We start from the raw sequence: 72,089 nt of genomic DNA on the forward strand, positions 1-72,089 counted from the left end.
GCTCCATTGATTTCAATGCTAAACCTTTGCCGTCATACACAGACGTGTTGGGCATGAGAATGTTATCGTGAATATGATGAAATTATATATTGGATTAGGGCTGCGCAATATATATCGAAATTATCGAAATATCTCAAATGTACATATCACAATATGCATATCGCAAGGGCACGCAATAACCTTTGTAGCATTATTATGTATCACTGTATATTTAATTCATGTGAAGACTACTGTTTTTTGTTCTAATTTTTAATAACAAAGATAAATTAAAATAACAAAAATAATCGTCCACCCCTAGTTCAGATGTCTTTGTTTACCTAGATGTTCTCGATGTTAAGTTTTAGATTGATATAACTACATGTTACCAAGTCAAAGAGTTTTTCGTATTTAAATATTGGCTTTACATTTGTTGTATGTTTACATTGATGTTAAAATTATATTGTCAGATTTGTGACATACATTTTTTTAATTAAAAGTTGAAGCGATTCTTTCTTTTCCCAGAAAGATTGTGAAACACATAAATGGTATCATTCTCAGTTTTTAAATATATTTTTTTAGATGTAATTTAAATATTGCACACTTAAAGCAATATCGTATCGCATTTGGAATATTGCATTATTTAAAGGTGCTCTAAGCGATCCTGGGTGGAGTAACTTCTTGTTGACGTTCGAAGGGTTGTCAAACAAAACAGAGGCTAGCTAGACCCTCCCTCCTCCTCCTCCTCCTCCTCCCCCTAACCTCCGTGTTTCCTGAAACAGTCATTTAAAATTGAAGTAGCTTGCGTGCTAACGCTGCTGTGGTAACGATGGCTCAACCAACTACTTCACGCTCATTGGCCCTCATTTATCAAAAGTGCATACACCAAATTTCCAGCGTACACCTGGCGTACACCCAAAACCACGGTGACTTTGAGATTTATCAATATGGACGTTGGTGTACAGCACGCCCAAATCCTACGCCAGCTCAGGAGGTGGTGTACGCACGTTTTGAGTTAGTGCGAAAATGCGCAGAAAAACAATTCCCAACACCACAAAACGCACTGACAAAGATATGCTATATTATGACCCACTGTAATAAAAAAAACAACGACAACAACAAAATAGTAATTATAAACTTCAGTGTTTATTTTTGTGCAACATGGACTTCAACGTTTAATTTGTGTGACTTTTCCAAAGCATTTGATTTGTAGGCATATGTATTCCTCCAGTTGCGAGCCTGTGCGCTTTACCTGACGTTTCAGGGTTAGCCCCGGCAGCTGCGCACGGACTGGGACTGAAAATAATTCAGACTGACAAAATGATAAAAATGACATTCTTCTGTTTTTAAATAATAATAATAATGATAATAAAATAAATAATAATAATAATGTCATCTTCTAAATAACAGTAAGCGTCATTAATAATAAAAATCATAATAATAATAAGAAGAATCTTACAAATTGTCATGCAATTATTAAAGTGAATGAATGGTACTCCACATCACATCATCATCACTATTGTACACCCCAATACATGTGACGTGATACGAAATTAAATGCTAATTGTTTCAAAACACGTGCTGTAAAATAATGCATTGTGATAGGTAGTGACTCTGGCTCCTCTTCAGTGCCGAGACGCGCCTCTTTGTGGCGATCTTTATATCTGACCACTTTTTTTTCACCTACAATAAACAAGAAAACTCATACTTAACTTCTATTATCACTATTGGTCTATATTAAGCAATAAAACATTATTACCTCTGCTGGAGTGCGCTTCTCAACCCCCACACTATTAACAGTACTCGTAATTTGGGTCCATATTTTGTTTTTGTGGGCGCCTTTAATCCCACTCTTTAAACTCCCAAATAAAACAATTTAGTTTTTTTCCACTTCCCTGGTGATGGTCTCGATCTCCACGTTTTCATTTTCAGCCGCGGCATTTATCAAGGGCATGTTTTGCGTAAACCTGGATTTCAGAGGTGCGCACAGCTTTATAAATCAGGCGGTGAGAGGAGTGTAAGCATAATCTTACGCCAACATATACGCCTGTTTCTACGCAAGATTGATAATTGAGGGCCACTGTGAGGGCTTCTGTAACAAATTTGTGGGGACCAATCAGAAACCGGCTTATCCACCTGGCGCGCTATTTGCGGGTTTAACCTGATGATAGAGATCGTTGGTCTGATTGGTTGAAGGAGTATCCAATTTCGTACAGAGTCATTTGAACTATGCCCGTTGATCACGCCTCTTGTGCATTAGAAAATACAGAGCAGACTCCCCAGACCAATGTTCAATATTAAAAGATTGAGCTTGGTCTGGTGATAGCCAGCCAACATATAACCCAACCCATCCCTAAACCTACCCATTTGTGTATTGTGTATTATGATATAAAACACAGGACCCAAAAGCGGTTCTCGTCTCCATCTGCCGAAGATCATGCGCACATTCAAAAATTGCCGCCTGAAAAAACATTACATCAGCTTTGATAGTGAAATTGCATTGGCTCTCGTCTCGTGACCAATTGTGCCATTACGTCAGATTTCATTGTAAAATGTCATTGGCTCTCGTGTGTGTCTCGTGACCGATAGTAGATACTCCAAAATGGATGGGTCAATTAGGAAAGAAATCCAACGTGTACTGTTGTTGTGTCTCTAGAAATTGGGTTTGGAAAAACTGCAATAAAGCATATAGCTGATGCTAATTCTGATCTGGGATTTTATTTTCAGATTGATTTAATTCAAAGATGCCCTTTCCAACAACTCTTGAAATAACAGGTGGACCAGGAGGTGCTCCATTCTCATTTACTGGTCAGAATAACGGTGCCAGTTTAGAGAAGATCGAGGTCTGGGTGGGAAAAAGTCAGGTGAAGGCTGTCAGGGTTTTGCTTTCAGATGGGAGAGTTGAAACCTTTGGAGAACCAGTCGGACCGTATCAAGAGTACAGGTTTCAGCCTGGCGAGTGTTTCACTTCACTGTCCCTGTGGGGGAACGGAGCAGGAACACGTCTTGGGGCCATCAAATTCAAGACCAGTCTGGGGGGAGAGTTTTTTGTGAAGATGACAAAATGGAGTTTAAGAACAGAATATCCCATAAATGTCGACTCCGGATATTGTTTGGGAGTTGAAGGAAGATCTGGTGCAGACATTGACTGCATGGGATTCATGTTTCTCAATGCTGTTCAATCAACAGTTCTCACCGATGTCAACTATCCCACTATCAACCAACTGATACCAAAGGTGGCAGTAGAACAAATCAAATCTGTCACTTACAGGAACAACTCCTCCATTACTCAAAAACAAAAAGTTGAAACCTCAAAGAAAATAACCATCACATCTTCATGGTCTATGAGTGAAAGTTTAACATCAACATTTAGTGTGGAAGTGAAGGCTGGGATTCCAGGGGTTGCAGAACTTTCTGCAGGAAACAGTGTCAGCGTTGGATCTGAAAGCTCTTACAGTCATTCATATTCAGAAGAGAGAACCGAAACTCTGTCTACCGAAGTAGAAGTGCCCCCAAGGAAGAAGGTGGATGTTGACATCACCATTGGCAGAGCCACCTTTGACCTGCCTTACACTGGCACAGTGAAGATCACCTGCAAGAACGGCAGTGTGTTACAGTATGAAACCAAAGGCACATACACAGGCGTATCTTGCACTGATATCAAAGTGATGACTGAAGAATCTGCTCTGTGATGTTGAGCCAGATTGCACCTGTGACATGCAAGTTCTTCGATTACTTTTAATTTATGCCAATCGTATATCTGTTGCTTTACATTTAGGCCTAATTGTAATTTTTTTTCCCAAATAGTCTTATGATACAAATACACAAATATTCATATAGCTTCATACTTTGTGTAATCACTTTAAATAATCTCTAGAAACAGATTCTGTAATGACTGTAAAATTACATTTAATGACATTTATTAAATAAACCCTGTGTTAAAAGCAAGGTTTCCTCTAATTATTTTCTTGCCGTGCAAAGCTTTTCTCTATTGGGTGGACATTTTGGCCACATGAGCAAAACATTCCTTATACCAGACCTGTACAAACACACAAAAAGTTCTTACATCATGTAGTTAACTTGTAACTTTAATGTGCTATTTCTGTTATGTAACCATGGGCGTCGGAAGCAAAAAAAATATGGGTGGGTCCTTTCTCAGAAAACTATTACTGGAATAGATGCCATTTACATTAAGTACAAATATATCGCCTTGTTTTCTAAACGTCTGCTTGGGCAAGACGAGATTACAGAAATCACTTTATCTTTAGGAGTGGCAATAGTGTCCAGGGGTAAGACGCATTGGCATCAAGTTTTGACGCAAATCGACCCGAGGTTCGAATCCACCTTATGGTTCAAACTCACTCTTCTCCCTTTTCCCATCACATATCAGATCGGAAAGTTATTATTTTCAATAAAAATGAAGAAAATATGGAAATTGGAAATAGGAAATAGTGGAAATAGTGTCTAACATGTGTTTAATAAATGTTTATTGGTTAGGGGTAGGTAAACAGACATTGAATTAGAGACGATAAAAGTGAGTGGGTCCAATATCATTGATCGTAAAAAGTGGGTGGGTCTTGCCCCACGCCCTTGGCTCCAACGCCCATGCATGTAACTTTTTGATATTAAACCACATTTTTGATTCAGGTTATCCAATTGTTTACAGCCCTGTTGACTCTGTAATTATTTACCAAGAAATTATTTTATTATTAAATCTCATGCAGAACAGTTAAATTCTTCATATTAATTTAATATAGTAATATGAAGAATTTTTTTTTATAAAAGCAGTTACACTGAGATGGTTTGGGACAACCATATAGTACTATTTTCTGTTTTTTTGATAAATAAAATAATGCATTATTGTTCAATACATTTTAAAATGTTAATATAAAAATATATTTAAAAAATTCAGAAAAAAACGTTTTTAAGTAAAGATTCTTAAAGCATTGAATGAGATCCCATAATAATTTAATAAAGTTTTACAGTAGTTAAAAATAAATATAAAATATATATGGTTTCATTATAAATATGGTGATTTATAGGTGGACACCTGTTTATTACCCCAAATACCATGAAACTCACTTTCACATTACTTTTTAATAAAAAGTTAATTTATAGACAGGCTTGATGTTTTGGGACTTGAATTTCAAATGTTTATCAAAGTTTTTCATGCATTTTTATAATGCACTGTTCTGTGAAGTTTGAATAAAGTGATAAGCCGTAGAATCATTTGCCCACATTCTTGTCCAGGTCTGAGTCGAGATGCAATGTGCACTTTACCAGCAATCAGAAACTTTACAAGATACGATGAAAGAAAATTGCCTAAAATTGTCTTTGCTTCATGGTCCATATGTAAATGTGGCTAAACGTTGGCCTTCACAAATTTGCTGATCTGAGGTGAGTTTTGTAGTTTTCTCCACGTGTGATGGTGGATTTTGGGTGAAGAAAAACTGTATCTGCATCAGCTTTTACGAGAAGACTTTATTTAGAGTGTTCTCCTCATGGTCCATCAGAATTGATATGTCTGCCCTCGGAGACATCAGGTTGACCTTTATGAAATATTGTTTCAATTTAAAATTGTTTAAAAATTCTTTTTGAATAAATTTTAAAATGTAATTTATTCCTGAGATCAAAGCTGGATTTTCAACATCATTACTCCAGTCTTCAGTGTCCCATGATCCTAGAAATCATTATAATATGATGATTTGCAGCTCATGAAACATTTATGATTATTAATGATCATTATTACAGTTTTTCTCAGTCGCATTTGCAAAACAGTAAGTGCATTTCTCAAAACAATTCGTACAAATAGCAAAACACCATGGATTACCTGCAAAAGCCAGTCTCTTGCTCAAAATCCTTAGTTCATCTCACAAAAGTAAATATCTGTGTCAATGAACATGTCAGTGCCATCAGAATGACAAGTCCTTGTATCATTGTGTGCGGATAAGACAGTCAAATTGCTTAGTCATGTTGTCAATAGTGTACTCTGGAGGGATGTTCTGATGTAAACTATGGCTAAAGTTTTAATGACAATTATTGTAAATTGTAGGTTACACCTCAGTGTATGTGTGAGTTTGATTGTAAGAGACTGGACAAGATTCACATTTACTGTTTGTACTGTAATTTGTTGACAGGCCATTGCGATACAGCGAGAAAAAGACAGCACTGCATAGCACAAAGGAAAAAAAACTGAAAAACAAAAGTAGAAATATGAACGTCTAACGGAAATGTATAGAAATATGCTTGACATATTACGACAACTTGTTCAACCATTTTGCATGTAAAGACTTATGCTATGAACTAATGGCTAAATGTTGTGGGGGGTGAGACTATTCAACAGAGACCCATTATAATACATTTTGATCAACATGACATAAGCAACTGATAATGTAGGAAACAGCAGAAAATTGTACATAATCATTTGCATGGATGTACACAAGCATTTGCAACTTGTTCAAAGAAATGAGAAACTGCTTTTTTGATGTGCACAAGTGACACAATGATGTGAAGATTGAACAGGTAGTTTTGAGAATTTCAATTCTGATCTGAGAAATGTACCAAAGCGACTGAGAAAAAATGTAATGTTAAAAACAGCTAAGCTGCTTAATATGTTGTTTAAACTGATGCATTTATTTATTTTTTCTTTGATGAATAGATCATTCAGAATAACAGCATTTTTCTGAAATACAACATAATAACAAATTACACAAAAATATTAATGATAAAATTATAAATTAAATTATAATTATAATACTTTTTTTTTTTTTTTTTAAAGGTTAACAATGCTGCGATGGGGTTTCTAAAAGAGACACTGGGAGTGAATGTGAATTTGACATGACTTCCATACTTCTTCTTTTTATTATTTTGAAAAGGCAATTGTGGACTTTTTTTCTCTTCCTTTTAGAGTAGCCTAAAGCTAAAATTATATATATGCTATGGTGAACGGTCTCTCCAGAAGTTTACCCTGCTTAGAGCCAGAACCATTTGATCAGCATTTGTTTTGTAGCCTATTTTTTATGTTAAAGTTTCATGCAATCAAACTTAAACAGTGTAATTACGTTTTACATCCTCATATAAAAACCTCAACATTGCTTGATATGATCTGACCAAAAGAGAAATGGGCACATGTGGTAATTGCTGTGAATTTAGTGTAATTAGAATTGTCAAGAGGTTTTGTCATCCATTAGAGATAGAAGGATTTAGGCTACAACACATACAATAAGCAATGAATGAATGCACATCTGTCTAGTAGTTTAAGAGGAGACTGATATATGAAGTTTATGCTGATTAAATGATGTTAGCATGGCCATACTCATTAATGCTATAGTGCGGATAATGACAAGAAAACCCCCAAAATAACAATTCATTTACCTCAGATTATATGTAAGCGTTTGGGTTTTCTGTGTGTGGCTAAAGGATAATTTCTAGTCTGGGAAAACCCAGACAACTTCCGGTAAATTTAGATTTGCTCTGCAAGTAGTCTGGCAAAGAGCACATTCAAGCCCATTTCTAAACCCTAGAAATCGCGGCACCAATCAGAAACATTGGGGCGGGCTTTAGACGATGACGACAGCGCAGCGACATTGAAGTAGATTTGTGGAGCATCACTCGTTCGAATCAGCTATCGCGTCTGTTTAAAGCGATTTAAACTTTTCCTTTTCGTTAAAACCCGAGCAAAGAACAACACTCGAAGCCTTCATATCTAAAAAAGATGTTATCGCTGTTTTACCGACTTGATTCGGCAAAAGTCTGATACCAGCTTGGCCCTTTGGTGGCTAAACGAATGGGTCTTAGCGAGAGCCCTCTGGTAGTGTTAATGCTTTACAAAATATAGTTTTAAGTCCTTTTCAGGCGTGAATGTAGTTGTTTAAAGCTCAAAGCTGTGGTTTATTTATAAAGAGAGTGCCTTTTTTAAAATTTTATCTGCCGTTATTTGTGAGCTCCAGTGGTTCAGCGGCGCTCAATCGATCATTGGGCCCGCCGAGAGACGCCTTTCCTCGGCCAGTCCTTCTGCCGTCTGCCGCTGGCTCTGATGTCTCTGTAGTGGTTAAACCGTCTCGTCTTGTGTAGATTTAACGGCTGATCTTTGCTCTCATTAATCTATAATTTGTTCCTAGACAGATTGTTTTGTCTGAGGGCAAAGTGAAGTTTCATAACTTTATATTTTTAAGATATTAAACTTTACCGTTGTAGTCTCCTGACTTTGACTGAATTGCTTTATTTATTTATTTTATAGCTTCTTATACCTTTTACTTTTACTTTTATGATTGCTATTGATGATCACACATAAACTGACATTTAACAAAAAGAGACTGGGTTGTGTTTTGTGTCATATTTAATTTATTACAGTGATAATCATAGCCTATATTATGTGTGTGTGTTTTTTTAAATGTAAACGAAAAGAGGCTGGGTTTTTTATATTTTGTTTTGTTATAAACATGCATTGAAGATAATATGCATTGCCTGCACTACATATACAAATATATACTGAGTGATACTGTCAGCATTGTAGGCGCTAGTGTCCTCCCGTCCTCGGGAGTTCGTTCTCCGGAGTCAAACTTGGCAAGTCACGGACGCAAGTCAGAAGTTCGCGTACGAAATATGTCATAAAACACCACTGCCTCATTTCATTAAAAAAAAATAAACATAAAAGCCACACGAATGTGGTTCAGGCAACGCGTAGCTAGGCCTACATTGATTATCTTATATATTTATAATAAAACGAAGTATAAAACACGTTGCCTCTTTTCGTTTACATTTAAAAAAAATAATATATTAAACATTAACATGTGGTTTAGGTAAGGTGACCAGATTTCTGAAATGGAAACCGGGGACATTTCCTATTTGAGAACACAAGTACAGACAAGAACGCATATTGAGAAACGGCCAGTCAGATGTTTCTCCGTCGCTCTGCATACGTCATCTCCCTCATCGCTCTGATTGGTTTGAGGTCTATCCAATTGCGCCTAGAGGCATTTGAGCGACGCCCGTTGGTGACGCCCCTTTGGAAATGATTTGTCTATGAAGCTTTGCCAGACCATAACTCAGTTACTACTGAGAATGGTCTGGTTTTAACCAGGCTAGATCATTTCATTTTAAATGTGAGTTTTTCACTCGATGGAAAGGGTTTCTCTTTCAGACGAAACATACCCTCTATTTTAGATGTATAATTTACCTGTCATGATCGCAGCGGAAGCACAAGACGCCGTTTCACTGAGGTAGGCTAAGTATGAAAAATGCATTTTGTTTATGTTCCGGAGAATCCCTGAATATGCTTCAATCGGTGTTTACATCGGTTCAATATCGCAACACATTATGAGGAGCTCATTTTTAGACTGAAATTATTTATATAGCCTACATAAAAAGGTCTGCTTACACGAGGTGGTATGGAAATAAATTGACCATGGTAGCCTATTAAAAAGAGAGAAAATATCGTCTTCCTCATATTTGCTAATAGATTAGGTAAAGATTATAAAATACTGTGGGGAAAAAAAAAGTCTTGTTTGTGAAACGTCCCAGAGGAACTTTTAATACAAGTGCGCCACCGTCTGGTAAGAGTGTGAAATATACATTATACTTGCATCTTTGCTGTAATTCTCTATCCTCCTGGGACCCAGGAATAGCCTCATCCACTGTAGTGGACATTATATTTTAGCGAATTTCTCTGACACCATCACTGTTTTTATTGAGTTGAGCACATTCAGGGCTTTTCAGAGATACCAAATGTTTGGAGGTTTCACCGCATGACAACAACAACTCCTCGGTCTTTAAAAATGATTGATATTAAATAAGTGTTCAAATTTAGAAATCATTTGGAAATATGATAATATTTTGTAATTATCATCTAAATCTGATTAATTTTCAAATCACAAAATATTAGAAACCTCATAACTTATCGTGTGTTGATCAGGCATTTTGGGATACACAACAAGTGAACAGGGAAAGAAATTATATCAATATACCTATATTAGATATTATTAAAATGTTGCCCATTATTAGGCTACTCCCACTTTTTTCATTACATGTTGCCCCAAGAACACATTAATATGATATTACAAATGAGATGCATTGTATTGAATGAGACTATACATTTATGGCCATCTTACCCACATATTGCATAAAGTAAAATGGTATATCAGTTTGTGTTATATTTTTTAATAACATAGTTGAGAATCATCAAAATTTGGTTTAAAAAATCCTGAAATCTAAAAATTGGTTAATAATAATAAATTATTATTGTTTTATAATTGTTTTGCCTATACATGCCGTTTCAAGCCCTGGTGTCACAGTGGACATAGCATAACATATGAATAATTTTTTTTTTTTTCAAAAATGCCCCCCCCCCCCCCCCCCCCTTTGTTTCTCTAAAACAATGAGAAAAATGGAACAAATACTAAATTTAACTTTTTATTTTATTTTACATAAACACATTTTACTCTAAAGTCTTTAAAAAGTCTTCATTTTAATTTGTACTGCTAATCACATAAATATTGTTCACAGCCAAGAATGTCAAGACAATCTACCAGAATCTACCAGGTCTATATCATACTTTAAATATTATTCACAGTCATAAAGGCTCACTTTAAATCCCTAACACTCTTTTTCAGTCCAGTTGGTAATAATGTCCATTGTTTCCTCCAAGCATCTCCTCAACCTTCTCCAGCAACCTAACCACGTGAGATTCCCGATGTCTGTTGTCAAGCACGTGGGATCTATTCCCACACTTCCGAACCAGCCGCTCCAGGTCACTGTTTCTCTTCACGTGCTGCTGGCCGCTCTCTCCTAATGTTTCCCCCCAGGTGAGCAGAACAATAGTGTGGCTCCATGACGCTTCTCCTAGCGCTGACATGGTGCGCTCCACTGCACGCCTGTACTGACCAGTGAAGGATACATAAGCGGGAATCGCCAGGATGAATGCATGTGGCCCAGGTTGACACAGAGAGACACTTTGAGAGAGATGTTTTTGAAATGTTTCTTTACTGCCAATCCCAGATCTCCATTTCAGACCCTGAGGCTCTACAATAGTGACTTGCCTGCCGGATATCTCTCCTCTCTAAGGGTTGCATCCATTTGCATCAGGCCCAACGATGGTGCATCTCGCTGGATGACGGGGCGACCAGGAGTCTCCTAAAAGCACAAGCCTTAGTTCAGACACGGGCCAGGGTGAATGTCCGGTAGGTGGGAAACTGGTGCTTGAAGATTCAAAGAAGTCTTCCTCACTTTCGCCCTCAGAATTGTCACTCTCACCGTCTTCCTCTTTTTGCCTGGCCTCCAGTGTTCGTTTAACCCTCTGGTTCTTTACCGATCTGTTGTTTGCACCGTTTATAGTAGCCAACTGCAATCGCTCTTCACTTCTTGTGCCTTTTGCTTCGCAAATGCCACCATCTACTCCAACTTCTTGACACATTTGATGGATGTCTTTGGCTTCTGTTTGTTTCCCATTAATTTCAGCGCTGTTTGTCCATTGGTGATATCCCGAGAAAGGCTCTTTGTGTAGCAGTTTCAGCTCTGTGTTATATAAATACTTCTCCCATTTCTCAAGTTCCTCTCGCTTCTTTGCCAGCTTGTCTTGTTCATTATTTAGCTCCAGCGTTCTGCTGTCCAATTGATTTTGATGTTCCTCAAGCTGTTTTTCTCTCCCATCTAGTGTTGTTTTTAGGAGCTCCAGCATTTGTGTTTTGGCCTCAACATCGCTCTCTTTTTTCTTTAGATCTAATTCTTGGTTCTGCAGACTTTTGTCTTTATTATCTCTCAAAGCGAGCTCCAATTCCAGCTGACGCAGGTCGGTTTCTCTGGTATCAAAAGAGCGTTCTCTGTCTTTCAAAACATCCTGTTGTTTCTTCAGACCATGTAGCAAGTCTTCATGCTGTTCTTCCCGTTTTTGCTTGACTTGCTGTTTTTTCTCCAAATAGATTTCTTCACTTTTCAGCTTCTGCTCTCTTTGAGAAAGCACTTCTTCGCCTTTAATCAGCTCTTGCTCCCTTTTTCCCAATGCTTCTCTAATGCTCCCAAGCTCCAGGTCATGTTCATGCTGGGTATTGTCCCGTTTTTCCATGTCTCGTTGTTGCTCCATCAGGATTTGACCTTTGAGTTCAAGGTCCTGCTCTCTCTGGACAAGTTCTTGCTCCTTTTCTTGTAATCCTGTTACTTTTTTCAGAAGATCATTTTCCTTATTGCGCAACTCGGCTTGCCGTTTCTCAACGTTGTGTTTGTTATTTTCAAGTTCCTCTGAGCGCTTTGAAAGCTCTTTGGTTTTTACTTCCGACATCTGCTCTTGTTTATTAAGTTCATTTTCTTTCTTTCCCAGATTTTCTCTGAGCATCTCCAAAGATGTTTCATCTTCCTGTTTCAAGTCTGTGTTGTTCTTTAACAAATTTCTCCTCCATTTCAAACCGCTCTTGTTCTCTCCTTTCTCAAGAATCCAACTACTAACATGGCCAAGACCAAAGAGCTGTCCAAAGACACTAGAGACAAAATTGTACACCTGTGTTGTTCTTTAACAAATTTCTCCTCCATTTCAAACCGCTCTTGTTCTCTCCTTTCTCAAGAATCCAACTACTAACATGGCCAAGACCAAAGAGCTGTCCAAAGACACTAGAGACAAAATTGTACACCTCCACAAGGCAAGGGAAAGGGCTACGGGGAAATTGCCAAGCAGCTTGGTGAAAAAAGGTCCACTGTTGGAGCAATCATTAGAAAATGGAAGAAGCTAAACATGACTGTCAATCTCCCTCGGACTGGGGCTCCATGCAAGATCTCACCTCGTGGGGTCTCAATGATCCTAAGAAAGGTGAGAAATCAGCCCAGAACTACACGGGTCAATGACCTAAAAAGAGCTGGGACCACCGTTTCCAAGGTTACCGTTGGTAATACACTAAGACGTCATGGTTTGAAATCATGCATGGCACGGAAGTTACCCCTGCTTAAACCAGCACATGTCAAGGCCCGTCTTAAGTTTGCCAGTGACCATTTGGATGATCCAGAGGAGTCATCGGAGAAAGTCATGTGGTCAGATGAGACCAAAATAGAACTTTTTGGTCATAATTTCACTAAACGTGTTTGGAGAAAGAAGAATGATGAGTACCATCCCAAGAACACCATCCCTACCGTGAAGCATGGGGGTGGTGGCATCATCCTTTGGGGGTGTTTTTCTGCACATGGGACAGGGCGACTGCACTGTATTAAGGAGAGGATGACCGGGGCCATGTATTGCGAGATTTTGGGGAACAACCTCCTTCCCTCAGTTAGAGCATTGAAGATGGGTCGAGGCTGGGTCTTCCAACATGACAATGACCCGAAGCACACAGCCAGGATAACCAAGGAGTGGCTCTGTAAGAAGCATATCAAGGTTCTGGCGTGGCCTAGCCAGTCTCCAGACCTAAAACCAATAGAGAATCTTTGGAGGGAGCTCAAACTCCGTGTTTCTCTTTTCTGGATTTTTTTTTTTTTTAGATTATGTCTCACAGTGGACATGCACCTACAATGACAATTTCAGACCCCTCCATGATTTCTAAGAGGGAGAACTTGCAAAATAGCAGGGTGTTCAAATACTTATTTTCCTCACTGTATGCGTATCTGATTATGTCCCTTACTCATGCTGCTCACTTTTCATAATCAACATATGAAATTAAAAGATTATAATATTAAGACATAGCCGAAACTTTCTTTAACCCTCTGTCCGACGAAGTTGTCGCCACCTTTTGATGGATTTTTTCGTTATTCCAGCGGACACAACTCACAATACTCCGTAATTTTTAGCAGATAAGTGCAAGATATAATTATAATAAACAGTAAACTGTTATTTGTGTACCCTCACAATAACAGCAAAGGCCGTGACTCAGGGAACAGATTATTTTGCACTCCAAACGCTGTCTTCATTTCAAAAATATATTTTGAAAAGATATTTTCATTTCAAAAGCATTTCTAAATTCAGTTTATATTTTCAACAAACAAAATTCCGAGCCAGTGGTAAAAAAGTGGTAAAAAAACTTTGAGTTACCACCATGCAAATTCAAACATTTTGCTCGTCTCTGTATGTGGCAATGCGTCACAATAACCTGGCGTATGTAAAAGTCGATCATTCTTTACAGATGATGGTATGTTTGGACAGAAGATGAGTTCTGTATTAAACTCATAAAAAACAACAGAATATAAAATGCCACAGTTTATCATAACACCTCATATGCGCGGCACGTCTTGGAAGATTTGGGCGTGGAGGAGAGTTGAAATCAGGTCAACTTTATGGTAATGAGCGAGGTGCTTTCCTTGCCGTCAGTGCTTGGATAACACACACACGTCTCTTTCCATTAATAATAATGGCGTGCGGTGGCTGGGATGTAGCATCATTTTTGGAATGACTTCTCACGAGAGGAAAACATTTTTTTTAGTTGCATAACATCAGTTAATGGAAACACTGTCATTTCGCAATATTTTTTTATCGACTTTTACAAAATATCGCAAAAGTTTTGGGCAAATCTGTAATGGAAACGCGGCTAGCACTCTCACTCTCACACTCACTCACTCACACACACACACTAACAAACATAGCCTACTTTCACACACAATGCTAAAAACAGAGAAAAACGATTATACTTTAAAGATTTCTCATCCAACGTTAACATTATAGCCTTCATCTTTCAGTTGAAATGGCTGATAGTTCAGAATGTACTGTTCAATTCATTAAAATAAGCATATGTCCCTCATTACCAGTATAATTATTTTTTTTACATGTACAGGAAGTTGTCACCCCTCATTCTGCTCTTGCACCCCCTTTGCCACCCCAAATATAAAATCCTGGACACGCCCCTGTTAACTGTAATACAATTTTAGTAGATTCAATAGACTAAAATTCAGTACTTGTGGTCTGGTGTCTGAGAGGCAGCTTTTTGTGTGCACTTTCATGTCGTCTTTCACTTTTTCAGACTTATCCACGTCTGCTCTTCTGAATGTTAACTTCTCAGTATGACTATGGTTGTGCTCACTGCGTATGGGAACTGCCGCCTTATATTTTGCCATCAATTGATTAGTGTTCAAAAAATACTTGGAAATCATTGAACTTTATGATCCTAAAGTTTGAATCACGTTTTAAAGAAGAAAACAAATCATCCATTGTCTTTCAAAGTGGCTATGACTTTCTACTTCGAGGGCCTTGATAGAAATGTAGTGGAGTAATTGTGGGGGGAGCTGATTACACGGACTCAGGGTGTGTTTTAGGTACTGCCTGTCCCCTTTGGAGCTCTATTTAAGCAGCAGCCTGACCAAACACATCTCACTTTTCCATTTTTGACCAGACGAGCAGCTCTTGAGAAGAATTTCAGACTGCAGTCATCCGTGTGAGTACACTTTTAGGCACTTGACTTAAGATGTAGATAGCTAAGAGTTTTTCAATACTTTGCATGAGATTATCCAAAATGATTTTCTATCACTGTGTCTTGCGTGCATAGGCCAAAATTTACCCGTTGTCTTTCATTGGTTGTCTAGCAACAGCATTCCGACAGTTTGTTTGTCTTTTGGTTGTTTTAAATGAAAAATGTAAGTATTTTAAAGTTAGGTTTAAAATGATATGGGTATGTTTAAGGAAATGTTTGGGGCTAGATTTTAGAAAAGAATTATAAATCTGGATCATGGGCATTTCCTTTGCGAACGCAAGGGAGACCGTGCCTGTTCAAAAAATCGTATGAGAAAATAATCCATATTACAAAAATAAAGCAATGCAAATATTACAAAATGTGATATTTTATATTAAAAAGTGTACAAATCACTAGTTTTTCTGATATAACAGTATGTTACCAGTGGTACGCTGCATCTCTCTTGACTCTCCTGAACCCATTGAATTTTAACAGACCCCAATGCATGGCATTAGGTCAACACGTTTTCACTCTCAACTCGTCAAATATTGACGCTTGGTCAGGACCCCTCAGCATCGTTTTCTGATGCGCAGGGTGCTCCATTGATTTCAGTGAGAAACCTTTGGCATCATAAGCTAGGAACACACCAAACCGACGCCGAACAACTTGTGGCAACGAAAGCAGACTGCTGAGTTGGCTCACATCGGCAGCGTCTGGGTCCAAAGTTGGCCTGACACACCAAGCAGACACTTGACATCCGATGGCCAAGTAGCGCGTCCGTTCTGCGCCTGCGTAAGAGTAAATAGCTTTTCTTACCAGCTGGTGGCAGTAGTCTGTTTTCGTTATTCAAAGCAGGAAACCGGAAGAGCTACCCTGTATAAACAAAACGCACTTCATAATCTCGCTCACCCCTTTTTTTTCTCGTGCACTGGTTTGCTAGCAGAACAGCCAATCAGAACGATCTGATGGCCCGACTGACTGACAAGCGCCAACGCCGATTCAACATGTTTGAACATATAACCTAGACTGGGTAAACCCAGCCCGATCGGCTGGCGATTAGATTTCGCCCTGCAGCTCAGGCTGGAAACCTGAACATATTTCTATCCTGCTTCTGTTATAAATTTGCGGGGACCAATCAGAAACCATCTTATCCAACTGGCACGCTATTGGCTGGTTTAACACAATGACGGAAAGAGAAGCGATGGATCGTTGGTCTGATTGGCTGAAGGACTATCCAATTTCGTACAGAATCATTTGAACTATGCCTGTTGATCATGCCTCTTGTGCAGTAGAAAATACAGAACGGACTCCCCAGACTAATGTTCAATCTTAAAAGATTGAGTTTGGTCTGGTGATAGCCAGCCAACATATAACCCAACCCATCCTTAAACCTACCCATTTGTGTATTATGAAATAAAACACAGGATATAACAGGCAGATGCGACTGCAGGCACAGTTTATTGATTACAGATTTATTATTAATCATAAAAATATTCCAAGTGTTCAGAGGCCAAACGATTGATTTGTATGAAGAAAATCCCCAAAAGCGGTCAGCGTCTCCATCTGCCGAAGATCATGCAAAAATAAAAAATAAAAACTTTTACAAATTGCCGACTGAAGAAACATTACGTCAGCTTTGATAGTGAAATTGCATTGGCTCTCGTATGTCTCATGACCAATTGTGCCATTACGTCAGATTTCATTGTAAAATGTCATTGGCTCTCGTGTGTCTCGTGACCAGGGGCGTCGCACCCGTGGGGGAAACACCCACACTTTTCCCGTTGAGAGGGTTCAACACCCACACTTTTCTCGGTGAGAGGGTTTCGTACAAACACCTTAGGGATGCCACAATTCTCATTATAATATTGAACCGTTCCGTACGGCATTGAAGGTTCAATACGCACTTGTGAATTGTGTTTTTTGTTTGTTTGTTTTGCAGTGTGCCTGTGAGTCTACGCGCTAATATGAGCAAATATCCAATCACTATACACAGTGCTAGCCACGCTTGCAATGCTGGTGTCAGAGAGTTATGCTCACGGAACACTATAGTTATTCACAATCACGAAAGTTAATTATTTGCATGTGTTTTAAAGCCTTGCCGGTTTAACATTGATTTGCGTGCTTATGCACCGTTTTAACGCGCTGAGCGCGCACACTAAAAGCCTGTCAAACACGTGATTACTGGAGTAGTCTTTACAGTGCTAATACTGTCAAATACACACATGGTTAACATAAACACACTAGGTTATGTGTAAAGTTAAAGTAAATTCATGTGTGTCTGAAAATTAGATGCGTGCAAGTCTTAAATTGACAGCAGCGCAGCCTGGTGAACATGCTGTCCTTAAAGGGACAGTTCACCTCCAAAATTCTAATAATTTGTTCTAATAATAATTCTAATGTTGTTCCAGACCTGTATTAATTTCTTCTGTTGAACACAGACAGTTGAATACCAGACAGTTAATTGACTTCCATATTATTTCCTACTATGGGGACCAGCAACTGTTTGGTTTCCAATTCTTCAAAATATGTTTTATGTCCAACATAAGAAATAACTTTATTCAGGTTTAAAACAAGTTGAGCGCAAGTAATTGATGACAAAATTCTAATTTTTGAGTGAACTATCCCTTTAATGTTAATAAAACAACAAAAGACATAGAAAAGCACTCTCTGCTCTTGACTGAAAAACTTTAATACAGTAGCTTTAATAAGAATCAATGTATATTTTATAGTGAAGTCTGTTGTTTTATTTTTACATTTATTCATTCAATTTCTTACTTAAATGCTGCTGTACAGCTCTGAACTGCCAATGTAAATCTTTATATATATTTATTTTATATTATACAATACACTAGGAATGTGTACAAGGTTTTTTAAAGTAAAGTTTAAGTAAAGTTTTTCAAGTCTTAAGTAAAAAAAAAAAATAGTATTTTTTTTTTCTTCTTAACCTCTATCTTTTCCTGTCGCCTAAGAATAGAATAGCAAAAAACTGATGTGACTAGACATCAGAACCCAACCGAACACCGTGGTTAAAAAAACTGAGGTATGTATAAATACATATATAATATGTATGTTTATATATGTTGTATGTTATACCTTTTGTACCCTTCTGTCATTGTATTCATCGTTTTTATTGTTAACAAACAAACCACATCCATCCCCGACACTTTTGAAAAGCTTGCTACGCCTCTGCTCGTGACCGATAGTAGATACTCCAAAACTTGAAATGGATGGCTCATTTAAGAAAGAAATCCAACGTGTATTGTTGTTGTGTCTCCAGAAACTGGGTTGGGAAAAACTGCAATAAAGCTGTAACACTCCACCACACAGCTATGTGGAGTTTACACTGTTTAATGAGAACACTCGTTCCTTTTAGATAAATCAAAATAATGGAGGAGTGTAAAACACAAGACAACATATTATACCCAGAATAACAATTGCACAATCGTGAATGTGTGTGAGTGGGTGCATAAGTCTCTAAGTCCAGCGTGTACTATTTACAGAGTCAGATCCGTATCACCGGCAATGTTGACAATTCCATGAGCAGTATCTGTGTGTTGTCCAGCCAAAAATCAGCCAGCAAAAAACCCAGGTAATCCGATACGATGCTGGTAATATATATTTAAAAACACCCCCTCAGTTCCTGTTTGGGTGACGTGTCATCACGTGACACTCCGTCTTGCCCAGAACGAATCTCGCGAGACGGGAGATAAAGCTCAATAACACAGCCATGTTAGGGAGAAATACAGAACACAGGAGAAAGCATTTAAAACAAAATTCTTATTAGTTGATCTACTATAAATATGCTTCCCCTTATGTGGCCATGCTACATAGACCCCCCCCCCCCCCCCCCCCCTCACCCACCACATTTACAATGTCTGTTTTAAGTGTGTCAACCCATGAACAGTGTAATTTATTGGCCCCATTTTTTTCATTATTTCAGCCGGTCCCTCCCACTTGGGCGCTAGCTTAGCAGAGAATTTATTTTTATGATATGATATGATGATATGACATTGTCATGTTTATATTTTTGACAGATATCGCAACCCTTGACGTACTGCCAGATGTCTTTGCGGACAGTCGGCCACCAAGCCACCTCCAAGAGCCTCAGCAGAGTTTTTAGTCGACCCAGATGTCCTCCTAGTGGGTTGTCATGAAAGTAATGTAGAAAGCCGGTAATTAATGCCTGAGGAACAACCAATTGGAATTTGTCGCCATTGTTCTTTACAGGTACCCGACGATACAACACCCCCTGTTGGACCTCGAAGGTAATCTGTTGGTCTTGTACCTTCCTGACTTTGGGGTCTGACTTCAGGTGAGCCAATGTACTGTCAGTACTTTGTTCTAACAATATTTCTGCTAGGTATGTCTGAGGAGCACCTCGTCGTCGTTGGTCATACAGTGTGCATCTTCCCTCTCCTCACCTTCACAGACTCTAGACAAGGCATCTGGCCCCAGGTTGAGACATCCCTTCCTATGATGTACTTGGAAATTTAACTGCTGCAACCTACGAGTCCATCGGGTCAGTCGAGAGGAGGTCTTGGGGCTATTGAAGGCCCATGTTAAAGCAGCATGATCGCTGTAAATGTCAAACTGACTCCCTTCAATGCCTCCATTTTTCCACTGCCCAAACCACGGCCAGACACTCTTTTTCAGAGGTGGAGTAATTTAGTTCTGCTCCTCGTAATGTCCTGGAAGCATAAGCTATTACTCTTTCCCCTTCAGGTGTTTGCTGGGTGATAATGGCTCCTAAATCTACATCACTGGCGTCCGTATACACCTGGAAAGATTGGTTAAGGTCTGGCTGCATCAATACCGGTGGGTCTTGTAGCACTTGTTTGAGGGTATCCATGCTTGCTTGACACTCAGAAGTCCAGTCCCATTTTACTCCCTTCTTTTTCAGGTGATGTCAGCAAAATGGGGAATGAATTTGTGGTATCAGCCTGCTAATCCCAGGAAGCGTTGGAGAGCTTTGAGGTCTTTGGGAGGAGGATACTGGGCCAACGACTTTTCAGAGTCAACCTCCACTCCTTTCACTGAGACTATGTGGCAGAGGAACTTCAACTGTCTTTTAAAGAAGTGACACTTCTTCATGTTAAGGGTAAGAGATGCCTTTTCCAGTCTTTGCATTATGGATTTCAGGTGTTTTGTGTGTTCCTCTAATGATCGGGAATGGATGATAATATCATCTATGTACACAAAACAGAATTTTCCTCTCAATTCTGCCAGAACCTTCTCCATAAGCCTCTGGAATGTGGCTGCGGCATTCCGGAGCCCATATGGCATGGATCGGAATTGGAATAGCCCCTGGTTGGTGATGAAGGCTGTTTTTTATTTGCTGCCTTCCTCCATATCCACCTGCCAATATCCTGACTGCAAATTCAGTGTGCTGAACCAGGTGGCGCCATCCAGTGATTCCAGGATGTCGTGAATAAGCGGCATGTGGTCATTGGTAAATTACGGCAATGGTCTTACTGTTGAGCCTCCTATAGTCCACACAGAACCTGTAGGATCCATCATTTAGATTTCACTAAACACTTTCGTGAGTTTTCACTTAGTTTCGTGAACTTTTCTTTATTAAACGAGCTTGTTTATGCTTTTGTATGCTCATTTTGTAAATATAAGCAATTAATTTGTATGTGCAAACTGGACCAATTCGACCTAATTTCGTTCATTTGTAAGGACATGAGACCGATCAGTGTGGTGGATGGGGCAGGCTTCAGGGAGTTCTGTCAAGCAATGGAACTGAGGTACTGACTGAATAGATATTGCATGAATAAAGGATAAATGCACTGCTTCCACTGGTTTGATTATTTACCGTTTCATGTCAAGGAAAAGTTCCATGTTTACCACAGCACAGCTCGCTCGGAGCGTTCAATATGCTGTAAAACTTCAATTAATATTTGTTTCAATCACTGAATGAAGCCTGCTATTTTTGGGACAAGAGTCGCTACCTTAAATTTCTTGCACAAAACTCTTGATCAGCTCTCAAAATGTGTTTGTTTATTTAAACCGTTATGTGCAGAGAGCATGAGGGTGAGGGCGAGAGAGAGGTCTGCGGTCTTGGTCATTAGTTGATTTAATTGTTTGTGTGTAGGTAATACGTTGTCAAATATGTTTAAACTTAAATAGACTATCTATACAAGTAGTTATGTCTCTTTGTATTAATTTGTCCTGTTATTGACGTAATGCGCATCATTGACAAAATGCGCAACCAGATGTTCGAATATTCAAGGTTTTTTTAGAGGGAATATTCGAATGTCGTTTTTGAGCAATTTTGACAGCCCTACAGCTTACCAAAATTATCGACCCGAGTCCCGTGATTTTTTTATTTTATTTTTTATCCTCCCTATTAGGCCTACCCATCGTTGCAGCCATTAAAATAGTTCAGTTTTGTTTTTAATGTCAAAGTTATATTTCGTTTAGTTTCTTTAAGTTAATTTAGAAAAATGTTTAAAGCATTTTTTTGTTTGTTAAATTAAAGTTTTAGGTTTTTTAAAGTAATGACCAAGTGGCCAGCGGCTGACAGTGAGTTAACCGCATGTTTGATCAATTTAGCCTCTCAAATCAACACTGGACTTGTCTTACTTATAATAAAATCGTCTCGGTTACGTATGTAACCCTCGTTCCCTGAGACGTACGTCGGAACTGACCGACGAATTGGGATCTGTTCTCAGAGACCAATCTACTTCGAGTGTATTAGAAACGAGCCAATGAAAATTGGCATGCGGATCACGCATTCCACGCACCACCCCGCGCCGCGGGTATAAATACGGAAGTGGAAGTGCCGCATACCGTTTTCAACTGAGGAGCCGAGATAGGTGGCTCGGCCTTCAGCTGAAGCACAGCACCTGGCGACGGGACGTACGTCTCCGTTCCCTCCTTCAGGGAACGAGGGTTACATACGTAACCGAGACGTTCCCTTTCAGTCGGTCACGTTCGACGTACGTCGGAACTGACCGACGAATTGGGATCTCTACCAAAACGCCAGGGATGCTGGCCCTTCCAGCGCCCTGCCTGAGCTCGCTGGACCACTCCTAAGTTGGAGTGGGAGTCAGGGCTCCCGGCAGGGAAGGACAGTCACTTGCTGTTCCTGCAAGACCCACTCAGCGTGACTATTGGATAACGCTGGGAAAGCGTGCCCGTCTCGGGAGATGGTACGCTGCGGAGCCACATCCTTCATGGAAGGAGAGGTGGAAAAACGCATCAGGACTAACCTAGCAGGGTAGTGCAACTATGGAAGTCTCTGGGGTGGACCCAACCTGATCCCAGGGGGGGGGAAGAACACATCCCAGAGATGACAGAGCGGGCTCTGTCGAGGGAAAGACACGGGGCTAGCCGAGTAGGCAGCGGGTACCGTGGAAGAATACACATATGGGGTAGCCGTTAGGGGACCGCAACATATGGAACCCAGCCTACACACACGTTCCACAAGCATACGGGTGCAGGCCTGGCGCCAGACGGCCGCAACGTCTGGCACCGCAGGGGTGACGGAGGAACTCGACAGGGTTAGCCGTTTCCGGGGAACACAACTGGAGAAAAATGGACGCACGTATCCGGCCCAGCGGGCGGGAGTGGCGTTGCAAGCCGACACTAGAACGGGTACTTAGCGCTACTGGCCCCGGGGGGCGAGGATGCGGGAAGATACCGGCTCTACACGGAGGCTATAAAATCTAGCGAACGTGTTAGGTGTCGCCCAGCCCGCAGCTCTACAAATGTCTGTCAGCGAGGCACCTTGAGCCAGCGCCCAGGATGAAGCAACACTCCTTGTTGAGTGTGCTCGCACCCCGAACGTTGATAGTTGATGATGCCCTATCTTTTAGTTCTCATATCACTCAACTGAAGAATAAATTGAAAATCAAGCTTGGGTTTTATTTCAGGAACAAGTTTTGCTTCTCTTTTAATGTAAAAAAGAAATTAGTCTCTGCTACTTTTCTCCCTGTCCTTGATTATGGTGATGTTGTATATCAGTTTGTCTTTGTCTGTGCTTGTCTGTCCTGACAAGCACATGTTGGCCCTTCAGCAACGCCCGGAAGCGGTGCAGGGCGAACCGTACTGCCAGTAACTTGAGGCAATTGACATGCAGGAGGCGCTGGGGTCCTGTCCAGGAGCCCGCGGCTGCTTGTCCATTGCACATGGCACCCCAACCCGTGGCAGAGGCATCTGTCGATACGACAACTCGTTCTAAGGGCACACCGGCCCGTAGAAAACTGAGGTTCGACCACGGGGTGAGTGTCTGTAGGCAGGCCTGAGTCACTTGTACCAGGAGCGTGCCAGACTGCCATGCCCACCACGGGACTCGATCGCGAAGCCAGTGCTGAAGCGGTCTCATATGAAGCACATGAAGCATATGAAGTCACTGCGGCTGCAGATGCCATATGCCCCAGGAGCCTCTGAAATAGTTTCAGTGGAACCGAACTCTTGCTCTCGATTAGACGGAGGCAAGTCAGCAGAGACTGCGCGAGCTCGCTCGAAAGCTGCGCGCACATGGCAAAGAGAAAAGAGATCCTCTGCGCTGGGCAGAGTTTGCTCTTCTCCCAGTTGACCTGAAGGCCCAGACGGGCTAGGTGATGGAGCACCCGATCTCTGTGTCCGCACACCTGCTCCCGAGAGTGGCCCAGTATGAGCCAGTCGTCGAGGTAATTCAGGATGCGAACCCCGTGCTGCCGAAGGGGCGCAAGGGCTGCCGAAGGGGCGCAAGGGCTGCCTCGGCAATCTTCGTAAAGACGCGAGGGGACAGAGATAGCCCGAATGGGAGGACCGCGTACTGATATGCCCGCCCCTCGAAAGCAAACCGTAGGAACGGTCTGTGTCGAGGAAGGATGGAGACATGGAAGTAGGCGTCCTTCAGGTCGATCGCTGCAAACCAATCGCCGGACGAACGCATTCGAAAAGGCGTTTCGCAGTCAACATCTTGAACGGAAGCCTGTGCAGGGTTTTGTTCAAGATGCAAAGGTCCAGGATTGGCCGTAACCCACCAGTTTTCTTGGGTACAATGAAGTAGGGGCTGTAGAACCCCGACTTAATTTCGGCTGGAGGGACAGGCTCGATCGCACCCTTCGACAGCAGGGTGGCAATCTTCGCACGCATGACGGGAGCGTTGGCCCCGATCTTGGTATAGCGGAGCGAACTGAATCGCGTAGCCGAGCCTGATGGTCCGCGCGACAGTCCCGGAAGCTGAGGCCAGGGTCCCAAGGAGTGTACCAACGGGGTCATACGGAGCACAGACGTACCCAGGGTGGGGCAGCGAGGCAGCGTTACCGGCCCGGACAAGGGAGGCTGTTGGGCGTCTCGGTGTGGGGGCATGGTTAAAGACTGCGTCCCGACAGAGGAGACCAGGGAAGGACGCACGTTCCACTGGGGTCTGCTCTGAGGGGAGGCTGGCTACAGAGAGGGATGCGAGTGGCGGGACCCGGGGGTGGCGCGCACCGTCATCACCGATCTCTGGGTGCTCAGGGATGGGATTGTCAGTTCTTTCCTTAACCACATTAGGGTGCTGCTGATCCGGGGGCCAGCAGCTGAACAAAAGATTCTCCCCCGGCCCTCCACCGGGGGAAGGAGCGGCCCTGCTGCCGTCTCCTGGAAAGAACTGCCCATCCCTGAGCTGTCTGCGTTAGGAGCGCCGCTTAGCCTGGCGTTTCTTCGTGGGCTGCGGGGCTGGAGCGGACTGGGACGCCTTCCTGCGGCTACCTCTGCGCGGCCCGGGTGGAGGCCGCAGAGGTTGAGGGAACCGCAGGAGGGCATCCTCGGCAACTGCGGACCGCCGGGGCAGTATATGTTTTATAGCCTCAGTCTGCTTCTGAGCGGCCGAGAACTGTTGGGCAAAGTGTTCGCTCGGCGTCCCGCATATCGGCCAGGGTGAGCCATAGGTGTCGCTCCTGGACCACATTTGTGGACATCACCTGACCCAGGGACCGTGCGCTCACCTTCTGTAATGACCTTCCCCTTTAATTTGCTTCGCTTTGCGCTACCACTAGAGGGAGCACTAACGTGTATAAGTAAACAGGAAACTAAGCAATGGCAGTGCACGTTTGTTCTCGAGCTAACATCAACTCGGGGAAAAATGGTTCAAACTTTTGTGTCCCTTTGGCAAGCAGAGCGAGGTATGTTAAGTTTGTTTCATGTATTTCTTTGGTAAGATTTGATTAATTTGAACAATGTTAAATGTGTAGTGAATGTTGGTTAAGTTTGTTTATGAATTTTTACTTTAAATGTTTGTTTCTTTTGTTATTTTGTTTTCTTGTAGTTTTACGGTGCCATGTGCTGTGATGCTATTGTTATGGTGCAAAGAGAGAGAATTTGCAACAAAGAATTGAGACCATGAACACTTCAGCTATGAAGTTTATTGCATCTGAGTAAAAATAAAACAAGAGCACCCGTCAGAAACTCTCTGCCTCATTCTTCGACGCCAAGGGCCGCTACAGTAAAACTCGCTGCTTCACATGGCGTTTGCATCGCGTGGCTGCTGTTTCTTCGCATGAGTGGGGTCCGACGCTGCAAACAAAGCCTTCATCGATTCACTGTCGTGTGCGTCGCAACAGCAAGAGACTGTTTCCACGTAAGGACTACAACATTACACAGTCAACTTGGAATGCTTTTATTCACGAAAGACTGAAGGTAATTGCAAACGAACATTGTTGTTACGGACTCATGAAAAAAAAAAAAAATTGTGATTTTTAGTGAAACTTTTTGAGATTTTGTGGCTTGCAAAAAACAAAAAAAACAAAAAAACTGATTTTGTAGTAAGTTTATAAATGAAGGGTGATTATTGATGAAGTGGAAGTTATGGATTTTGAGTATTCGTCTTACAAGTATTGACTGCCATAGTTAATGCTGGGTTTATATTTTGTGGGATGCCTAACAAAATAAGTGTAAAGGGTTGAATGTCAATTTATAATTGTGTTGCATATACGATTTGACTGTTCCTGTTTGCTAAATTATTTGAGTGTCAATATAGATGTCTGATATGAGTAAATTATTGCTCTAAGTTTGTAGACAGACAAAATGGAAGACACCGTTGAACAAGCGGTAGCACAGGCAAGTCAAAAACCAGTTCCTGATAAAGATTTAAACATTTCTGCAGGAATGCAACCGGTTAGATCAAGATCAAGTTCTCGAAAAAGAAATCGTACAGAGAAAGGCCTAGAAATGCATAAACAGGAGGCAAAGAAGCATGAGAAAGCTTTTAACAAGGCTTATGACTTCTGGAAGCAGACAGCTAAGGAAACTAGGTCTAAACTGAAAGCTTTATGCACAGGTGAAGAGCTTGAACAAATTTTAAAGGACATTCAAAGTAGACACGATATAGTTACCCAGCATTATGCTCCCTTACTGCGTAATCAGACTACAACGCCTGAGATTGTCAAAAGAGTAGATGTATGTGCCACTTTGACTGCAGAAATCAGTGATTTGGTGAGCAAACGAATAGAAACTGTTGATGAAATCCATAAAAGGGAAGTCGTGAAAGAAAGAGTAAGGCAGATATTAAATAAAGACGAGTATGAATCTATCTTTGGTTACACCAATACAGATACTATAACCTCAGAATTATCACAGACTTCAGATTGCCTATTAACGACATCAGAATCCTCCTCCAAAGCTTCCAGTAAGCGAGCTGATGCAGAAGCAGACCTCGCAGCAAAAGTAGAGCAAGTAAAGGCTATGCAAGAAATTCACGATCAGCAGGCCCGATTACTTAAGATGGAGAAAGACTGGGAGCTGAACGAAGCAAGAATGCAAGCAGAGGTGAAACAGAAGGGAAAAGAGATGCACCTAAGACTTGAGGCAGAAAGGACAAAGTTGAAGATGCTACAAGCAAAAAAGGAAGTTAAGGTAGCCGCAGCTCGAGTCAATGCCTACAACAATTGTGAGAGCGATCTTGAAGATGAGGAGGAGAGAGGAGATGCAACTCAGGCTGAATGGGGAGAGGCCGATAATAAATCCCAGCTGAATTCTGAGGTAAAGTCATTCCATTCTCAACAAGTGCTTCATAAGGTAAAGACAACTCAAGAGACTGAGAACTTAGCTCAAGTGTTAGCAAACTCCCTAAGCATAAGTCGATTACCTGTTCCAGAGCCAACGACTTTCACTGGGGATCCCTTGAAGTTCATTGATTGGAAAATGTCTTTTACAGCACTTATTGACCATAAGTTAATTCCATCAAGTGAGAAGATGTTCTACTTGAAAACCTATGTTGCTGGAGAAGCTCGTAAAGCTGTGGAAGGTTTCTTTTACAGAAATTCTGCAGATGCATATCAGGGTGCCTGGAAGGTCCTTGAGGAGAGGTATGGAAATCCATTCATTGTTCAGAGAGCTTTTCGAGAAAAACTCATGCGGTGGCCTAAGGTGGGAGTAAATGATCCTCTTTCTTTACGAGAGTTCACTGACTTTCTACAAGGCTGTGTTGAAGCTATTCCATATGTTAAAGGTTTGGCTATTTTGAATGACTGTGAGGAAAATTACAAACTACTCAAGAAATTACCAGAGTGGATTGTACGCAAATGGAACAAAATTGTGGTCGAAGAGCTGGACGCGACTGGTGAGTTTCCAGGCTTTAAGCGATTTGCAGAGTTCTTGCAGAAAGAGTCCAAGATGGCTTGCTGTCCTTTCACCTCTCCACTTCTAATGAGTTTCAAGGTTCCAGATGAGAGATTTCCCAAAAGAGCCAAAGCCTTCAACACAAAGGTTCAAGTTAAAGATTCACCAAGGCTAGAATTCAAGATAACATGTTCTGTTTGTAAGAGCGAAGCTCACAGCATTGTTAAATGTCCGACCTTTGCAGAAAAGCCCATGGATGACAAAAGGTCTTTTATTCGTGAGAACCATCTTTGTTTTGGATGTCTCAGAAAGGGCCATATTTCTAAGGACTGCAAAAGACGACATATTTGTGGCACATGTGGCTTGCGCCATCCTACCTGTTTGCATGAAGACAAAGGGTCTCTGAAGGTATCAAGAATGGATTTCACTCCTACAACAGTCCACACAAGTCAAGAAGTTCAAAGGGTTATGTCTCATGCAGTAACACAACGCGAGTCTGCTACCTCGAGCATTGTTCCGGTCTTTATTTCAACAGTTGAGGAGCCACATAATGAGATACTTACTTATGCTTTACTGGATACACAGAGTGACACAACTTTTATTTTTAAAGATTTTCTTGATGAGCTCCAAGTAAGCAGTCAAGCAGTGAAGCTGAGACTTAGTACTATGACGACCACAGATACAGTCACGGCAAGTAAGAAGGTTAGTGGGCTGCAAGTTCGAGGATTCCAAGGGGGAAAATGCATCAAAGTTCAGCAAGCCTATACATGTGACTTCATTCCTGTGGATAAAGCTTATATTCCAACCAGAAAAACTGCATTGCAATGGCCTCACCTCAAGCACATAGCCAATGAGTTGTCACCACTTCAGAGCTGTGATATAGGATTGTTGATTGGCTATGATTGTCCTTCAGCGTTGGCTCCCTTAGAGGTCATCATCGGCAATGAAAACGAGCCTTTTGCACAGAAAACAGAGCTGGGTTGGAGCATCATAGGCCTTTGTAATCCCCATCTGGACAGACAAGGAAGTCAAAGTTTCGTGCATCGAGTCTCTGCGAAAGAAATGTCAGTTCCATCAGCTAATGATGTCTTAAAGGTATTGGAGTCAGACTTCAATGAAAGGAGTTATGAGGACAAATATGTGTCCCAGGAAGATGTCCGTTTTATACGCATTCTTAGTGATAACATCAAACATAAAGAAAATGGACATTTTCAACTGCCCCTTCCCTTTAAGAGCAGCAGCCCTCCTTCACTACCTAATAATAAGAAGCTTGCTCTGGTACGTTTACAGCACTTAAAGAAGAAGCTGAAGTCAAACCAACAGTATTATGATAAGTATAAGGCATTCATGGAGGAAATGTTCAGCAAGGGAGATGCCGAGTTGGCTCCTAGAATATGTGATGGAGAAACAGCGTGGTATATACCACATCACGGTGTTTACCACCCTCATAAGCCAGACAAGTTGAGGGTGGTATTTGACTGCTCTGCAAAGTTTTGTGGTATTTCTCTTAATGACACTCTCCTCACTGGTCCAGACTTAATCAATTCTATGGTGGGAGTACTTTGCCGGTTCCGGAGGGAAGCTGTTGCTGTTACATGCGATATCGAAAAGATGTTCCATCAATTCCATGTTCCTCCTGAGGAAAGAAATTACTTGAGATTCTTCTGGTGGGAGAATGGAGATTTGGAAGAAGAACCTCAAGAATATAGAATGACTGTACATCTTTTCGGCGCTGCTTCATCTCCGGGATGTGCCAACTTTGGTCTTAAATATCTAGCGGAGCAGTATAAATCTGAGTATCCCACAGCTTCGTCATTCGTGAAGAAGAACTTCTATGTTGATGACGGCTTGATTTCAGTCCCACTGATCCAGGAAGCGAAAGAGTTAATTGCCAAGGCTCAAACCTTGTGCAAGCATGGAGGGTTACGCCTTCATAAGTTTAATTCAAATGAGAAAGAAGTTCTACATTGTGTGGATTCTTCAGAGTGGGCAATGACTAACGAACCGCTTAACCTGAATCCTGAAGTAACAGGATATGTTCTTGGAATTCAGTGGTCTACGAAAGATGACACATTTAGTTTTGATATCAAACTGAGAGACCAGCCTTCAACACGTCGGGGTATTCTGTCCATTGTTGCTTCTCTGTTCGACCCTATTGGGTTTGTCGCGCCTTTTCTTCTGAAAGGAAAATGTATTTTACAGGAGCTGTGCCGTAGAAATGTTGGATGGGATGATCCTCTTCCTGATGACTTATTCCTACGGTGGGAGGAGTGGAAAGGTAGTTTTCAGGACTTGAAAGATTTCAGCATACAACGATGCTATCATCCACCATCTTTTAGTAACATCATCTGGACAGAACTGCACCATTTCTCGGATGCTAGCAACATAGGGTATGGTGCATGTTCTTATCTTCGATTCAAGAATGATAAAGACGAAGTATACTGTAGTCTTGTAATGGCGAAAGCTCGAGTTGCACCAACAAAGATCAAAAGTATTCCGAGATTGGAATTGTCCGCTGCCGTAGTTTCTGCCAGAATGAGTGTTATGTTAAAGGCTGAACTGGAAATGAAGATCGATCAAGAGTTCTTTTGGACTGACTCACAGGTTGTACTAGCATATGTTAACAATGAAGCCAGAAGATTTCATGTGTTTGTTGCAAATCGTGTCCAGCTAATCAGGGAAACCACAAGTCCAACCCGGTGGTATTATGTTAATACAGCTGAAAATCCTGCGGATCACGTCTCTAGAGGTCTTCTTGTCTCAGATATATCCTCAACAAACTGGCTGTCAGCACCCACATTCCTGTGGAAACAAGATGTTTGTCCAACTCCTAACCCTTCAAATACTCTACTTGTAGGAGACCCTGAGGTCAGACTAGTTCAAGCCTTTGCGACCAAAGGAGGTGTTAGTGCGGACTTTCTTGAACGATTCAGTCAATTTTCTTCCTGGAGAACCCTCATTAATGTCATTGCTAGAATAAAAAGGCTAGCCACAAGACATAAAGGTCTTAAGGGCGTTGTGACTGTGGAAGAATATGAAAGGGCATCTGAGGTTGTCATTAAGCTCATTCAACAACAGGCTTTTCCCCAAGAGTTCAGAGCAATTCAGGGAGGACACATTCTTCAGAGATCAAATTCGCTTTTCAATCTCAATCCGGTGTTGAAGGGAGGTCTTCTTCGGGTTGGAGGAAGGTTAAACCAGTCTTCTCTCAGTGAAGAGGTCAAGTATCCAGTCATTTTGCCAAAAGATAGCCATGTCACTAAACTCATTTTGACACACTACCATGCCAAAATTTGTCATCAAGGAAGCTATCAAACACTCATGGAGCTCAGAGCAAATGGATTTTGGGTTATCGGCGGCAGTAAATCCATAGCTAAGTTGATCTACAAATGTGTGCAATGTAGAAAGCTCAGACGGCCAGTAGAGGAGCAGCAAATGGCTGAGCTTCCAAAAGAACGCACTGAAGCTTCTGCTCCTTTCTGTTACACTGGTATGGACTGCTTTGGTCCATTTATCATAAAGAAGAGTCGAAAGGAGTGTAAAAGGTATGGTTTTCTGTTCACTTGCCTTTCTTCACGAGCTGTCCATATCGAAATGCTGGAGGATCTGTCGACAGACATGTTCATTAATGCTCTAAGGTGTTTCATCAGCCTCCGTGGAGCTGTACGTCAACTTTACTGTGATTGTGGTACAAATTTTGTGGGAGCGAGAAATGAGCTTCGTGAAGCTCTTAAAGAATGTGAGGTTAAGAGACTGGAATCATTTCTTTCTGAAAATCAGTGTGAGTTCATCTTCAACGCTGCGTCAGCTAGTCACTCGGGTGGTGTCTGGGAACGCCAAATTAGGACTGTGCGAAATGTACTGAATGCTACACTTTCTCAATGCCCAGGCAGACTTGATGACTCCTCCCTTCGAACATTGTTTTATGAAGCGATGGCTGTTGTTAATAGTCGACCATTAACTGTAGATGGAATAAACGACCCTAAGTCACTGGAACCCTTAACACCAAACCATCTTATCTTAATGAAATCCAAGGCCGCTCTTCCTCCTCCTGGAAAATTTGTGAAGGAAGACATGTATGCCACAAAAAGGTGGCGTAGAGTCCAGTACTTAATCGAACAGTTCTGGAGTCGATGGAAAAGAGAGTATCTCCTGAATATTTCCACACGACAGAAGTGGCATGTACCCCGACGTAATCTCAAGGTGAATGACATAGTCATCATCAAAGATGACATGTTGCCAAGGAATCACTGGCAGTTAGGTCGAGTTGTTGAGGTCATTCAAGGCAGCGATGGCTTAGTACGGCGAGTTAAAGTTCAAACAGGAGAACGAAAACTAAAGTCTAAGTTAGGGCATCACTCTAAATCTTCAGTCATTGAGCGACCAATTCAAAAACTAGTAGTTCTACTTGAGAGTGAATGATTCATTAGTGCAGGCGATTCTCTTGCATTAAACAAAGGTTAGCACAAGGATTTATATATTTATTTTTATTTGTGTTATGTAATTTTTTTTTTGTTGAAAAGGGTTTTGGAATTTAAAATCATGTTTGGGTTTGTGTTTATTGTAACATGATTTGGTGGGAGTGTAATGACCTTCCCCTTTAATTTGCTTCGCTTTGCGCTACCACTAGAGGGAGCACTAACGTGTATAAGTAAACAGGAAACTAAGCAATGGCAGTGCACGTTTGTTCTCGAGCTAACATCAACTCGGGGAAAAATGGTTCAAACTTTTGTGTCCCTTTGGCAAGCAGAGCGAGGTATGTTAAGTTTGTTTCATGTATTTCTTTGGTAAGATTTGATTAATTTGAACAATGTTAAATGTGTAGTGAATGTTGGTTAAGTTTGTTTATGAATTTTTACTTTAAATGTTTGTTTCTTTTGTTATTTTGTTTTCTTGTAGTTTTACGGTGCCATGTGCTGTGATGCTATTGTTATGGTGCAAAGAGAGAGAATTTGCAACAAAGAATTGAGACCATGAACACTTCAGCTATGAAGTTTATTGCATCTGAGTAAAAATAAAACAAGAGCACCCGTCAGAAACTCTCTGCCTCATTCTTCGACGCCAAGGGCCGCTACACCTTCGTCGCCCGGAGAGCGAGGTCGGTGGCGGCACACAACTCATTGCTGAGTCCTGGGTCAGCTCCTCCCTCGTGCATGTCGCACAGCAACTTGGCCTGGTAGGCCTGAAGAGTTGCCATGGCATGCAGCGAAGCGGCGGCCTGCCCCGCAGCTCTATAGGTCTTCGCCACCAGGGACGACGAAAACCTACAGGCCTTGGAGGGAGGCTTAGGATCACCGCGCCAGGTCGAAGCACTCTGTGGACACAGTTGCATCGCAACAGAGCGTTCGACCGGGGGGTACCCTTTAGCCACAGCTCCATCAAGGGTGGAGAAGGCGGAAGAGCTCGCCAAACGGTCGCGGGAAGACAACGGGTTCCTCCAGGACCGCGCGATCTCTTCATGTACCTCGGGGAAGAAAGGTATTGGAGGAGTGGCCGAACGGGTGTCCGGACGCTCCCCCAAAAACCAATCATCCAACCGCGAACGCTCAGGTCGGGGCGGAGGGTTCCACTCCAACCCAAGCGCTGCGGCGGCCCGAGATAACATGGCTGTCAATTCCGGGTCCAACTCGGGCAATGCTACAACGCCCGAAGGCGGCAGCACAGCCGAATCATCATCCTCGGATGACTCCAGCCCACCTTGTGATGCGGCGATGGACATTTCTTCATCCTCCGTCGCGCCAAATGCCACATTCGGGACAGCATGAGCCAGCCCCGATGTAGACGCCTGAACACGGGGCGGGTCAGGTGCTTGAGAGGGGGGTGTGGGCCGAGGCATGAGCGTCGGCGCATCATTCCACACCATCACCCTCAGATCACCCTGGCCACCAGCCAAAATGCAGCCTCGCTTAGAGACCGCAGATTGGGGTGTGGCAGAGGGGACTCTCGCTCCGGCATCAGCGCAAAGCTCACGGAGTTTCGACCGTAACACAGAGATGGTCATGTTCCCGCAGTGGAAACATGAGTCATCCACAAGCGCTGCCTGAGCATGCTGAAAGCCCAAACACGTCACGCAGCGCTCGTGCCCATCAGAGGACGAGAGAAATCCACCGCACCCAGAAGTGCACGGACGAGACATCCTGAAAAGGACGCGTCACGTGCAAGCTCTTTTATGAGAGGAAGCCTCGCAGTCGATGCCGAAGCGCCCAGGGAAGCACACACCAGCTGTCAGACGGACCACTGCGCAGATCAGCAGGCAGGAAGTATGTGATCACTGGAACGCGCCGTAACACCAACACCGACTGGAAAGCTGCTCGTCTCGAAGAAGCTGACAGAGTCTCAGAAGGCTTGTGAGGAGTGAAGAGGAGGTACTCTTGGCTCCGAAAGCAGAAACATAATGTGATATTGCCACGTACTTCCTTATATACTCACGCGGTGAGGCGGAGTTACGTATGCAAATTCCGCATGCCCCATGGCATTGGCACGCCATTGGGCGTTTTCTATATGCCCGATGATAGGCTTCTAAGCGAAACCCCCATTCGTTAGTCACTAACGTACGTCGTAGTGACTGAACGAAAGGGAACAGTGAGGACTCGGAGTCAGAGAGAAAATGGGCGACGGCATATTCAGTCAGACACAGAGCAGTGCAGAACAAGACAATCAGGGCTTTGGAGATTGAGATGGATATAAATAAAATGTATTATATTTAAGAAAGAATTTCGAATTTAGCTTTTCAGCCATTTTGACAGCCCTATATGGCTGTAATCTAGAGAGAGAAGGGGTACTGGTGAAACGTAATTTTTTCAACTTATTTTCCCATCTTTCATTTCTTCTCAGGAAACAATCAGCCACAGCACTCTCCAACTTTTCCAGTAAGTGACGGAAATAATCCTCTAACTCTGCTTTGTCCACTGCCTCCCTGAAACTAGTTTCCCTATTAAGTGCACTGTCAGCCGAGTGCTTATAATCCTGTTCAACTGATGTAACTTTTGAAATAAGAGCCAATAAATCCATTTTGAGCCCCTCAATCTCTGTTTGCATTCTTTGTACCACGTTTACATTCACTACACAGCTATCATCCTCATCATCAGAAATATACAATGAGCTAAGCATAGATGTTATTTCCCCAGTTGGATTGCATCTAGTGACAAACGGGCCTGCAGTAAAATCTGCACTGCGTCTCTCCAGATTTATTAGCTTCATGTACGTGATCAATGTCAATAACAGCTGGTGTAACATTTTCAGCATTTACATTTGTCTCTTCCTCCATATTTACAGACTTCTACAATAATAAAAAAAAAAATCAAAGAAGAAACAGAACGTCGCCGTATGGGCCACCAATATGTAACACTCCACTACACAGCTATGTGGAGTTTACACTATTTAATGAGAACACTCGTTCCTTTTAGATAAATCAAAATAATGGAGGAGTGTAAACACGAGACATCAGATCGTATAGCCAAAATCACCAGTGTATTTACAAGACAACATATTATACCCAGAAAAACAATTGCACAATCGGGAATGTGTGTGTGTGTGTGGGTGTGTGTGAGCGGGTGCATAAGTCTCTAAGTCCAGCGTGTACTATTTACAGAGTCAGATCCTTATCACCGGCAATGTTGACAATTCCATGAGCAGTATCTGTGTGTTGTCCAGCTGTTTAAAGTGACCAATCCACAGTCCAAGGAAACGGCTATACTCCACAGAAGATCGGCAATCAATGCTCCAAAAATCAGCCAGCAAAAAACCCAGGTAATCCGATACGATATCGTGAATGAATGAGCGCGCTCCCGATCGCCGGTTTGCCGGTAATATATATTTAAAAACACCCCCTCAGTTCCTGTTTGGGTGACGTGTTATCACGTGACACTCCGTCTCGCCCGGAACGAATCTCGCAAGACAGGAGATAAAGCTCAATAACACAGCCATGTTAGGGAGAAATACAGAACACAGGAGAAAGCATTTAAAACAAAATGACCAACTAATCACTCTTATTAGTTGATCTACTATAAATATGCTTCCCCTTATGTGGCCACGCTACAAAGCATATAGCTGAAGCTAATTCTGATCTGGGATTTTATTTTCAGATTGATTTAACACAAAGATGTCCTACCCAACAACTCTAGAGCGAATTGGTGGATGCGGAGGTTCTCCATTCTCATTTCTTGGTGCGAATGACGGTGTCAGTTTAGAGAAGATCAGGGTCTGGGTGGGAGGATGGCAGGTGAAGGCTGTCAAGGTTTGGCTTTCAGATGGCAGAAGTGAAACCTTTGGAGAAAGTTCCAGACAGTATCAAGAGTACAGGTTCCAGCCTGGCGAGTGTTTCACTTCACTGTCCCTGTGGGGGAACGGAGCAGGAACACGTCTTGGAGCCATCAAATTCAAGACCAGTCTGGGGAGCGAATTATTTGCATATATGACAAGCTGGGGTTTAAAAACAGAATATCCCATAGCAGTCCCTCCAGAAAAACGCGATTATGCGATCGCGTGATTTAACGCATAATCAGCCAAAGTCCGCATATTTATGCGGGGGCCGCATTTTTTCAAATACGCCGCACTTTCGCTGCATAAATTGCCTATTTCCGTGTGCAAAATATGCGGGGCTAGCATGATTTCATAATCCCCGCATTTTCGTTGCAAAAAAAGTCATATATATATTAGCAGAAAGCTGAAAAATGTTTGTTTACTTCACACAAGAGCCGCCATTTCCGCCTATTGCCATGGGAACGTTTTGAAGTGACGTAATTACCTGACGTGAACATCATCGAAAAGCTGCAAACCCCCGTGGAGAAACCATAGATATTGGTGAAACCATGATGAAGCGCTAACTCCCATTTGCCAACAAAAATAACAGCAAAAGACCGCGCAAAAGTTTCCCGGTGTTGACCGATTTCAAAACACAGCATCATGAAGTTTTGAAGCGTTATGAATCAATGAGTCGATTCAGTGGTTCGGATCGCCAAAGTCACGTATTTCAGCAGTTTGACACGCGATCCGAATCATGAATCGACTCACTGATTCATAGCATCATGATGCTGTGTTTTGAAATCGGTCATCACTATATAAGTCGTTATTTAGAGATGAACGGAGGTCTTACGGGTGTCCAACGACATGAGGGGACGTCATTAATGACAGAATTTACATTTTTGGATGAACTAACCCTTTAAGAGATTGCACTTTGTGCATTGAAAGCACTCAAATGTCTGTTTTGTATAGCTACCTCTGTAAAACAGGAAGTTATTTATTCATTTTTCAGAAGTTGTAGCATATTCCTTTTGTAAAGCTACAGAACTTGTTTGACTCAATGTTTTGTAAATTTGAGCCATGTGTTTATTAAGGTCTTCAATAAAACAAGATGGGAACTTAAATATTCCCAGCACTTTCTGTGATGTAGTGCTTTTTTTCTCTTTTTCATCAAACCGCAGTTTTTGCAAGTTCCTGCAATTTCATCGCATAAAATTGCATAAATATCCCGCATTTTCCTGCATTTTTCATCGCATTTTTTAAAGGTGCCCTAGAATGAAAAATTGAATGAACCTTGCCATAGTTATAACAAGAGTTCAGTACATGTAAATCACATACATTGAGTCTCAAACACCATTGCCTCCTCCTTCATATGTAAATCTCGTTTGTGAAAAACACCACGGAAAAATAGGCAAATCTCAACATAACACCAGCAGTGATGCAAGTGATGGGATCATTAATATGTACGCCCCCCAACATTTGCATATGCCAGCACGTTCTCGGTCAGGCGGAACTGCGCAGCCGCATCATCTCTGCAGGTAAACAAGCATCTCGCGAGGTTAGCGAACATGGCAGATCATGGAAACAAATGTTATGTTCCAGGCTGTGCAGGGGATGTGAAGACGTTTCATACTCTTCCCACAAATAAAAAACATGTCAACAGGCATGGTTGATGTTTATTTATAATCGGATACCGCAACAATTTAATTCAAAGTTGTTAGTTTGCTCTGCCCATTTCACCACGGACAGTTTTTCAAACCTGGGACAATATCAAGCAGGCTTTGCTCAGCGTCCGACACTGAAGAAAGCAATATTAACCAACTGCAGAACCGCAGAACCCATATACGTCACTCAGAGCAGTCTGAGGACAACAGCGCCGCGCCTCAGTCTCATGCCGGAAGTGGGCGGAGTAGCAGCCTCAGATTGGAAGTGGGCGGAGTTAACGAAAACTAAACAATCGGCATGGCGGAAGAAGAGAACACGGTAAACAGTTGGTTTTGTGTTGTGATTTTAATCTATCAAGTTTATTTGTGTTTATTTGTTTGATCCATCGTTGTTGTATTAACACTTTATACAGCACGTGGCTTTAATCTTTTTTTAAACGAGCTTTACGATGTCTCTCGCGTCTGTTGATATGGTCTTGCTTTAAGTTACATATTCATTGTTTGTGAGTTTACTTTGTTGTTGGCGCTGTATTTTTTATTTAAATACCTTTTCTGATAATGACCAATGTGTTTTATGTGGATTTTTTTTCTTATTTATAGAGGCATATTGCGATTTGGAGATACTCAGCTTTACTTAATTTTCATCAATGCAAGACATTCTGCAACAGTTTTTACTGCCCAGGGGTTTTAAACTGACCAGATGGCACTAGTTGAATGCACACCTTCAAATTCACTTCAAAAAGCAACTGTCCATGAAGGTATGAATGTTTTGAGTTATTTGTTTATATACAGTGCCAATAAATACTATTTATTAGTTATCCTTTTGGAATTAGTTGGTTGCATGATTTGGTCAAAAATGTAATCTCATCTTCAAAGTTTCAAGTAGATATATTTATATATAAGCACAATGTGCTTAACCTAACAAAATACAAACTATATTTAATGTGTCTGAATATGTCCTTTTAAAATCAAATTAAATACACAACCAAACATGTTAAATGTATTGCCAATTATAGATATTGTTCATTTTGGATGATGTTCTGAAAGTTTCTTTTATATTCTGAATTTGCAGTGGTTGAAGTGGTAATTTTTGCTTGAGAAAAATTAAACTTGGCTCTCTTGTACAATTTTTATGGTTACATTATATATAATATATTTCGGTTTGATTTTGTTGCAGTAAATTGATAAGCAGACTCACCCCAGCACAGGACAATGGAAGCTGATCAAAAACAAGGTTAGTTTTAAAAGGCTCTCATAAAGACATAAGCTACTTATACAGATAGTGTGTTGTTATATCTGTCACATCTTTTCCAGGAATAACTTAATAATGTTCTATTGTTTTAGACTGTTCCACAACAGTTGGTCAGCTCTATTGACTGTGGGATATTCATGTTAATGGTAAGACATTTTTGTTAAAATAAGAGCTTCTCTTCATTAGGATAAAAAACATGAGGGCTTTTCACACTTGAAATAGTAAACCCCAGGTATACAGAATCCTGGGTTATCTTGCTTCACGTTTCACACTGATCATCATTAACCTGAGATGAACAATTAATCCTAGGTATTCATACACTGCCGTTCCACACTGTACTTTACTAAACCATGGGATAACATCCTTATCTGCAGTGTCAGTGTCACTGATTGGACGAACACCGCACACAATATGTTTACATAAATGCTCAAGATTTGCATGAGGAGTATTACAAGTTTATCCTGAATGGACATTTCAGATTATAAAATAATTAAAATGGTCTCTTCTTCACTGCAATTGTTGCGTTTTCTGTCAGCATTTTACGTTTTTCCTCTCCAACGCTGAATTTATTATTTATATAGAATGCACAGTGTTTCAGTGACTGTCAAATGCACGTCAATATAAAAGTGTGAAATGTTACTTCACCCGGGATTAAAAGTGTCTTTAGAACGACGATAAGCTCAGTGTGAAAAGCTTGCCTTTGATTTCTGTATACATTTTGAACTGAAAATGGTTAATTAATTTGATTTGTGTCAGGGTATGATTTGTCACAAATATAGACATGAGGGAAATTGAATTTCAAAACTTTTTTACAAACTATTATACATGCTACATCCTTCAACACACGAGATTGTTAAAAACTTCCAACATTTCATCCCATTTTTTGTACCCTTCTCTCATGAAGGAGCCACGGATCACAGAAGACCTCTGCACTGCAGGTGAACTACCAAACGTTTTCAGAGGTTTCGTGGAGGAGCCGTGCTTTCTGAAACTGAAAGAGGAAGACCAGGAAAAAGCCCTTCAACTTTCACAGGCTGAAATGGTTGACCAACAACTTACCAAAGAGTCTTTAGTGTTTTTTAAGTGTTTGGACAAAAGGAGTCTCAGAATTAATTGTATATTTATGGAGATTTAATTTGATTTAATTTGTCATGTACCTGCTGTGCAATAACTTTGAACCTAGTTCAATATATTCTCTTTGGTCTGATTGTGTATTTTTTTAAAGCAAACCCCAGCTAGTATATGATGCCTTTGGGGAAGTAAATAATTTTTGTGTGTTGTTTTGGGATTTGATTAATCTGAATCTGCTTGAATTATGCATTCCAGTGTTGAATTGTGTAATGTGTATTATGTACTATGAAAAAAGGTTCATTCTGAAATGTTTGAGTAAAAAATATTTTGTCATATAAATAAATGTTCAAATGCTCAATCTTTGTTTTCATTTTTAGTGTTTTAAGCTTTATGTTCAATTGATCTAATATAATCTTTAAAGACATAATATAAATAGAAACTTTTTACTTTAAAAATCCTTAACAAAACGTTGCAATGGGGTTTATATATATATATATATATATATATAAACTTACATTTTGTATATATATATATATTAATTTACATTACATATATAACTTGCATTATATATATAAATTCAATGTGTAATGTGTGTATTTTTATGATTTAACTATGTACTATTAATGAAAAGTGAGTATATCTATCTATCTATATCTCTACAATTAGAACGTATTAATAAAACACTTGACATTATTAACATGGTTTTAAACTTGGGTTTGAAACGCTCCAATGTATGATTGCTCCATGAGCAATGTATACGAAGATAAATCAGCTCCGCCCACTTCCGGCATGAGACCGTAGTGTGGTGCTGTTGCTCTCAGACTGTTGTGAGTGACGTCACTGTGGCGTGGTGCTGTTGCTCTCCTGGTGTGTTCACACCGGACGCGATTCGCGCGAGTGATTTACATGTTAAGTCAATGCAGAGACGCGAAATGGCATTCTGCGGCGCGATTCGCGCGAATCTCGCCGCCTCATCTCGCAGAATGCCATTGAGGCGACGCGAAGGACGCGAATTGTGCGTTTTGAACGCGCGATTCGCGCGAAACGCTCAAGTTGAAAAATCTGAACTTTGGCGGATATTTCGCGCCGCGTTAACCAATCAGGAGCTTGTTCTAGTAGTGACAACAATGAGGAGAAAATCTGTATATTAATATCTGGTTCAGACAATATGATTATCACTGTGATAACATTAAATGACATGAAACACAACCCAGTCTCTTTTTGTTAAATGCAAGTTTATGTATGATCAATAATACAAAAGTATAAGTAATGTATAACAAGCTATACATGAAATAAAGCAAACAATGCAATCAAACATTCAAAGTCAGTGCTAGTAGGCTAACGTTACAACTGCAACGTACAGTTATAGCCTAAAAATATAAAGTAATGAAACTTATCTTTGCCCTCAGCCTAAACGATTTGCCAGGGAACAAATTATAGATCCATGAGACCAAAGATCGGCTGTTACAAGACGAATTATAGCTCGAGACACACCACAGAGACATCAGAGCCAGCGGTAGACGGCAGAAGGACTGGCCGAGGAAAGGTTGCCCTCGCCGGCTTTCACGTGCGCTGAGCGCGCTGTCCGCTGGAGCTCACAGCTCCGACAACGGCAGATAAAATGTTCAAATAGGCACTGTTTATGTAAATAAACCACAGATTTGAGCTTTAAACAACTACATTATCGACTGAAAAAGTCTTAAAACTACGTTTTGTCACACATTAACAGTAGATATGAACAAAAAAAAAGACATGTAAACACAGCCCATGTCAGCCATTTCTCAACGAGACGAGCTGCTGGCGGAAGCCCCGCCCATGACGCGAATTCGCATCTGTTGTGCAGTGAATGTCACGCGCGATGAGGGGGCGGAAAATGGCGGCGTGAAGTTGACATCTCGAGTGAATCGGTCCTTGAACTTCTTTCTATTTGCTTGTAAACTTCAGTGCATTTCGTTTAATATTGCATTTACTTTTTACTTTAAGCACTTTCTGACCAGTTAGGGGATCTTTTGTTAAATATTTTTTTACTTTTTTTATTATTTTTTTTTGTCTCTCTGAAGTTTACGTGGACAGCTTAACTGGTAACACGGCTCGATCTCAGTCGTTATTTTAATCTTTCTTGTCAGTGCCGTGACTGTAGGCTACTTTCAGAAGAACTTTTTGGAGTATGACAAAAGATAAAAAACGTAAAACTAAATCGATGGATTCCTCGTTAAGCCTCGGTGCTTGTGTTACGGTGGACTTAGAATCAGACCCAGGCGCACTCGTTCCACTACCTGAAACTCCGTTGAAGGAACCAATGCACAAAAGAGGCAGAAATGATGATGCTAATGGCGAGGATGACCTGCAGTCTCCTTTAGCCACGGTAATTATAACATCTCTCAAGTCCGTCATTAATGGAAGAGCCGACATCCTTGATAAAGGCATCGAGGAGGTGAAAATGTCAGTTGAATTTCTGACAGAAGAAATAAAGGATGTGAAGGTAAAAGTGGAGCGAGTTGATAAACGGGTCACAACTGCGGAAAAAAAAATCGGTGAGCTGGAAAACAAAGTACAGGATCTTTCGAGATACCAGAGAAGATGGAATCTGCGCCTTTACGGTTTGCCCGAACAACCAGGAGAAAACATCAGACAGAAAGTATTGGAGATTTGTGAGGCTGTCGTCCCAACCTCTGCTGGCAAAGCTCAGGAGTTCATCGATGTGGTACACCGTTTGGGTAAAGTGAGGAGCGAGAATGGTCAGTCCTCCGGTCAAAAACCTCGAGGGATCATTCTACAATTCACAATGCGTCACTTTCGTGATGCGCTCTGGAAAGCTGCAAAGAACTCTCCTTATCTGGCAAAACACCATTTACGGTTCGCAGAAGATCTGTCCCCCGAGGATCGAGAACAGCGCAACAAACTTTGGCCACTGGTCGAGAAAGCTCGGCAACAAGGACGTCGCGCTTACTTCGTTGGTCCAAAGGCGTACATTGATGGTAAAGAACTTGCTCTACAAAATACTGAGGTCACCGAGGGAATTTGATCTTGATCTGATTTGCTGTTTTGGTCTGCTTTTTTCACCGCGTTTTTTGACCTAAGAATATGACTTTTTTTTTAACCTACAAAATACTAACTTTAAAGTCGGACATTTAGAATGTAGGCTATTTAAAAGTCTATTTTTTTATATATACTTTTTGATAATTATTTATTGTGTTTTCTTTGTTGTTTCCTTGTTTTATATTATTAATATTTTCCAATCTCTTTATTTATTTATTTTATTATATTTAATTTTTTTCTTGGATGATCCCAATCTTGTTTTGTTTACAAGAGGATTTTTTCATTATTACTATTTTTAGGAGCCCATGGGCTGATTCACTTTTTGATACAGTTCTGGTGTCATTGTTCAATGTTTCCAAATTTTTCTCTTTGCTCAGTTAACGTAAGAGGGTTACGTAATGATGTTAAACGTAAAGCTATTTTTTTATATGCGAATTCGCTTAATACTGATTTTTGTTTTATACAAGAGTCACATGCAAATGTTAGTGATGTTAAATTTTGGAAATCACAGTGGGGTGATGAGTTATTTTCTTCATTTGGTTCAAATTTATCAGCAGGTGTTTTAACTTTGAAGCACAAATTTAGGGGTAAGATAATAGAAACAATATCTGATCCTGAAGGCCACTTTCTTTTTTTATTGGTTACCTTAAATGATTTTTTCTTTGTCCTGGGCAATGTTTATGGATTTAATTCCACAAAAAATAACCTCAAATTATTCAATTCAATTGAAACACATTTAGAGTATTTTAAATCCAAATATCCTAATGTGTTTATTCTCTTGGGTGGAGACTTTAATCAAACTTTAAATAATAATTTTTATAGATCACCACCTAGATTATCAGATAGTTCTTCAGGCCTTTGTGGTTTTATCTCTCGTTTTGGTTTAATTGACATTTGGAGAGAAAAACATCCTCATGCGTTACAGTTTACTTGGTCTAATAATTCAGGTTCACTTAGATCTAGAATTGATTTTTGGTTAATATCGGACTCTTTATCCAATTTTGTCAATAGAGTTGAAATATTGCCTTCTCCTTTGTCTGACCATAAATCTATCATTTTATCTTTTGATAGCCCTTCTTCTTACTCGAGAACGTATAATTCATACTGGAAACTTAACTCTGCTTTATTGCAGATGCAGAAATTTGTCGATCTGTCATATCTAAGATTACTTTTTTTCTTAACAAAGCTCATTCCGAAGATAATTTTGGTTCTAATTGGGAATTGCTAAAATATAATGTTAGATTACTTTTAGTCAGAGCTGGAACTCAAAAAGCTAAGCAATATAAAGCAGAGGAACTTGATATTGTTAAAAGACTTGTCTACCTCTCCTGCTCTCCTTTTGAGAATTTATCTGTTGACCAGAAATCAGAATTAGTTGAACTTCAGAATTCATTAGATAACTTGTATATTCGAAAAGCTAAGGGTGCTTTTGTTCGCTCAAGAAGGAGGTGGTTAGAGGAGGGAGAACGTAATTCCAGCTATTTTTTTAGATTAGAGAAACAGCGAAGTCATCTAAATTCTATAAGTAGTCTTAAGATAAATGATGTGGTTTTAAACAATTATAAAGACATTTCTAATTATTGTGAAGAGTTTTATAAAGATCTTTATCGCTCTAGATACTCTCAACAGAATTTGGATTTATTCTTTAACTCCCTTGATATGGACCTTATACCTAAAATTAATGACATTGGAAGTAATTTATGTGACGCTCCTATTCAAATTCAAGATATTTCTGAGGCCATTGACAAATTGAAACTTAATAAATCTCCAGGAAATTATGGTTTGACCGCAGAATTCTATAAAAAATTCTCAAATCATCTTTCACCATTTCTTTTCAATGTTTATTTGGAAAGCCTCAAAAAGGGTAGTCTTCCACCGTCTATGACTCAGGGTGTTATAAATTTAATCCCTAAACCTCAAAAAGACCACTCTCAATTGGAAAATTGGCGACCTATAAGTCTTCTGAATAATGACTATAAAATTTTAGCCATGATTTTTGCTAAAAAGATTAAATGTGTCTTAGATGATCTAATAGATGAATGTCAATCGGGCTTTATGACAGACAGACTTATTTCAAACAATATTAGACTTGTTCTTGATATTTTAGACTACTCAGATTTGATTTTGGATGACAGTTTTCTGCTTTTTCTTGATTTTTATAAAGCTTTTGATTCCATTGAATTTCCTTTTATTCTTAAATCCTTGAATATTTTTGGTTTTGGCCCTAATTTTATTAGTGCAATTCAAACTTTGTATAATAATGCCAATGCTTCAATTAAATTACAACATGGTACTACTCATAGGTTCAACATAGAGAGAGGCATTCGTCAAGGCTGCCCTATCTCGCCTTATCTTTTTCTGCTTCCTATGCAACTCTTAGCCATCCACTTTCAAAATAGTAATTTGAAAGGTATCTCTGTGGCAAATCGGTCAATATTAATAAGCCAACTAGCTGATGACACAACTCTTTTAAAAAAAAATAAAGATCAAGTTCAGTTAGTCTTAGACAAAATTAGGTTTTTTTCCTCCGCTTCTGGTTTATGTCTTAATATCCATAAGTGTGAACTTTTATCTATAAAAGATTGTACTGATGTTAAAATTTGTGACATCCCAGTCAAATCTGAAGTTAAATATCTAGGTATCATTATATGTAAAGATCAGAAAAAGAGATCAAAGCTCAACTTTGAACCTATACGACATAAATTAAATTCTTGGTTACAGCGTGATCTGTCAATAACAGGTAGAGTGTTACTGTCTAAGGCAGATGGTTTATCTCGGGTTATCTATCCTGCAATGGTTCTGGATGTCCCTGTAGAAATTTGTAAAATGCTGGACAAAATTATAGTCGACTTTGTTTGGAATTTTAAAACTCACTTGATTAAAAAAAGTGTTATGTTAGCTGACCGGGCTATGGGGGGGTTTGAGTTAGTAGATTTTTCTACTCTTAATAATTCATTTAAAGTTAAATGGATAAAAACATTTTTAAACAACCCTACATCTTGTTGGAATTTTATTCCAAATCATATATTTAATTCTGTTGGAGGCTTAAATTTTTTATTGCGCTGCAATTTTGACATCTCTAAAATACCTTTATCTTTATCTTGCTTCCATAAACAGGCTTTAATAAGTTGGTCACTTATATATAATTATAATTTTTCTCCTCATAGCTACTTTATTTGGAATAATAAAAATATTAGATATAAAAATAAATCTCTTTTTCTTCACAACTGGTTTGATAAAAATATATTATTAGTCAGTCAGCTTTTAGATGATCGTGGTGTCCTTTTTACATACACTGTAAAAACGAATTAGTTCAGTTTACTTAATTAAATTGTGCAAACTTGTTGCCTTAATTCAATTAAGTAAGCATTACTTAATTGCATTAAGTTGTTCTTACTTAAACCGTTTAAGTTTTGTCAACTTAATTCTATCTGGGATCTGAGGAAGTGTACTCCCAGAGTGCATTGTGGCATGAATAAATTAATTGCTTCGTTTTACTATTTTTGCCTTTATTTTACTATTTGTCTTTTGTCAGTATAACCCCAATAATGACAGCAAGTAAAATAGTAAAGGTCGTATTAATAATAAAAAATAAAAAAATAAATAAAAAAATCCTTGTTACCATTGTTGTGTTTTGCATGCTGAATGTTGAAGTGTGTGTGTGACACACTCGAGCATGGTCAAATGATATTGTGACAAACATAGAGGTATTATATCAACTCAATTAAAAGGTTAGGCCATAAATATCAGCAAAAAAAATGTTAAAAGGTCATTATTTGACATGAAAAATAGTTATGTTCTATATCATTAATGGACAAATATTACATATATACACAGTAAAATCCCCAGAGTTAAATTAACACTGCTCAGAGAACATTTGGTCCCACTCTACAGAGTGTTAAAGTAACACTGAATCAGTGTTAAAGTTAATGAGATAATTAAGAGATTAATTAAGTGATAATTGACCATTAGTGGTGAACACCTGATGATAATGAGTAGAATCACTGAAGGAAAGAGAAAAAGAAAAACACAAGAACTACGACTGACTATTAAAAATACATTAAATCTCTGAAGATCTCAGCAGAGGAGGATTAAACAACTCCACAAACAGCATTACCAGCTTCACACATTACTAACCAGACTGACTTTATTTCTATCAGATGACTACAGAAGCTCTTATTGAGGTTTAGATGTTGATGTTTTATTGAAAATTAAAGTTGTTTGAAGTTACCATTATTGTGATTAGTGTTTGCTTTAATTGGGCTCTTGACCCTTGACTTGCCAACATAAGTTTTTCCTCTGGCTGCTGTAACTGTTCGTTACGGTGAAAATGGCAAGAAAATCTTGACGCTTGTTGTTTATGATACAGTTGTTATCATCATATAGTGCCTTATTTGCTGATCCCCTGAAAGTCATTGATTATAGGAGCATTGTGATTCTAGGGCAGAAGATCCAGCAATGTTATCATCAGAGAAACTAAACAATTATCAAAAAAAATGTACGTAAGATTTGTACTGCGGTTTAATAACACATCACACAATAAGCACTTCTAACTCCTGCGAGTTTTACTCACACACAGAGATCAAGAATCTGCCTATGAATCTCAACAATGGTGACATGCTTCATGCCACAATGCATTCTGGGTGCATCACGCAAAACTCATCTATGGCTCCCAGAATGCATTGTGGCATGAAGCATGTCACCATTGTTGAGATTCATAGGCAGACTCTTGATGTCTGTGTGTGAGTTCATCTCGCAGGAGTTAGAAACGATTAGTGTACAATCGGTTGCAAAACTTATTCAGCTTTTCTGATTAAAACAGTGTTGGATCTTTTCTAAAATCACAATAAAAAAAGTGAATAGTATATTGCTCATACTCAGTCATAAAATCAATGAATTAAATCATTATACAATGATCATATTCTCATCATCGAGCAGCCGACAGCATCTGATTGTGTTTACTCTTGCTTTTCTTGCTATAGCAAACTCAGTTACAGTAGCCAGAGAAACACTAATGTTAAAAAGTCATCAAACTGCCCAACTAAAGAAAACACTGATCACCATGATGGTCACATTAAAAACTAACAATTTTCACAACAAAATCAAACAAAACATTTGTTAATTCTCAATAAGAGACGTCTGACAGAAATAAAGTCAGTCTGGTTAGTAATGTGTGAAGCTGGTAATGCTGTTTGTGGAGTTGTTTAATCCTCCTCTGCTGAGATCTTCAGAGATTTAATGTCTTTTTTATAGTCAGTCGCAGTTCTTGTGTTTTTCTTTTTCTCTTTCCTTCAGTGATTCTACTCATTATCATCAGGTTTTCATCACTAATGGCCAATCATCACTTAATTAATCTCTCAATTATCTCATTAACTTTAACACTGATTCAGTGTTACTTTAACACTCTGTAGAGTGGGACCAAATGTTCTCTGAGCAGTGTTAATTTAACTCTGGGGATTTTACTGTGTATATATATATATATATATATATATATATATATATATATATATATATATATATATATATATATATATATATATATATATATATATATATATATATATATATATATATATATTACTTCCCTTGTTTTGAAATCAATTTCTTGTTGCATTGCTGCATTAATAGGAAGTTAATTACTATAATATGAATGAAGTTCCAAGTGTCCAACCAAAGGGAACACTAATCACAATTATGGTGTGAAGAAGTGGAGGAAATGAGTGATAAGTCTAGAAAAAATTGCCCCGCCTCAAAAACACTTTGCCCGTCCGCCCGTCCACCCGCTTGTTTTTTTGCTTTGGCAAAATGGTACTCAAACCAGTCAAGTAATGTTTACTTGAGTTTTCTAAGTAACGAAGGCATAGCATGCAAATAGTTCAGATTACTTACTTGTTTTAAGTAAGGTCAACAAATTATTGGACATTAAGTAAAGTTTACTAAAAAAGTCTTAGTAAGAACAACTGTTGGATTTTACAGTGTATGAACAATTTATGCAAGAATTCTCTTTCCCAGTCCCCCCAAGAGAATATGCCATTGTGTTTGGTGCAATTCCCGACTGCATCATACCTTTAGTAAAGTCTGGCCCTAAAGGTTCTTTAGATTCTCCTCTTTTTGACAACACAAAATTATTTGTTGACCAAAGTCTTTTTAATACCATGTCAAACAAAGACATTCGTTCAGTTATTAATAGATCTCAGATTTCTTTACCTGCTTGTGTGAGTTTTTGGAATAACTTATTTAGTGATATAGAATGGGAAGAGTTTTGGCTTCTTCGACAAAAATTTTTCTTATCGAATAAAGCTGTTGAAGTTTCTATTAAAATTATCCATAACTGTTATCCGATAAATCATAAACTTGCTAAATTTAACAGTAGTATTTCACCCAATTGCTCTTTTTGCCTTCAGTATGAAGAGACTATTAATCACTTGTTTTGGGACTGTACTTACTGTAAAGTCTTCTGGATTGATTTTTCAAATTTTGTTAAAAAATATTTATATCCAAACTTCTGTATAACCCCCAAAATTGTGTTTTTTGGTTATTCTTTGAAGTTAGACCCTACTCATTGTAAATTTATTATTAATTTATTGCTTTACTGTGCTAAATTTTACATTCATAAGTGTAAATTTTCAAAAAAAACTCCCTACTTTTTTATTTTCAGAAAAGATTTTGATATGTATTTAAACTTGTTAAGAAATTCTGATAATTCTATTGCATGTAAGACTCTTTCATGGTGTAAATCATTTAAGCTAGCTTAATTTGCTTTATTGTTTGTAACCCTCATTGTTCTTTGTTCTTTGTAATTGTAATTGTTGATCTCTTGCATATTAAAAAAAAAAAAAAAAAAAAAAATGTCACGCGCGATTCGCGCGAATTTCACGAGCGATTCGCGCGAGTAAACTCAAAATGTACACGCGTCCACCTTCGCGCGATTAGCGCGAATTATTCGCGCGAATCGCGTCCGGTGTGAACGCCACATCAGACTGTTGTGAGTGACGTATATGGTTCTGCGGTTCTGCAGTTGGTCGTGTCTCGAAGAAAGAGGCAATTCCAACCATATACCTGCAAGCAGTAAGTGATTTTATCCACTCATTGACTGTCTAAACCATTTCTTATTGCATCGAAAGTTTCTTAGAGAGACAACATTAACGATAATATCCCCGTTGTAGATCTGACGCAAAATGCTAGTAACAATAGTATAATCCAGGTATTTTACATAACTAAATGGCTAAATAAATCGACTTTTAAATCAGTACTCTACTGTCAAACTCAAACGTTACTGTACAAACAACATATTTAAGCGCTACCCAGATCAGTTTGTGATTCAAAGTGAAGAAGCTATCATTGTAAAATCATACAGGGACACATTACAATAATTAAAATATTTTTACAATGCTAAAGTTGTGACTGCTGATGTGTATATTTAATGCTATATGCTAGTTATCGTTTAGGCTGAAGTTCTGGTATGGACGTAATGATTTTGCAGGTTCCTAATTAAAATAAAGACTTAACTCACCATTCAGAAGCGTTCATTTCCAATCTCAAAACATGTTGTTGTTCCTCAAAATCTGCATTTTCGTCAGAAACAGGGTCAAACATATAAGGTTGAATGCCTAATTCCTAATCTCCATCGTCATGACGGTCAGTATAGATGTGCCTGCTATCATTGAGCCGCAGTGAAACAGCCAATCAGAGCAGAACTCCACATTAATATTCATGACCCTTCCAAATAAGGCAAAAACAGACCATTTCATCCTGGGGGAGATTTCTAGAGTTGTAAATGGACCTGTAAAACCGTATCTGGACAATTATTGACCTTAAATAAGCCATATACCCTCTATGTAGATACCAGAGAACAATTTAAAATGTTGTTTCAAATCATTCTAGGGCACCTTTAAGAAAACATGCCGCATAATCAAGGATTTTTTTGCCCGCAACAATCACAAAAAAAAGCCGCATTTTTCTGGAAGGACTGCCATAGATGTCGGCTCCAGATTTTGTTTGGGAATTGTAGGAAATTCATGTTTCTCAATGCTGTTCAATCAGCAGTTCTCACCGATGTCAACTATCCCACTATCAACCAACTGATACCAAAGGTGACAGTAGAACAAAACAAATCCGTCACTTTCAGGAACAACTCCTCCATTACTCAAAAACAAAAAGTTGAAACCTCAGATAAAATAACCATCACATCTTCATGGTCTGTGAGTGCAAGTTTAACATCAACATTTAGTATGGAAGTGAAGGCTGGGATTCCAGAGGTTGCAGAAGTCTCTACAGGATACAGTGTCAGCGTTGGATCTGAAAGCTCTTACAGTCAGTCACAGACAGAAGAGAAAACCGAAACGGTGTCTACCGATTAGGGATGGGTCACGATTTTCGAATATTCAATTAGTTGATTTAATTATAGAATATTGAATAGTTTGTGCGATTATCGTCCCAAAAAAAATCCCCATGTTTTCGGTGCTGATGTGGTGGTGACGCGTTCATGTAACCAGAGGGAGGTGTTTTATACTGGGCACGTTTGCTGCGGTCCGAGAGTGATTCTTCCCTCCGCCTCCGCAGCGTTGGTCTGGTTTCACACTCAACTTGAACCCTGGTGCGTTTGCGTTCATCTTACGTCATCACAAACGTGCACGGGCATGATAGAAAACAGAACGCAGGTCCAATATATATATATATATATGTTTTTTTTTTTATTTATTAATTTGGTGTTATTATGTGCAGCTGAGTAAACAACACTTGGGTTTACCGTATGTGTGTCACTGGAAGGCGGCTTTGCTGCTTGCAAACAGACTCTTTTGAGGAGACGTGAATTGCTATTCATTTGCTGCCCTGATTGCACTCTATGCGCAAATACACTGCAGGCTCGCTCTCGCGATCATATCTCAGGTAAATCATCAACACTATCATCTCTTACGTGTATGTTATTGAACTAATGACATTGTAATCGGCTAAAACGCATGTGCTGGTTACTTTTTTTCCTGAACAAGTGTGCACCCGAGTGTTGTTTGCACATTCACGTGAGTCGTGGCACAGTTCCGAGTGCAACCGAACTCCGTTTGTGTGTTCTCGGGTTCGGTACCTCAGTGCACACCAAGCTCTGTATGTAAGCTTTCACATTAGCAATTTTTCATGCGAACTGTGCTCCATTTCAAACTAAACTGCCAGAGTAAAAACACCCTGAGACAACAGAAGAACACATCATCTCACGCACACACTGTAGACTTGTGGCATTTATCGGTTGCGGTAACTTGGGGCGATGTCAAATAACAGCAGGGCCGTGCAGAGAGTTCTTCAGAGGCAGGGGCTCAAATGTAAAAAAGGGGCAATATGTAAATATATATATATATATATTAGGGGTGTAACGGTACACAAAACTGACGGTTCGGTACGTAGCCTACCTCGGTTTTGAAGTCACGGTTTGCTACGGATTCGGTAAAGCAGTTTTACAAAATTGCTTTTTATTAATTTTTATTCAACAGTGGTTTAATGAAAAAAAAATTGTATCTGTCCTTAAATTAATTCAGTTATAACTTAAAGTTTCTTAAAGATAATGCTGTAAACTATATGGGAGCCCTTAGGCTACATATTGCTATTAAAGATTAACAACAGAGCCCAAACTATTAGCCTAAATTCATTTGCTATTTATTTTTAGATATATAAAAATCAACACTCATAAGCTTCACATAAGGCAGTTTTTGCATTAATATCTAAATCTAATTATTATTATTTTTTTCTCCAACTCGTTGTTGAAATATAATAATTTAGTGGCTGTAATTTTCATGACAGGTTTATTTAAACATACATTAAATAAACAAGACATCACTAACAGGCTAAGTGGAATATAATGAATATATATAGGCTAATATAATGAATATATAGGCTAATATAGTGCATGTATTCAGTGAAAGAGTTAATCTCTCTAGTGAACTCACAGCTGTGGACACTGAATGACTTCTGAGGTAAATGTGATTCTACATGACATTGTTTGTTTACAAGCTGTTTTATTGTCTTTCCGCGGTTGAAACACCGATGGAGCGATTACACAACATATGATACGTTTCAATAAGTTGTAATGTATCCTCAACATACCTTTAGATATTAATTTCTTTAGGAAGAGATGATCGCGTTCACTCGCGCTGCCGCTTGAAGTTGAACTGATACGCGTCTCTCTGTCACGTCACATAATAGAGCCTTAAAATGGCATTTATCGTTTGAATTTCGGTATAAAATGGACTGAATACTTAATATGTTCGTGTGGGAACTCGGATTGAAGTGTGTTCCGCGCTTTAAACAAGCCGACTGTTAACTGTTATAGATTACATTCATAACCGTTCTGTACACGCGCGCACCGTATCGAAAGCCCGTTAGTTCGTCTGTCCATGTAATTTTCAACCGATTTATGAATAAGAACAGAAAATTACCGCTCCACTTCACATGCCCAATGGAATTTGAACTTGCTTTGCCAGATCACGATTGGTTGGTGTATTATACATGACAAACGGGCATTGGTGAATTGTGTAATACTTTCAAATATATAATATATAGATTTGTAATTAAATCAACACATTAGCTCTGATTATGAATGAAAAAAAATATTGGTTTACTTTTTTTCCCGCGAGGCCACACACTCTCTGAAAGGACTATATTTGGCTCGAGAGCCGCTTCCGAACAGAGGAAAATCAGCAGTCAATAAAAACGCACGCAACCCATAGCAACGCGTTATGGCAACGCCTCAACAGAAATTGTCCGACTTTTGAGCCGTTCGTTACTATTGTATACATTGTCATCAATGTCATGTTATAATAATCACATTTATTTAGTTTTATTGACCACGATATTATCATTGATATTTGTCTGAAAAAGGGCACTTTTGATTCATTTTGAAAAAGGGCAGGGGCTCGAGCACCCAAAGCCCCCCCCTCTGCACGTGCCTGAATAACAGTCATACGTTTCAGCATGTTACAATAATTATATGGCATGAGTTGATATAGCCTATTCCCTCATGAATTAAACAGTTTGTTATCATACAGATTGAGAGTGTGAATGGTCTCTCTCCCTCTCTCTGTTTATATGTGTGTAAATGCTTTACATTTAGGCCTAATTGTAATTTTTGGGAGGTGTTCAGGTATGTTCAGGGGATATATAAGATTTTTTTTTTTCAAATAATCTTATGATACCAATACACAAATATTCATATAGATTCATACTTTGTGTAATCACTTTAAATAATCTCTAGAAACTGATTCTGTAATGAGTTTAAATGTCATTTTATTGACATTTAATGACATTTATTAAATAAACCCTGTGTTACAAGCAATGTTTCTTATAATTATTTTCTTGCCGTGCAAAGCTTTTCTCTATTGGGTGGACATTTTATGTGCTATTTCTGTTTGATTTGACCCTTAACTTACATGTAACCATGGGCGTCGGAAGCAAAAAAAATGTGGGTGGGTTCTCTCTCAGAACAATTTTTCTGGAGTAGAAGCCATTTACATTAAGTACAAAAAATACCACCTTGTTTGCTAAACGTCTGGTTGGGCAAAACAAGATTACAGAAATTCCTTATTACCTTATCTTTGACAGTGGCAGTAGTGTAGGGGTAAGACACATGGCATTGAGTTATAAAGCAAATCGACCCAAGGTTCAAATCTGCCTTTTGCCGAACTCGCTCTACTCCCTTTTCTCATCACATATCAGATCGGAAAGGCATTTATTTTCAAAATAAATGAAGAAAATATTAGAAAAGTGGAAATAAAGCATCTTAAGTGTTTAATAAGTGTTTATTGGTTAGGGGTAGGTGAACAGAGAATTAGAGACGATAAAAGTAAGTGGGTCCAATATCATTGATCGTAAAAAGTGGGTGGGTCTTGTCCCACGCCCTTGGCTCCAACGCCCATGCATGTAACTTTGGGATATTAAACCACATTTTTGAAAACCAGCAATTCAGGTTATCCAATTGTTTACAGCCCTGTTGACTCTGTAATTATTTACCAAGAAATTGTTTTATTATTAAATCTCATACAGGGGTGCTTTTTCCGAAAGCGTCGTTAGCCAACTATGGTCGCAAGTTCCGTTGTTAGCAGCATAGTTCAACGAGTCAGTGTTTCCCGAAACCATAGTTCCAATGAATGTTCGCAAACAGCATCACAAAGTTGTGTGGTTGGAACGACAGCTCTCGACCTGTGGTTAGAAGCATAGTTTCTTGTTTGCAGGACATGTGGACTTAATAAATCCTTATCTTGAGCAAAAGAAGCAAGCTGAAACTCAGTACAACCGATATCTTTTATTTAGAATACATACAAATGTCATTTACATCTTTTAGTTTGTCAAGAGATTTAAAGCAGCGTTTTTAAAGAGTGTGCATGCCGCATGTGCGTGCTCTAGTACGTAAGGACAATGATTGAATCTGGAAATAAAGCTAAATAACTGAGAAAAATTAGAATTACTCCACAGATGACGTTCATAATTTATAGCAACAAATCTAGCATTAATTCAACCTTAAACAGATCCATTAAAAGAAGTTATTACTCCACCACCTGCGTGACATCATCAACCAATGTGGTTGAACGACAAATTTGCGACAATACGGTTTCGGGAAACAGTCGTGACTAGCTAGTTGATTTCTTCAACGATGCATCGTACTATGGAAGTTAAGCAGTGAGTTATGTCTTGTATTATTTTAAAAATACAGAAACCTTTTTTTTTTTAAATTAAAGATTCTTAAAGCATTGAATGAGATCCCATAATAATTTAATAAAGCTTTACAGTAGTAACAAATAAATATAAAATATATATGGTTTCATTATAAATATGGTGATTTATAGGTGGACACCTGTTTATTACCCCAAATACCAGGAAACTCACTTTCACATTGCTTTTTATTAAAAAGTTAAATCTATAGACAGGCCGGTGATATGTTTTGGTAGCCCGTCTGGAAAACACATGGCCCTGGGACGTTGGGCTTTGCAAGCTCTGGCCCATACATGTCCGAGTCTGATCATGAATCGCAGCACAATGAACCAACAACACCACAAATAAAGGATTCTCCAGCCTGTGACAGCATGCTAAGTTATGTTCAGTTAGACACGTACACATATTCAATAGATATCAAACAATCTGTAACAATGCAATACTATCAGTGTGTTGCTTCATTCATTCATGTAATCTCATCCTGTCTGCAAAGCCAGTCACTTGTTTACAAACAAATCCATGGTGAAATTAAAGGGGTGGTAAAACACATTCTTTCGAAGGCTTGACTGTGTTTGTGGGGTGCACTGTAACATGTGTTCATGCTTCGTTTTTTAAAAATTGCATTATTTTTCATATATATAACCTTTATTCTACACTGCTCTGTCCCTCCTCGTAAAAACGGTCTGATGGTTTCCGGGTTGTATGAAGCCAGTCCCTCAAAAATATGCAATGGGCTCAGATTGGTTAGCTGGCCCAGTGTGTTGTGATTCGCTAACCGCCTAGTGCACGTTTGTCGGAAACATCACGCCCTTACCTTTACCGGTAGACTGTGCTTTGGGTAGTATTAGAAACAATGGCGTCAATAAAACCATGTGATCGCTACTGAATTGCACCGTTAATTTTTTATTTTATAGCACGATTATAGCCAAATATCTGTCGCAAGAACTATTAACCCAAAACGAACACTAAAAATTGGCTTTACTAGTAGCCAAATCAAACACAGAACCATGTTTAGCATGCCTGTAGATAAACAACACATAAAAGCTCTAATCAAAGAGTAATTTACACTAATGCCAAGTTCGCTGTTGAGATTTAAAAAAGAGTTTGTAACAGTAGGTGTTTGTCGGATTACGTTAAGTATGAATGAGCATTTAACAAACTGGTTTGCAGAGCCAAATGAGCGTTGTCATCTGTACTTCCTTGCTACAACGTACAAATAACAATACGAACTAATACACATAGTCGAAAAATAAATCATACTTGCAGGTTGTGGCCCGTAAACAGCTTCTGTTTTTAAATCCATCTTTCAGGACAAGCCGTTGTAAGAATCCTGCATTGAACTCGCCAAGATTGTGGAAGCTTTCCTCCGTGAAATGTGCAGCGCGCCCGTCGTGCATTCACACTGTTTGTCTCGCGCAGCTGAACGCGGCTCATGAATTGCAAATACAGACGAATATTGTCCATTAGATCACATTTTCCGGTCTTCTCCTCCGACCCCTGTCTGTCTCATGCTTTGATTTATGATGGGCAGCATATATCTGCTGCAAATGCGACCTATTCCCCTCTGTCTCATACACACATGCATATTGGGGATGGGCATTTCAAGCAAAAATAATGTTCGAAGATCACTGGGAATTATTCGATTTGTATTCAAAAATCGCAACTCCTCCCCCGCATGCACACATGTAAAGGCTATACACATATAAACAGAGAGAGGGAGAGAGACCATTCACGCTCTCAATCTGTATGATAACAAACTTTAATTCATGAGGGAATAGGCTATATCAACTCAAGCCATATAATTATTGTAACATGCTGAAACATATGACTGTTATTTGACATCGCCCCAAGTTACCGCAACCGATAAATGCCACAAGTCTACAGTGTGTGCGTGAGATGATGTGTTCTTCTTCTGTTGTCTCAAGGTGTTTTTACTCTGGCAGTTTAGTTCGAAATGGAGCACGGTTCGCATGAAAAATTGGTAATGTGAAAGCTTACATACAGAGCTTGGTGTGCACTGAGGTACCGAACCCGAGAACACACAAACGGAGTTCGGTTGCTCTCGGAACTGTGCCACGACTCACGTGAATGTGCAAACAACACTCGGGTGCACACTTCTGTTTTCTATCATGCCCGTGCACGTTTGTGATGACGTAAGATGAACGCAAACGCACCAGGGTTCAAGTTAAGTGTGAAGCCAGACCAACGCTGCGGAGGCGGAGGGAAGAATCACGCTCGGACCGCATCAAACGTGCCCAACCCTGAGAGCTGACTGACAGCTTTTAGGTGCGTTATTGGCAGCGCCTCCCTCTGGTTACATGAACGCGTCACCACCACATCAGCACCGAAAACATGGGGATTTTTTTTGGGACTATAATCGCACAAACTATTCGATATTCTATAATTAAATCAACTAATCGAATATTCGAAAATCGCAACCCATCCCTAGTGCATATAACATGATGTTGTATGTTAAAAGCACTGCAACGCACCCCCGTCCCTAGGAAGGCTGAACAAAGTGGACCTGCAATCCGGATGAAAATAACAGCGTTTCGTCGGCATTGCGGCAACAACACTCCAGCCTACTAACCACAACAACTGTTCCCCACGGCGAAACAAAATGGCCTCGCCCCCCTTATTTAATATTCTCGGAGGAGGGGTTTTTGTAAATATATGGGCTGGTGATGTCAGAGACCCTAGAGGAATGTCTAGTTGTCCCTACTGGCCGTTTGCTGTAGTCCTTAGAAATTGATTTCTTTTAAAGCAAATATCTCCCTTTGCTTTAAACTGTGAATGTTGTAACTTTGCAGATGTTGTTTATGCTCAAACAGCAACATTACACACTAGCTAAAGTTAGAAAAGTGAAATCATGGTTTACCACCCCTTTAAGGAACAGACGCACAATGTCTTCCCCACGTGAGCTGGATATTCATTAAAAATAAAGTTCATCCATGCAGGGCTACAGTATCAGGCGTTCGTCTTCTTTGGTTAAGGAAAATTTGCATTTGCAGCTGTAATAGTGGCAGCATGCTGATTTTTTTACGTTGCAGAATGAAAAAAAGACAAGAAAACATTCTTGTGCATTTTGCAGTTTTTATCAATACTGTGCAAAAAGGCCAGAGCGGAGACTAGCTTGAGAGCCCAGTATGGCTGCGTCTTATGAATCAGAGATTCAGAAACTGCTGCAGGCAGGTTACGTCACCCCATTGACATCTGCAGAGTGTGATCCGAGTTCCAAGTCGTGGTACATACCACATCATATGGTTCATCACAATGCAAAGAACCGTATTGTCTTCAATTGTTCTTTTGGATACCAGGGTCAGTCTTTGAATGATCTTTTGCCAGCTTGTTGGGAGTTCTCCTCCGTTTTCGAGAACATTCTGTGGCCATCTGCAGTGACGTGAAGGGCATGTTCCATCAAGTCCGTCTCCTTGATGAAGATAAACCATTCCTACGCTTTCTGTGGCGTCATGGCAAGACATCTGAACCGGCACTAGTATACCAGTGGCAAGTTCTACTATTTGGCACGGCGTGTAGCCCTTGTTGTGCTACCTACGCACTTCAGTCTCATGCAAAAGTGGATCTCGAACCTACTGATGAAGTATGTCAAATGGTCAAGCGTAGCTTCTATGTCGACAATTGCCTCAAGAGTGTCCCAACCGAAGCTCAAGCTGTACAGCTGGTTAACCGATTGCAGAGCCATCTTATGGAAGGTGGATTCGAGTTAAGGCAATGGGCCAGTAACATCCCTGAAGTTATTTACCACCTTCCTGCTGAGTTAAAGTCGAAGAGTGGTGAAATCTGTCTCCTTCAAGAAATGGTCAACCCTCAGAAGAATGCTCTCGGATTGATATGGCAATGTAGATCAGACACGTTGGTATACAAACCCTACAAGAGAGAAGAGGGGGAAATTACCATGCAGAACATCTATCGGACCTTAGCCAAGCTTTATGACCCCCTTGGGTATCTTATCCCATATACCACAAGAGCCGAGATTGTCGTGCAATCGTTGTGTGGGACAAAAAACGAGAATGTGATGACCCAAATCTACCAATTGGTCTACTAGACATTTGGCATCAGTGGGAGAGCGAGCTCCCACAATTGTCTCAGATCCACCTGCCAAGATGTTACAGTGTCAGCCTTCAGTATCCGGTCAAGAACCGCAGTGTCCATGTGTTTTGTGATGCTACAGCTCTGTAGCATATCTGTGCTCTGAAGACGATCAGGGTAACAAGCAGGTTATCTTCATGGCTGCAAGGTCACGGGTCGCTCCAAGGAAACAGATATCCATCGCTCGTTTGGAGCTATGTGCTGCTTTGACAGGTGCTCAGCTAGGAGATGTCTTGAAGAAAGAGCTGACTCTAGATGTCCACCAATTTGTGTATTGGTCTGATTCAACTACAGTTCTTACCTGGCTTCAGTCTGATTCATGCAGATACCGAGTGTTCGTAGGAGTTAGAGTCACCGAAATTCAGGAGTTGTTTAACCCTGTAGCTTGGTGCTATGTTGATTCAGCGGCCAATCCTGCTGATGATATCACGCGGGGATTATCATTGGCTCAGTTAGCTGAAGAGACCCAATGGAAACGAGGGCCAACCTTCTTAATGCAGTCTAGTAACTGTTGGCCTAAAGCACCAGAACGACAAGGCCCTGAAGAAGTTCAGGAACTTAAGAAATCTGTGTTTTGCGGATCGTTGACTGAAAACAAACTACAACTTGAACCTGATCCCTGCCAATTCAGTAGCTATCCTGAGTTACTAGAGGCTACAGCACGATCCCTTCATGGGGCGGCTGGCAACACAGATTCACAGAGTGCAGATGTGTATCAAAAGGCAGAGTTGTTTATCCTTAGACAATGCCAGATACAGGACTTTCCAGAAGAATTTGCATTGCTCAAGGAAGGGAAAAACATTTCTGCACGTAGCAGACTCCTTTGGCTCACTCCCGAGTATGACAAAGAACTTGATCTGATTAGAGTAGGAGGATGACTATGTGGGTGCCAGGGCTTGAGTGATGCAGTTTTACACCCTATAGTTCTGTCACCGACCCATTCTGTAGTAAAGCTCCTAATTAAGCATTACGATGACCACTTACACCACCCGGGAGCTGGCAGGGTGTATGCTGAGCTGCGGCGCAAATTTTGGATTCTGCGAGGAAGAGAGGCAATTAGGAGACATCAACACCACTGTCTTGATTGTAACAAGTGGAGAGGCAAACCAATGATTCCTAGAATGTCAGACTTACCGTCATCAAGTCTGAGGATTTTCCAACCTCCCTTTTACTCCACTGGAGTAGATTGTTTTGGACCACTGATAGTGAAGGTGGGCCGTCACAATGAGAAAAGTTGGGGTATCGTAATGCCTCACTACTCAAGCTGTGCATCTTGAGTTGTTGGATCACATGGATGGAGATTCATTCCTGCTGTCTCTCAGGCGTTTCATTGCCTGAAGAGGAAAACCCTACGAGCTTCTCTCTGATCAGGGTAATAATTTCCGAGGGAGATGCAAGGAGCTGGAGGACACTTTCTCACAGATACAGCCCAGCCTCAGAGACCAGCTAGCCAAAGAACAAATCAGATTTCGGTTTAATCCACCCAGTGCACCTCATTTTGGTGGCTCATGGGAAAGGGAAGTGAGGTCTGTGAAGACAGCCTTGAGAACCACCCTAGGTGCTCAGATAGTTACCGAGGAGGTATTGAGAATGATCCTGATGGAGGTTGAGAACATCCTTAATTCTAGACCTTTGGGCTATGTCTCTAGCGAGATAGCAAAACCAGACCCAGTAACGCCAAATTCCTTGCTAATGTGGCAGCCTGACTCCTCCTTGCCCCAAGTTGTCTATTCGGACCCTGAATTACTCAGTAGAAAAAGATGGAGACACAGTCAAATTCTGAGTGATCATTTCTGGAGGCATTTCGTTGACGACTTCCTACCCACACGGCAGTCAAGGCAGAAATGGCACAGAGAGAAAGAGAATATTGCAGTTGGTACTGTAGTACTCATTGTTGATGAGCAGCTTCCCAGAGCGCTATGGAGAGTAGGCACTGTCTCTTCTGTCATCCATAGTTCAGATGGCAGTGTCAGAACAGCAGTGGTCAAAGTGAAAGGTCAAACGTATACTAGGCCAGTAGCAAAGTTGATTGAGCTGCCATCGTTACCCCTGGACACAGAGTGTTCATCCTAGAGACTAATGGCAAATTTGCATACCAAATTTGGGGGCGGCTGTGCAAAAGGCCATGTTAAAGTTCAAATTAGTTCATTATAATAGTTGTACAGTGTTCTGTATACGTGTTGCGTCTGCCGAGTAGGCGGAGCTTAATCGGAAGTCTTGTGCATTCTGTGAAGAACAACGTGAGGCCAGATGAATGGCAATGAAGGAAAGGAAGAAATGCTGTGCGTGTTATCATTGAAAATAAACTAAGTCCAGTGGATGAAGGCCATTAAACTATAGATTGATCATAGAGCACTCAGATGTTGAGCAGTTTAGCATTTGCTGTGATGGTCGGTCAATGTTGTGTGAATGCTCTGGTGGTTGGTGGAATCGTATGGTGAATGAATACAAGTGTGTCATTGCAGACTTACCACGTTTATGTTTATCCAGTTGACCATGCTCTGCACAGATCACACACCCATCACGTGCACTCGCTGTTAATATCTCATCGCATTAAGCCTATCAGGACCAGAGAAGGACACATACAGACGTGTGACTGCCTGTTTGCGTTGTGATGACATCTGCTATGAGGATCTACGTTTGAGGATATCAGCACCCTCCTTCCCTTAGGTGGACTTTCTCTGGAGCACTTGGGACTTTCTAAGACTGAGTACACCTATTTTCACCCCGTCACTGCCTGATATCAATATATCATTGTATCTTTTGAATCAAAGCACACTGTTATATTGTTTGGTTATTTCCGTAGGCCTACGGTATTTTATTTGTTTGTATTTGTTGACATTGTGAGCAAATGATTCATTCTTGCATTTAACCAATCAATACATTGAGTGAATCTGATCTATTTCTCTGGCGTCTTTACTCCTCTCCTAGACACTGGACATCAACTGAGTAAATAATTCTCTAAGGTAATCAGTGCATTCTACAGTCTTCATTACAGGTAAAAAACTCTGATTACAGAACTCAGAGAACTCTGAGCTGATTACACTGACTTGCAGGCGCGGACTTACCAATAGGCAAAGGTAGGCGACCGCTTGGGTCCCCCGAAAGCCAAGGGCCCCCTAAAATGCTTGTTATATACGATACACGTTTAGCGCGGATGCACAAGCGGTTGCTGTGGTGTTCATTACCACGACAACCCCCTTTGTCCGCGTTGAATGTGCATCTTGTAGAAAGTGTTATGCGATTTCTTTTTTATGATTTCCGCGATTCCGAAAACGCGTACAGGATCACGGAATCCATTCATAAAAACAAACGGAATGTCATGGAATGAATGGCACAGACACGCGGTTTCGTTTACTACAGCAAGCCGAACGCTCGCCTTCACAATTCATTCACACAGAGACATAAAACATGGAGTATTCATATTTAAATATTATTTTTGCCGTTTAATATTCACATAGCTACACTAGTAGTCCATATTGCGATTTAAATTGAAGTGTGCTGACTTGCATTGGATTTATTCATCCAAAATGTGACAAATTCCATGTTAAACAGTAGGCTAAATTCCCTTTTTTTGACTGGATTCCGCGAGACTGCGTTTTCTGCAACGCGGAAATCATAGGGCCCTACACTTCACGAACATTCAGGGGTGTAAATTTCATCTAACAGTTGGGGGGGGGGGGGCAATAAACATGAAATTTCTCAAGAGCAATTTTTGAAGGGGACACAAATAATACAGTCAAAGTCGTACTTGTAAAAATGTGTACCACAAAAAAAATAAATAAACATTTCGTACTTATTTGGCATTTTGGTGCACTGAAAAATTATCTAATGTCCGTTTTATTTTCTCTGTCATTTTATCTGACCAACAACAAAGCGATAGTTAAGGTTCACCACGCATTCATATTATAATTATTAAATTATGAAGTATTTTATACCATGATATTTAGATATTCAACTGGAGCAAGCCCTCTGATCTGCCACTTATTATCATATTGAGTAAAACCCCACACAGATCTGACAGCGCCGTGCGCATATAGTTTCGGTTTAGAATTAGCGCCAATTCGGGGGCGGGTTGCTTGAATTTTGGGTTTATTAGCCTATTATTCTTAATGAAAAACACAACCCCCCCGCGATTTACGCCCCTGTGAACATTGTACCATTTCATTTGAGGGAAACTATCATCATAACACATACACACAGGAAAAATGTATTCAAGGCAACCTGTCAAAATAAAAGTTTGGACAGCGTAGCGTAGCCTATGCCTTAATGTAATCATTTTAACAGGCCTAAACCTCTGTTGTGTAGCACTTTGAATGTACACAAATAAAAGGATTTGTTTAATTTTCAATTAATTTTTTTTTTTTTTTTTTTCTGGAATTTGGAAAAAAAATAAAAATGTTCTACAAATGAACATAACATATGCATCTGAAGTTATAATTAATTACGGAGCAACAGTGCGTATTGTGTTTATCGTTTGAAATTGCACTCACTAATTTCTGCGGAGGACCCGAGTAGATGACGCATGCACAGTTACTTTCCACACAGACACACTTCATTTTCGGTTGAAATAATTCTTATGTGTGTAATAATTTCTTTCAGTCTAATTTAAATTTGTGTGGGTGGAGGGGTCGTGCAGCAGCACAACAGTGAAAATAACCTCAAGGTTGTAAATGTGCAACTGTATAGGGCCCCATTCCTCTATTTTGCTTGGGGCCCCCAAATCACTAAATCCGCCCCTGCTGACTCAGGGTGTGTTTTAGGTACTGCCTGTCCCCTTTGGAGCTCTATTTAAGCAGCAGCCTGACCAAACACATCATCACTTTTCCAGCTTCGACCAGACAAGCAGCTCTTGAGAAGAATTTCAGACTGCAGTCATCCGTGTAAGTACACTTTTAAGCACTTGACTTAAGATGTAGCTAGCGGGGGCGCAACTACCCAGTGCCAGAGGGGTATGCAGAAATAATTTTGGCGCCCCCCAAATAACAAATAAATAAGTGAGCCGGACATCATTATGTATGGGCTGTAAATAACAAAGGTTTATTTTAAAGTATATCAGCCACTGTAGGCCTACCATAAATATACATGTAGTATATTATACAGGTATGTATATATATTTATTATTATATATTATATTATATTATTATATATATATATATTATATTATTATATATTATATATTATTAACACGGTCACAAATTAACAAACATTAACATTATGATCGGATTCCAATAAGGAAACGAAAAGAATCTGATTTTTTTATAACGATTCCAAGTAGGAACCGGTTCTCGATGCCCAATACTAACAATATTGCTACCAAACATTCTAGAGCAGTGGTTCTCAAACTTTTTATAACAAGTACCACCTCAGAAAATATTTGGCTCTCCAAGTACCACCATAATGACCAACATTAAATACAGTAGCGCAGTAGGCCTAACTATTCAGCTACAGCGCTGCACAGTTCAAAAACAAGGCAGTTTATTCCTAATGAGAATATTTATTGTTGTCAGCCACTTTAACATTGTAAATACAGTTTGTACATTAACACTAAAATATAAAATAATTAAATAATGATTAAATTAAAATGTGTTGTAAAGTTAAATTAAAACTGTGCTGTACTTAAATATAAAAAAAACTTTACTCAAATAAAGATGAAATTAAAATGTATTGTTTTAACATTAATTCATATTTAATGTCCCTGTAAAGTTAAAATTAAATATTTGTTCTGAGTTTGTCACACCACAGAAAAATGTGTTATTAAATGTGTGCCAAATTTAAATGATAAAAAAAAAAAAAATTCATGATGGTGAGCAGGCACGTGCAGGGGGGGGGGGGGCTTTGGGTGCTCGAGCCCCTGCCCTTTTTCAAAATGAATCAAAAGTGCCCCTCTCAGACAAATATCAATGATAATATCGTGGTCAATAAAACTAAATAAATGTGATTATAATAACATGACAATGTATACAATAGTAACGAACGGCTCAAAAGTCGGACAATTTGTGTTGAGGCGTTGCCATAACGCGTTGCTATGGGTCGCGTGCGTTTTGATTGACAGCTGATTTTCCACTGCTCGGAAACGGCTCTTGAGCCAAATATGGTCCTTTCAGAGAGTGTGTGGCCTTACGGGAAAAAAGTAAACCAATATTTTTTTTTTCATCCATAATCAGAGCTAATGTGTTGATTTAATTACAAATCTATATATTATATAAGTATTACACAATTCACCAATGCCCGTTTGTCATATGTTACACCAACCAATCGTGATCTGGCAAAGCAAGTTCAAATTCCATTGGGCGATGTAAAGTGGAGCGGTAATTTTCTGTTCTTATTCATAAATCGGTTGAAAATTACATGGACAGACTAACTAACGTTTGTGGAACGATTTCCTGTGGTTTGTGTCATATTTTAAATTCCATCACTAACTAAATGGATTTTAACTGACAACAAACAAATCCCTGCACAAAACCACAGCAGCAAAAGTCGCATTAATGGTAAGTAGTGTTAAATTCACTTGTATTTATGTATATTGATACACCGTTTACTATTTCATGAAACTATCAAAGTTAACAAAACCCAAGTGCCGCCGGCTCCTACAGGCCTATTATATGAAGTGTAGGCTGGCCAAATGGTGACGTGAAAGGACTTTATTATATTAACTTACCATTTTTTAATATTATGCAGCATTATAAGTCTCTTATGTTCATCAAGCCTGCATTTATTTAATAAAAAACAGCAATATTGTGAAAAATTACTAAAATAATGGTTTTCTATTTTAAAATAATTTAAAATATAATTTATTCCTGTGATCACAGCTGGATTTTCAGCATTACTCCACTCTTCAGTGTCACATGATCATTCAGAAATCATTCTAATATGAGGATTTAATGTCAATAATGGAAACTGTGATACTCTTTTCAAGATTCTTTGATTAATAAAAAGTTAAAAAGAACATAATGTAATAATATTTCACAATATTAGGATACTGTTTTTTCTGTATTTTTGATTAAATAAATGCAGGCTTGATGAGCATAAGGATATATTTATATATATATATGCCCCTTTTTTACATTTGAGCCCCTGCCCCTGAAGAACTCTCTGCACGGCCCTGATGGTGATTGGGGAGAGCTGGGCTGTTCCTCCTGAAGTCCACTATCATCTCCACCGTTTTGAGCGTGTTAAGCTCAAGGTTGTTATAACTGCACCAGACAGCCAGCTATAGCCTCCAGTCTGATAAACGCGCGTTTCCCGTGACCCCAGAGCGCACGTTAAGAAACACGCGCTTACATGGTAAATCATGCGTCGAGGACGCGCGCTATGAGTCAGACAAAACGCACGTTATTTAAGGCTAAACAGGTTAACCAAACATGCAGTGCAAATTGTGTTTGAAGTATCCAAACAGACGAAAAGAACGTGCGCTTTCCTTGGTGTTCTTTGCACCACAGGGCACACCTCTTATAAAGTAACGTTACATATTGTTGACCACCTTTTTAAGTAATTACACTATTTACAACAATACACTATGGCTGTTATAAGAATTAAATGAAATCAACAAAATCCATCTTACCATTTATCAAAATCCACTTACACTGTAATTACAATTGCCTAAATAATGTAATGAGATTTTTAGATTTATGTTCTAGATATAATATTTTTAATTATAGAAATATAAAATGTTGGGAAAATTGTATTATTCCAGGCCTATGACACTGTAAAACTGCCAGTATAGTGGGCAGCGGGAGTGGATTCTAGAATCATTCAACTATAATTCGTTCTAACCGGCTGATCAAAAACGGTGAATTATGCGAGAGCGAAACCTATACTTTGTTTGAATCTATTTTTGTTGGAAAAATAAAGCAAAACTGTAAAAAATGACAACTTGTTGTTTATTTAACGGTATTTTACTGTAAAATTAAATTAAATGTAAGGTTAGATCTATTACAGTAATTCACCGTATATATATATTACGGAAACTTTCTGTTAACCAATGAACTGTTTTTCACCATAGTATTTTTACAGTAAAATACCGTTAAAATCACAATCATTTTTTACAGTGTACTTTCAAACGAATGTTTATTTTTTTGTTCGTATTAGCCTATTTTTAATGAAAATACAACAACAATAAAATAGTACAATAAAAAACTCAAGTATATTAAACTTTTGTTAAAAAAAACGAATAAGACGGATGACATAAAATTGCTATACCCGAATTATAACAAATAAATAAAAGATATTTGGAAATTCCCCTTTGAACCGGGAAACCCTCAGTTTGTGGTTTGTGTTTTTTTTATTAACAAAAGTGATCTTGCGCTTGTGCCTCTGCTATCGTCCTGTCAATCATCTCGCTCGCAGCTATGATTACAGTTACAGTAAAATTTAAATTCACCATCATCGGTTCCCATCCTCAGCCGATCTGCATGACAGTGTTTGCAATTACTCAATACTAGATAAATGGGCAAGTGAAAAGGCACGCTACAATTTAGTGGGAACTAAGGAGCGCTCTAGAATGTTTGGTAGCAACATTGTTAGTATTGGGCATCGAGAACAGGTTCCTACTTGGAATCGTTATAAAAAATTCTGATTCTTTTCTTTCTTTTCGTTTCTTTATTGGAATCTGATCATAATGTTAATGTTTGTTAATTTGTGACTGTTTTTTTATTTGTTTACATTGTTAATTATATATATATATATATATATATATATATATATATATATATATATATATATATATATATATATATATATATATATATATATATATATATATATATATATATATGTACATACCTGTATAATATACTACATGCATAATTATGGTAGGCCTACAGTGGCTGATATACTTTAAAATAAACCGTTGTTATTTACAGCCCATACATAATGATGTCCAGCTCACTTATTTATTTATTTGTTATTGGGGAGGCGCCAAAATTATTGCTGCATACCCCTCTGGCACTGGGTAGTTGCGCCCCTGGCACAGGGTACACCTTAAGCGTCATTTTCTGATGCGCAGGGTGCTCCATTGACATCAGTGTGACCCTTTGGAGTCTTACACAGACGTGTTGGGCATGGGAATGTTATCGTCATGATGAAATTATATATTGGATTAGGGCTGCACAATATATCGAAATTATCGAAATATCGCAAATGTACATATCACAATATGCATATCGCAAGGGCACGCAATAACCTTTTTAGCCTTATTATGTATCAGTGTATATTTAATTAATGTGAAGACTACTGTTTTTAGTTCAAATTTTTAATAAGAAAAGATAAATTCAAATAAAAAATAATCTTCCACCAAAGGTGTGTTTGTTTACCTGGATGTTCTTGATGTTAAGTTTTAGGTTGATATAACTATATGTTACCAAGTCAAAGAGTTTTTGGTATCTAAATATTGGCATTACATTTTTTGTATGTTTACGTTGATGTTACAATTATATTGACAGATTTGTAACATTGTTTTTTGCCAAAACACTGCTGGTCACTTTCAGAAGTTGTAGCGATTCTTTCTTTTCCCAGAAAGAAAGTGAAACACATAAATGGTATCATTCTCAGTTTTTATATATATTTTTTTAAATATAATTAAAATTTTACACACTTAAAGCAATATCGTATCGCATATCGAATATCGCATTTTTTAACAAGGTATTGCATATCGCATTTTTCTTCAATATTGCACAGCCCTATACGTATTGGATTTTGCCATTATGACATGTTGGAGTGTGACCTGTACATATTTCTATCCTGCTTCTGTTACAAATTTGCAGGGACCAATCAGAAACCGGCTTATCCACCTGGCGCGCTATTGGCGGGTTTAACCTGATGATAGAGATCGTTGGTCTGATTGATTGAAGGACTATCCAATTTCGTACAATTTCGAGTCATTTGAACTATGCCCGTTGATCACGCCTCTTGTGCATTAGAAAATACAGAGCAGACTCCCCAGACTAATGTTCAATCTTAAAAGATTGAGTTTGGTCTGGTGATAGCCAGACAGCATATAACCCAACCCATCCCTAAACCTACCCATTTGTGTATTGTGTATTATGATATAAAACACAGGACCCAAAAGCGGTTCTCGTCTCCATCTGCCAAAGATCATGCACACATTTAAAAATTGCAGCCTGAAGAAACATTACGTCAGCTTTGATAGTGAAATTGCATTGGCTCTCATCTTGTGACCAATTGCGCCATTACGTCAGATTTCATTGTAAAATGTCATTGGCTCTCGTGTGTGTTTCGTGACCGATAGTAGATACTCCAAAACCCGAAATGGATGGGTCAATTAAGAAAGAAATCCAACGTGTACTGTTGTTGTGTCTCTAGAAACTGGTTTGGGAAAAACTGCATCAAAGCATATAGCTGATGCTAATTCTTATCTGGGATTTTATTTTCAGATTGATTTAACACAAAGATGTCCTACCCAAAAACTCTAGAGCGAATTGGTGGATGTGGAGGTTCTCCATTCTCATTTCTTGGTGTGAATGACGGTGTCAGTTTAGAGAAGATCGGGGTCTGGGTGGGAGGATGGCAGGTGAAGGCTGTCAAGGTTTGGCTTTCAGATGGCAGAAGTGAAACCTTTGGAGGACCAGCCGGACAGTATCAAGAGTACAGGTTTCAGCCTGGCGAGTGTTTCACTTCACTGTCCCTGTGGGGGAACGGAGCAGGAACACGTCTTGGGGCCATCAAATTCAAGACCAGTCTGGGGGGAGAGTTTTTTGCATATATGACAAGCTGGGGTTTAAAAACAGAATATCCCATAGATGTCGGCTCCGGATATTGTTTGGGAGTTTTAGGAAATGCTGGTGCAGACATTGACTGCATGGGATTCATGTTTCTCAATGCTGTTCAATCAACAGTTCTCACCGATGTCAACTATCCCACTATCAACCAACTGATACCAAAGGTGGCAGTAGAACAAATCAAATCCGTCACTTTCAGGAACAACTCCTCCATTACTCAAAGGCAAAAAGTTGAAACCTCAAAGAAAATCACCATCACATCTTCATGGTCTGTGAGTGAAAGTTTAACATCAACATTTAGTATGGAAGTGAAGGCTGGGATTCCAGGGGTTGCAGAAGTTTCTGCAGGATACAGTGTCAGCGTTGGATCTGAAAGCTCTTACAGTCAGTCATGTTCAGAAGAGAGAACCGAAACTCTGTCTACCGAAGTAGAAGTGCCCCCAAGGAAGAAGGTGGATGTTGACATCACCATTGGCAGAGCCACCTTTGACCTGCCTTACACTGGCACAGTGAAGATCACCTGCAAGAACGGCAGTGTGTTACAGTATGAAACCAAAGGCACATACAAAGGTGTCACTTACACTGATATCAAAGTGATGACTGAAGAATCTGCTCTGTGATGTTGAGCCAGATTGCACCTGTGACATGCAAGTTCTTTGAATACTTCTAATTTTTGCCAATTGTATATCTGTTGCTTTACATTTAGGCCTAATTGTAATTTTTTTTTTCAAATAATCTTATGATACCAATACACAAATATTCATATAGCTTCATACTTTACGTAATCACTTTAAATAATCTCTAGAAACAGATTCTGTAATGAGCTTAACATGACATTTATTAAATAAACCCTGTGTTAAAAGCAATGTTTCCTATAATTATTTTCTTGCCGTGCAAAGCTTTTCTCTATTGGGTGGACATTTTGGCCATATGAGCAAAACATTCCTTATACCAGACCTGTACATTCACACACAAAGTTCTTACATCATGTAGTTAACTTGTAACCTTAATGTGCTATTTCTGTTTGATTTGACCCTTAACTGAATTAGAGACGATAAAAGTGAGTGGGTCCAATATCATTGATCGTAAAAAAGTGGGTGGGTCTTGTCCCACGGCCTTGCATGTAACTTTGTGATATTAAACCACATTTTTGAAAAACCAGCAATTCAGGTTATCCAATTGTTTACAGCCCTGTTGACTCTGTAATTATTTACCAAGAAATGTGTTTATTATTAAATCTCATGCAGAACAGTTAAATTCTTCATAATAATTTAATATAGTAATATGAAGAAAAAAATTAATAAAAGCAGTTACACTGAGATGGTTTGGGACAACCAAATAGTACTATTTTCTGTTTTTTTTGATAAATAAAATAATGCATTATTGTTCAATACATTTTAAAATGTTAAAGCTACACTAT

At 39.6% G+C, this 72,089-nt stretch overlaps 3 protein-coding genes and 1 long non-coding RNA gene across 7 annotated transcripts; 3 read left to right on the forward strand and 1 right to left on the reverse strand.

The window, feature by feature from the left end:
• The first annotated feature begins 2,709 nt into the window (after positions 1–2,709).
• On the forward strand, positions 2,710–3,910 carry LOC307122813 (aerolysin-like protein). The gene has a single exon (XM_079811037.1). It carries the CDS (start codon positions 2,721–2,723, stop codon positions 3,666–3,668), a length of 948 nt encoding a protein of 315 aa, XP_079667163.1. The 5' UTR covers positions 2,710–2,720; the 3' UTR covers positions 3,669–3,910.
• Positions 3,911–15,248: 11,338 nt separating this feature from the next.
• LOC307122821 lies at positions 15,249–27,065 on the forward strand. Of its 4 annotated transcripts, XR_013816096.1 has the most exons (8): positions 15,249–15,311; positions 18,301–18,366; positions 19,361–19,466; positions 19,554–19,591; positions 19,687–19,845; positions 20,049–20,141; positions 20,227–20,424; positions 20,553–27,065. It is a non-coding gene; the product is annotated as an uncharacterized lncRNA (long non-coding RNA). The 4 variants fall into 4 exon arrangements; XR_013816097.1 differs by having other exon boundaries at positions 15,250–15,311; positions 19,361–19,638; positions 19,756–20,141; XR_013816099.1 differs by lacking the exon at positions 15,249–15,311 and having other exon boundaries at positions 19,554–19,638; positions 19,756–20,141.
• On the reverse strand, positions 23,679–37,519 carry LOC307122811 (uncharacterized protein). Its single transcript, XM_079811035.1, has 2 exons — positions 32,938–37,519; positions 23,679–25,249 (listed from the first exon to the last, which is right to left on the reverse strand). Exons 1-2 carry the CDS (start codon positions 33,994–33,996, stop codon positions 25,112–25,114), a joined length of 1,197 nt encoding a protein of 398 aa, XP_079667161.1. The 5' UTR covers positions 33,997–37,519; the 3' UTR covers positions 23,679–25,111.
• A 25,218-nt stretch (positions 37,520–62,737) lies between these two features.
• LOC307122812 (aerolysin-like protein) lies at positions 62,738–71,527 on the forward strand. The gene is made up of 2 exons (XM_079811036.1): positions 62,738–64,813; positions 70,325–71,527. The coding sequence occupies exon 2, from the start codon at positions 70,342–70,344 to the stop codon at positions 71,287–71,289; it is 948 nt and encodes a 315-aa protein (XP_079667162.1). The 5' UTR covers positions 62,738–64,813; positions 70,325–70,341; the 3' UTR covers positions 71,290–71,527.
• The last annotated feature ends 562 nt before the right edge of the window (positions 71,528–72,089 follow it).

The sequence above is a fragment of the Gobio gobio genome (genome assembly GCF_949357685.1).
Source record: "Gobio gobio genome assembly, chromosome: 2".
NCBI lineage: Eukaryota > Metazoa > Chordata > Actinopteri > Cypriniformes > Gobionidae > Gobio > Gobio gobio.

Coding starts and splice junctions, on each gene's coding strand:
- LOC307122813 (XM_079811037.1), top strand. CDS start 2,721: ATGCCCTTTCCAACAACTCTTGAAATAACAGGTGGACCAGGAGGTGCT.
- LOC307122811 (XM_079811035.1), bottom strand. CDS start 33,996: ATGTCTCGTCCGTGCACTTCTGGGTGCGGTGGATTTCTCTCGTCCTCT. Junction 25,250..32,937: donor TCGCTCTCCGGGCGACGAAG/GTGTAGCGGCCC, acceptor TCATTACAGAAG/GTGAGCGCACGGTCCCTGGG.
- LOC307122812 (XM_079811036.1), top strand. CDS start 70,342: ATGTCCTACCCAAAAACTCTAGAGCGAATTGGTGGATGTGGAGGTTCT.